Here is a 71629-nt window from a genome sequence, read left to right on the forward strand (position 1 = left end):
CTTCATGGAAAGTTGAAGGCTCTCCATCCTCTGTTAGAAGACAGTATGCAACGTTGATCTCTGTGACATACTCCGAGTGCCACGTTGGCGGTCGTCTCTCACGAGTTGACCGACGAACTTCTGGAGCCTCGGACTCAACTGGTTCTTGTTCCTCGTGCTCTGATGCTACTTCAGAAGAATCTGAATCTTCTGGATTATTTTCGACATATACCGGCACAGTCTCTGACTTTTCTTTTACAGTGCCATCATCTTCATCTTTTCTTTGCAGTTGATCTTCTACAAAAATAACATCTCTGCTGATGACGATCTTGTGGGTAGTGGGGTCCCACAGACGATACCCCTTTACTCCATCAGCATACCCCAAGAAGATACATCTTCTAGATTTTGCATCCAGCTTTGTTCTTTCTTGGGCATTGTACATCACGTACACAGGACATCCAAATGCATGTAGGTAGGAATAATCAGCTGGCTTTCCAGTCCACATCTCCATCGCTGTCTTCAACCCAATAGCTGTAGATGGCGACCGATTTACTATATAACAGGCAGTTTTGGCTGCTTCTGCCCAGAATGAATTGGGTAGACCAGCAGTCCTCAACATAGCTCTTATTCTTTCTGTAAGAGTTCTGTTCATCCGTTCTGCCACTCCATTTTGTTGAGGAGTGTATGCCACCGTGAACTGTCTCTGAATACCTTCTTGCTTACAGAAAGCAAGAAACTCGCCGTCTGTATATTCTCCACCATTATCTGTCCTCAAGCACTTGATCTTTTTACCAGATTCAAGTTCCACCCGCGCTTTGTATTCTTTAAACACTGGAAATACATCTGACTTTTTCTTAATTGGATACACCCAACATCTTCTGGAATAATCATCAATGAAAGTCACCATGTACTTTGCACTTCCCATGGATATATCCGGTGATTCCCAGACATCAGAATGAATCAAGTCTAGAATATATTTACTTCTAGCAATAGATCTACTGAATTTTAATCTATGCTGCTTACTTGTAACACAATGCTCGCAAAATGGTAAACTTACCGATTTGAGCCCCGGAAGTAATTTTCGCTCAGAGAGAATCTTCAAGCCTTGTTCTGACATGTGGCCGAGTTTGAGATGCCACATCATCGTTGATTCTTCTCCATTTGACGCGACACACGCATCAGCCTCCTGTAGTGTTTCTCCTTTAAGCATGAATAAATTAGCACCAATCTTTTCTGCCTTCATCAATACAAGCGCGCCTTTAACGATCTTCATAATTCCATTCTCCACATGAGTTTTGTACCCATGACTATCCATTTGTCCCAAAGACAATAGATTTTTCTTCAGGCCGTTGACATGTCGTACCTCTCCAATTGTGCGAATTATACCATCAAACATTTTTATTTTGATAGTACCAATACCAGCGATCTCCAAGGCATGATCGTTACCCATATATACAGATCCTCCTGAGATAGGTTCATATGTGTGGAACCATTCTCTCCTAGAGGTCATGTGCCAGGTAGCTCCTGAGTCTATAAGCCAGACATCAGAAAGTCGTTTTCTGCCTTCTGAAACAATTGTTGCCTCGCTGTAGAGTATTTCGCCATCATCCGAGGTACTTGCTACACACCCCTGAGCATTTGATGACTCAGGTTCTTTACCCTCTCTTCTCTTCTGATTACTCCAACACTCCTTCTTGACGTGCCCTTTCTTGCCACATTTGTAGCATTTAACATTCTTCTTACTTCTGGATTTTGATCTACCCTGATTTTGACTCCCACTGGGGCCACGTTCCGTTGATCTCCCTCTCGTCACTGATAGCGCCTCCGCTTGCTGCGAACTTGCTTGTCTGTTTTCCTTATTTTTCCGTCTGCTCTCCTCATTTAATACGGAGGCTGCAACATCGTCGAAAACTAGACTCTCCACTGGATTGTTGTTCGTCAGGTTGATGATGAGTTGATCATACGAATCTGGTAGACTTTGAAGTAGAAGCTCTGCACGTTCATTTTCCTCTATATTATGACCCAACGTTGTGAGTTGTGAAAATAGAGTCTTCAATGTGTTGATGTGGTCGGTCACCATTGTAGATTCCGCCATTCGAAGAGTATAGAGTTTCCTCTTCAAGAAGATTTTATTGTGTAGTGACTTGGCCTCGTACAATTTTGTGAGAGTATCCCATATTTCCTTCGCCGTATTTTTCTCTGCCACACTAGATAATACTCCATCCGCAAGTGCCAAGTGTAGATCAGAAATGGCATTGCCGTCTACCTCGTTCCACTTGTCATCAGTTATCTCCATGGGCCTTTCTTCAATTGCTGCCAAGCAATTATTTTTCCTCAATACAGCTTTCATCTTCATTTTCCACAACGAAAAATTATTTCCATTAAATTTCTCAATTTCATACTTTGCCGCCATTTTATTGATAAATACTGTACACAAGCTAGTGTACCACCTTGAATAGTTGTGAGTATGTGTGAGAATGCACACCAGGAAAGTTCCCAGGAAAGACTGGAGGGGTCACAATGGTCCCACTTAAAACCCAGACTCCTTAAGCTCTTATCGCCTTTGTGACAGAACTTTCCTAGACATGTACAGAATCACACAGTTGCTTTACTCACACCACTATTCCCTGCTTTGCACCGCAAAATTCTTGGATCGCTTCCACCGTTTCACGTGAATAGTACCGTATACATGAATAGTACCGTACACCGTATACGTGAATAGTGCCGTACTCCGTATACGTGAATAGTGCCGTACTCCGTATACGTGAATAGTATCGTATGCCGTATACGTGAATAGTGCCGTACACCGTATACGTGAATACGTGAACAATTCCTGACTCCAAAAATACAACCAATAGCTCTGATACCACTGTTAGGAAATTGGTGGGTGAAGCAGGACCGCAGCTAAAATGAAATTGGAAATAAAATAAAGAACAAGCACAAAAGAATGGACACCAGAAAATTACGTGGTTCGGCTTTTAGCCTACGTCCACGGGCGAAAACAGAAGGAAATATTTTACTAGTGAAATAAGGATTACAAGTATTGTAATATTTTGGCTCACAACCCAAAACCCCAATACACCCAATCTCTCACTCACTAGACTCTCTGCTCTGCAAGAATTATTTCTCACAACTTTCGACTCTCTCTAAATTACTCTCTGAATAATGGAATTGGATGCTCAATGAAATGGGAAGCTCTCCCTTTTATAGCCAAAAAATGGCTATTAAATTAATAATAATTTTTCCTTGTCAAAACCGTGTTCTTCATTTTCTTCTTTAAACTGCTTCTTTTTCCATTTCCTTTTCAAGCATTTCGGCCAGCCCATTTTTTCTTCTTCAAACCTTCTAGATGCTGCAGCTTCTTCAAACCTTCTAGATGCTGCAGCCAATAATTTTGACATGAACCACTGATTCATTAAGAGAGTCGATCGCATTTGTAACGGAAATGATGGTGATCCAAACGAAATCCTTTTCCGTCATTCTAATATTTCCTTGCATTCTTTAAAATATTTTTTGCCAATGTTGAAGAAGTATAATGCTTTACATCGTCCTTTTTTAAGATTCTTCAATTTTTCGGATGAAGAATAGTACTGAGGAAAGGGAGTGAGTGGACGAGCGCATTAATCTCTGTCTCGACTTCCTGAAGAGCATCGATGAGATATGGAGTGATACTATTGACAGCTGAATTGGTATCTTCATAGATGATGTTAACTTTTCTCCATTGCCAGCTGCCTATTATTGCTGCCACAGCTTTCATTTGAGCAAATTGGTTGCGAGCTGCATTAACCAGAAAAGGCCAATGCGGAAAGGCCCAGGATGGAACTTCATTTGCCAGAGAAAGAATCGGGACCTGAGATTTGTTTCCAAGGCTGGCTGCTGGTTCAGCTTCTTGCCATGTTCCCAAGCCCACAATCACGCTTGCAAGATGCTTCTTGACAAGAGTTTTAACTAGGGATGTCAAATACATCCGGATACGGATGTGGATCCGGATATGAAAATTTAGGATCCTGAATCAGGATCAGGACGGTTCTAGATCCGGATCCGGATAAATTTTATTTTATATTAAAAATTAAATTAAAAATATATATTAAAAATTACATGAAAAATTAAAAAAATAAATTTTATTTGTGGATTTATGATGTTGTTGTATATTATTCATGTTGACTTATTAGTTGTTGGATTATGATTGAATTTTATTTGATATTATTAGGTAAATTATTGAATTTTATTTTCAATTAAAATTTTAATTAAAAATATATATTAAAAATTAAAATTTATTTGTGGATTTATGATTTTGTTGTATCTTATTCATGTTGAATTATTAATTTTGGATTATGATTGAATTTTATTTGATATGATTAGGTAAATTATTGAATTTTATTTAAAATTAAAATTAAATTAAACATAAATATTAAAAATGAAATAAAAAAATAAATATTTTATTTTATTTGTAGATTTATGAGATTATTGTATGTTATTCATGTTGAATTATTAATTGTTGAATTATGATTAGATTTTATTTGATATTATTAGGTAAATTACTGAATTTTTAAATTATATTAAATTATTGAATTTTAATTTTTACGGATCCGGATTTAGAAACTTACATCCGGATCCAGGTTTTGTCAACCCTAGTTTTAACTGCATTTAAGGTTTGTTTACTTACTGAAGTTACATCCTCACACTTCAGTGTTTATATGCTTATTAAATATAATTAAATATAATATTTAATTATATTTATTTAAAAAAGTAATATTACATTTATTTAAAAATAATAATATCATATTTTCTTTAAATATAATTATTATTATAATTATTTAATTTTAATAGTATTATATTTATTAATATTAATAATTAATAACAAAAAATAATTTATTCTAAGAAAATATTAATTTTGTACTATATTATTGATAACAATGTTTAATTTGTGATGCTCTTATCAATAATTTTTAATTTACATAATTAAAATTAAAATTAATAAAAAATTTGTGATTTACATAATTAAGAATATTAATAATTATTGTTAATAATAAAATAAATAGTTTATTTATTTTTTATTCACTTTATAATTAAAAACTATAATTCTTTAATTAAGGGTAAAAACTATAATTTGAAACAATTCACTCCCAAAAAAATAAAAATTCATGCTGGATGGTTGATCTTCAAACTCAAATTCACTCCCAAAAAATATAATTTGCTTGGTTTTATAAGTGACTTGAAAAAAAAACGTCAATTGATTATCCCGTCTTTTGCAACTTCCTCTCTTTATGGAATTTTGGATGCCTCCCTCGTCTATTTAGGGCATCAAATTAATTAATACCAAAATCTGAGTTTGCTTTCAATTTAAATAACAAACCAGATTTGGTAGTCAACTAAACTATTTTTTCACTAGTCAACTAATAAAATCATTATCATATATTTAAAATTCGTCATCTTCCCATCTTCCTGCGCCGGCTGTTCATTTGTTATGTTTATAAGTAAAACATTATAAAAACACGGCTTATGATAAACCACTACGTGCACTTGGGATCAGAAAAGACTTAACGCAAGAGTGGTTCAAAGTCTACTATTTTGAGTAACTAAGTTGTTCTGTTTACCTACTGAGTTATTTGCCCTTTCATGCAGTACGATCCATTTTCCAAAATCTGTTTTATGGTCCAGATATAGAAAAGGGGGAGTTCTCTCATTCATTGACATCGAACTTAGGAAAGTTGCTAAATGGGATCTTCAAAGGAGCAAGAATATAATGCTCATTCGGAGCATTTCATAAACGAAATGCTAACTTGGGTGTAATAGTGTGTTTAGCAGATGCCGAACAATGCAAATTAGGATTCCTTATCATATCTGAATTCATTTCCTTATTGTCTACAAGTTGGGAATTTGTTTTCCTTTTTCTTTATGGTTTAGAATAATTGCTACTTGTATAAATAGCCATCTCCCATAGCCTTTGAAGGCAAATTTGAGTTCAATAATAATAGTATATTATTCAATTTTTAAAGCTCTGTGTGAATTTTTAAGTTTAGTTAATTCTTTTATTCTACAGAATCAATGAGTTTTAACCTCTATATTCACGGTATTCTATCAAATCAACGTAAATTTAGATCGTTCCTTTATTTTTATATTATCGAGAATCAACAAAACATTAGAAGTTTAGAACATTAAACTTTCACTACATTACAGATGCTTGGAACTTTGGGATCTTGAAGACGATGGAGGATTATTGGATCATTTCCAAAAGTTGAAGATCTCATCATCTTAATTAGGTTATAAAGGATTCAAGATGATAATTTTCCAATTTGACATAATTGGTTTTCTTTATTTACCTAGCAATATTTCTTGGATTTAAAAATTGAATCACTAGTTGTCATTTACAAGCAGATTGGTGGTTAATAGATTGGTAGTTAATCAACATTAGCTGTCAATTAAAATGTGTGAGTATTACCAAACATTTAGTTCATGTATTTCAAAGCTAAGTACAGAAGCATAACAGTTAGAAACTGTGAGGTTGATAAAACTGTGACGTATACATGAATCATCATTATGCTTCTAAAACATTTTTCATTCTACATTTTTAATTTTTATTATTCATAACCTTGTCACTACACTTAAGTTTCCATACACAAGCTAGCGCACTTTGGCGTACACAACTGTACTCACAATCAGGGCCATAGGCCACGATTTTCCATTTCCCAAGCAGATAGCCAATGTTCATGTGTACGGGACTGGCTAGGTGACGACTGTTCATCTGCATGGGCTTTGTGCAAGTTGATATCATCTACATGATTGTTGGGTGGTTTTGGTTGAACGACAGGTGGCCAACAACACCAAAGCTTCCGGTGAACGTTGCGGCAAATGAAGAAAAATAAAGCGATTGTTGATGTTGCCACGGTAATGAAAAAGAGACCCTGGAAGCTACGTAGTCCGAGACTGTCAAGGTCTTCATTATTTTCCTTAGCTGAGCAGTTGTAGGGGGAGAGCATAGATTCCTCCAATTCTCGCAATTTACCCTCTTCGGATAATTGAAGAATTGCTTGGGAGAAGTCAGGCAGATAGGGAGAATCTTTCGGAAAAGCCTGAAACATAAAACATATGACTATTTGAAGCAATCTGCAATCCTGATCTCCTCAACAAATAAAATAATAAAAACTTGATAAAAAAGGAGGATCTTTAGAGAGGTTACTTACAAATCCAAAGCCCCCAACAGAGTACGTTGGTCCTGTAGTGAAATTTTTACAATTTTTTGCTAAAAATAATTTAACATATGGAGCCTCAAGAAAAGCAGCAGCAATTTCTCCACTCGTAAGAGCTTGACGATAACGATTTTCTGAAAATATTGGCTCAATGTTTTTTGGGTCGAAATGTAAGACGGTGACCAGATACTGCAACACAAAGGAGTTTCCATCACACCCCACTTTCTCCCCATTCCGCTTTAATGTCTCAACATCAGGTATCGGAATAAGTCGTCGATGGGCAAGTAAAGATGTTAGACTAGCGGTATAACTGGAGGTTATAATTAATGCCACGAATAGCCACACTATCATTGTCATCCGCGACAAATTGCTATGCAATTTTGCTCCTACGTATAAATACAGAAAAGAAGAAAGTTATCTTCCGCAAACACATGCGCAAACTCATGGATTGATTAAATTGGAGTGAAATGGTCCATACAAATAGTACCATGTTGTGAGAACAAAGTTGTGAAGGATAATGAAATCACTGAGCCAACTTGGTTCAATTTAGTGCCACGGGTGAATTCAGGATGGTGTTTCCTTTCAATTAACCACACAACAAAGCCGTTATACAAAACAATGGCTCCTGTTGCGGCCCACATCCAAGTGCTGAATGGTTTCTTGAACAGCCAAGCTCCCTCTGCAATCCTAGGCTTGACATATACAACCATCTGGACACCTGGCTCCGCATAGGGTTGTGAAAATACAGCAAATTTGCTGCGATTAGCTATTATAGCTGTGTCTCCTACTACTGCGTTAAATTTCTACGAGAAGGCAGGTTACTAAGTCAACCATCATGCTAAAAAAAAAGAGAATCAAAGAGAAAGAATTATCTCATCTGGATACATATGTAGTCAAGAAATCAGTACCTTTTCAGCGAGTTGCTCGACCAGAGAATTATAGCTGCCTTCAAATAAATGAAAATCAAACCGCGGAAACGGGTCTGATAATTCCTGAACTGCAGCATTGAATACCTGAATGGAAAACCCAGTAACATTTATTAGCTTACCATCAGGACCAGATGTCACATTCACAAACTCCGGATGTGAATTCCCTCCAGGAACTGCTATTTTTAGACGTTTTTCTGCCGGAGTTTCAGCTTCTGCCAAGACTCTACGAGCAGCACTCCATCGTTCCCCTGGCCAATCTTCTTGTGTCAGTCATCACCATCTTGCATATATTTAATCATTTTAAGGTGTAGAAGTCAACATTTTATAAAGTGCGGAAATGCGGATTGACTTTTAAAGTGCTCTTAACATAAAGGGCCTCGTGAGTTGCAAACGTGTGAGTCCACAATTTATAAAATAAAATGTTTGTATCAGAGAAAAATTACATTTATTTGTAAAATTATGATATTGTAAATTAAAATTTTCACTTAAAATATTGCAAAAATCTTGATCATTAAAAATTCAATAGTAGACAAATAACTATCATTAAATACTAATTTAACTTTTAATATTTATCATTAAATGTTACATCATATGGTATAATAATTTTTTTGAATTTTTATAAAGTTATGAATCCTAGATCAATTAAGTATGTTTAGTAGTTTTCTGATCTGGAATCTTAAAGTGCGAAAAAAATCTAAGAAACCTTTAAAACTGTGAGGTTTAATACTTAAAATGCTTAAATTATTTTCCGTACTTTAAAATTTTAGATTGAAACATTATATATATATATATAATATATAAAGAGAGAGAGAGAGGAGTGTGATTAGGTGCTCGTGTGTGTGCAATTACACGTGTATCAAGCTCTCATTGGAACAGGCAGAGTTGTGCATCGCACAACACTCCAATGAAATTAAGCTTGGCGTGTGCTCATTCGCCCATAAAGATGAATATGTTTTTCGTCTCTGACGTTGTGAATTCCAAAATTTATTAAAATTTGAGACATGCTTTTAACATTGTAAACTTCATTTTCAATGTTTTACAACGTTATAAAACACGTCCTCAACTTTAATAAAATCCGGATTTCGGGATTGGAAAACTTTTTTGGTATATATGTTTGTTAGGGGACGTAAGCAAGTTGTGATGTGCGGATTTGCGCTATGTCCATAATTCGATGCCGTCTTAGAATTATGGTATTTATGTTACATAAACTAGCTCTCACCAGAAGAAGCCGCCTGAGTAGAATCTCCATGAGAGCTCTGGACAGGAAGAATTGGCCGGTGACCGATGTCGCGAGCAAAAAGATGTTCCTTGGCCATATTCATGGCAACTTTTTCTTCTTTGCCAACGCGAGAGTAGTCATCTACTGAGCCACCACCTAAACTGAACTCTTTACGTTGGTGCTCATCATAATCATCCGCATTCGAAAATATTCCGTTTGATGAAATTATGAGAAGGACGATCAAAAAGAGCGAGAGAAAATGGAAAGCAGAAAAATTTTTGTCCATCTTCTTAATTTGGAGCGGATTAATTGTCGTATTTAATTTTGAAAGGACTGTAGAAATATATATCAATTAGCTGAGCCTCCACCGTTTTTGGCGAGAAAAGGACTAGTCTATAATTATTTATACACTACATAAACGAAAAAGAAAGAATGACTTCAAATCCTCAACATGATTTTCATTTTCAGTTTTAATAAGACACCGGAAGGACGGTTGGTAATTTCGTATGAGTCAACTAAATTATTTCTTTATTGCACACTACATAGTAGCGTAACATACATACCTAATTGACTGTATATGATAACAGTACTCTACTTATACTTTTTTAGTCAAGCAAGGATATAATAGTGTTTGTATTTTTATCTTTTTATGCTTCTTAGAAATATATAATAATAATAATAATAATAATAATAATAATAATAATAATCATCATCATCATCATCATCATAATAATCATAATAATAGTTAGACTATTAGCACCCCTTCATTAATCTTATAAAACTCCTGATATATTACAATTACATTTAAGAACAAATATAGATAGATTTAAGCCATTTACATTTTCTTTCTCTCTTCAATTTTATTTTCCTTGCACAATATAATTTTTTATTGTCATTAAAATAATCTGAATTTAATAAGTAATCCTCTAAGCCAAAACAAAATTCTTGTAATAAATATAACAACTTAATTAAGATACAACACAGTGAAAAAAAATAAATTAAATAAAAATTTATTCCATTGCAAATAATTTTTTAAGGATTTTCAAACCAATTACTGAATCCAAAATTTATAGGTAGGATAGAATTGTATTAGACCCATAAAATATTTATTACTTTTTAGGTATAATGTTCTACTTACGTTTTCTTTTAGATTTTTTCTTTAGAAATTCAATAATAAAGAAAGTTTGAAGAGAGGAATACAAATATTAATGATAAAGAGTGAGAAAATTATTAGAAACTGAAAATTTGATAAATGAAAAGAGTGTTCATTTAGGAGAAAAAAAGGATACTTGTGGCATTGAATGGGATATAATTTCAAAAGAGATTTCAATAAGATCTTGTAGGAGTGCTGATAGTCCGACTCTAATAATAATAATTTATACTGCTTATTTGATTCATGAAAATAGATTTGGAGAAGGAAACTCTTTTTTCGATAAACTGGGGAGGAAAAAATATTCAAGAAAACTAGATTTGAGGAACAACACAAAAACTCTTCGTTTTCCAAGTAACAAAATGTTGTAACATACTGCCATTGCCTTTATTCTCATGAAATTTATTTTGGAAAATGCTATCAAACAAGTCTCAAATTAGGTCGCCACAAATAAAAAAGAAAAAAAGAAAAAAAAACAATTCTTTTGGTTTACTTTATGAGGCAAGGTTTGACTGTTTTTTAATAATAGTTAGCCTAATGATAACCCATATATAAATTCTTCCTCACTTATATGAATATTTTAAGTTTGTTTCATATATATATATATATATAAGTACTGGGTGTCATCATTTTCTTGTATTCTTGAATAAAATATCATTGTTTTTTAAAAATTTTAATACACTTAACCCTTGTTATTACTAGAATTCCAGAGTGTGTAGACGCAAAAAATACATTCACAACCAGTGGAGTTGCAACCAGCCGGGCTGTTGGTACTTCTATACGTTGAAATTATGGAAGTTAGGAAATTCATGTGTGGTGAAGATTGGAGATTAAGGGTGCTCTGCTCCTGGCTAAAATTAAATAAATAAATATTTAATAATTTCAATGCCAATGCCAATGCCAATGCCTTCCTTGCAGTCATAGCTGAACAAAATGGCCCACATACTTAAGGTCCTGATCGTTGGAATTGGAAAGACTGAACTAAAGACTAATTCAAAGTCTTGTACTTAGAGAACCAGTGTTTTTTATTAATTTTTATTTCATCCAAGTTCAGTAGTTAATTAAAAAAATAAATGCATAGATCACTCTACCAAGCAAATGAAGGTCTTTGTTGAAGAAGATTATTTATTATTTTGCTAATTACGTCAGCTTTGTTCGATCGCATCGATCTTCCACGCAGGTTTTGACCAAGTCAGACTGATCAACGTTGCTTACAGCATATATATAGCCGCTGGAGCAGCGCTGGTAATTGCTTCGCAATTTCTCACCAGCTGCGCTTGCGCATTCCACAGCGTATTTGTACAATACACCCTTCTCCGCGCTCAAAAGATGACTGGACAGCGAAAAGTTCAGCAGTCACTAAGCACAGCTCGGAGCTGCAGTGAATGCAGAAATGGTAATGTATGTCTTATGAGTATGTGAGTATCTAGTAGATGAAAGATTACGACTTCAAATCAATAAACAAATTATCAACAAATGACTAAAACGTTAACCTAACATGCATATTCTATCAAGGCACTGGTGCTCTGCTCTGAGTGTTGGGCTGAAAAGATGTTGAATTATTACTACAGAGGAAAACATAGTTTCCATCCACCACTATTCTCTCTTCATTTCATCACCTCAACTGCAATCTGCAGTAGCCTTCCACGCAAGCCCAGCTTTCCTGTTCATGTTCGGAGGAGACGACATTTTGAAAATAGCAGAGAGACAATCTTGTATTTTGTGAAACTGATGCAGTGGAACTCTCAGAACAGAGAACCGTGGATGAAACATATAATGCAAACATGCACTGAGGTAAATTAAATTAGAATCAATCATATCTGAACTATTTAACACAAGTTACCAGAAAAATTTTTACAATTGAAAATTGTTCACTAGCCAATACTGTTTCAGGCATTATCCGGGGAAGTGGCCCACATATATTTGTAATTGAAAAAAAAAACATTTATCAAAGAGATAACCATGTGTGAAACAACAATATCTCAGTCACCACCTAACAAACACACAGAACAAAAGGTTGCAGAAATTCGACAACACAAAAGTAAGAGTTTTCTCCGTCTATATTTTATCAACAACAGCAACTTACAGGGCAGCTATCAATCATTTTGAAGGACATTCTGACATTTCAAGCTTGCTAGCTATGCCATAGCTAACTTTCAAATCTTCAACTGGTTTTCTTCAAATCCAATTTATATGGTTCAATTTGTAACATTGAAACTATGTTACAGCCTCCTGCATGATGTACTATACTTCATATTGGATTAATGAATGCAGCAGGCCAGAAAAGCAGGGAGGAAACACAATATGGGTAACATTTTAATACAAGATAGAAGAAAACAGTTTTAGGTTCAATAATTTCATGTAGAGGATATACCCAAGTCAACTTGGTTAAGGTAAGATTTTGTCCAGCTAAATAATAAAAATTGGAAAACATTTGGAAATCAGTCATTATCCACACTACTAGTCCATTTTATTGTTTCAAGTTATGTGAATTTAGTTCAACTGACCAGTGTCAAAATTTTTTAGAAATATTATCGAATAAAACATACGAGCTAGGAGCAGGGCACGAGCAGGTAGCATATCTCATATATATCAGCACGTAACAAATTATCAGCAAAAGCCACAGATAAAATATCCACTTCGTTGCAACCACAATTAGACTACACACAATAACAACTTCAGTCTGCTAACACGGTCTTTGTCACTGCCTTAACATATCAACACTTACTACAGGTCTAGATACATAAATCTGTATCAAAATGCAGATAAAAAAGAACATTTTCCTGATTAACATAATAATAACAGAAGAGCATAAACTTACGGTACAGATAACTCATTTGGGGCACATTCCAAAGTTTCAGAGCCTTTTCGCTTTGCAAGCAACTCCTTAAGAGATTTCACTTCATTTTCAAGATCAAGCAAACGGTTACACATCTGCTGAACCCTATCTTTATGTGCTTCAAATTTAGCAATCCACCCGCCTTCAATGTCCTTAAGTTTGTTTTCAATCAGAAGACGGTTCATTCTCTCTTCTTCTTCTTGCTTCAACCGCTGCTTTTCCAGTTCCATAACACTCAAAACTAAACCTTCACCGCCAGGAACATCCTTGTAGAGTGGCTCATCAGGCAGCGGACAGCGTGCTCTATATTCATCAAATTCCTTGCGATTCTCCTTCAATGCCTTCCTGTATCCCTCAAGTATATTTCCCATCAAAAAGAGCTCACGCTCAAGCCTATAAACTTCCTCTTGTCTTTTCTGTTCCACCTCATACCTAGCCTTTTGCAACTGTTCAATAATGCCCTCCCGCTTCTGCAATTCATTAAGAAAAAACTGTTGATTCACATTTGATTCCTCACAAGCTTGTTCTTTTGCCTCATAAAGCATCCTAGTCTTTTCCATCAGATGTTGCATTTGCTCCATATACATATAAAACTCTGATGATGACTTATTATCCCATGAAATCCTCATCCGCTTATTACCGCCATTAATAGAGTGATGAGACAAGTCATTATCATGAAGAATCTCTCTCTTAATCCCATTAACAAAATGTGATGATGAACCACCTGGAATTGTATGAGTACCAACCCTAGACGAAAGAAAATCTGCTGGTAAATCATCATCACAAATGTGCACATCAGATCTATATGTTGGAGCTTGCACTGCTTCCATTCCTTGAATAAGATTAGCTGAGGTTACCATCTCTAAAGTCTCACCTCTCATAGGAGGACTAAATCCTCCTTCCTCTTGCTGCTCCTCCTCCTCCATCTCCTCTTCCTCGTCTTCTTGGTCTCCTCCCTCTTCCTCTCCTTCTCCAACCTCTTGTTTCTTTTCCACCTCATCACAGTCCATGCCCTTCTTTTCCTCCTCCTCTCGGTCCATTTCCTCAACTCCTTCAACCGTACACCTCCTCAAAAGAAGCTCATTTTCACCCACCTTTTTTTTATCATCAGAGAACCACTGGCCATTTTCTTCTTCTTCCTTTTTGTCCCCCTCAAATCCAATTTTTTTCTCATCAAATAATAAGAGCTGTTCATTTCTATTTCCTTCAACACCAACTACATCCCCCTCCCCAACAAACTCTTTTTCCTCTTTCCCAGCATTTTCATTCAAATTATTCTCAACACTTGCTTTCAGTTCAACAGCATTGTCCTGTCCAAGACTCAACTCAATCTTATGCTCCTCCAAGTCACTTCCTTTAATATCTTCAAGCCCATCACACATTTTCACATCTCCATCACCATCCTCTCCCACCTCCTCTTTTACCTCTTCGCTCAACAAAAGTTCCTTTTTTTGCGACTTTATCAGACACTGCATATGTGACGCATAATAACAATTCCTCAATTCTGGACCAGCCAACAATTCTTTCTCCATCATATTCCAAATCAAAGTAGGCCAATCAACTTTCTCAAAGCTCTTTTCTTTGATATATTTTAGCACTCTCATCACCTCATCAGGCAGAATCGACATGTCATCGTGCAAAAGCATCCAATTTGACACTATCTCATGTACAAAAGCCATCGACTCCTCCAAGTCCGTCGTCTCTGCTGACCCATCAGAAACATTCACATTGACATTACCCTTATCTTTTTTCGAAGTCGAATTTGAAGGCAAATTCAACGCACGAGCCAAATCCGCACGGTTCACACCAATTCTCACACCGTTAACATAGCTGCAACGCGAGTTTGAGTTGTACGTTGCGATCAGTTGGGCGATGAGATCCGTGCGTATGTTCGTATCAAACTCCAGATGCACGAAATCCCATAACCCTAGCCGTTTTAACAGTGATTCGTGGCGGGATAAATCAAGGGTATTTTTTAAGGATGAAAAAGGAACGGGCTTTAGGGTTTGTTTGAGTGCTTTGAGCTTTTTCGAAGACTTCTTCTCCACCAAAGCGCGCCTTTTCAGCTGCTTGCGGTTCGCGCCGCGGCGAGTGTAGGTGACACTGAAGGCACTGGGCACGTGGCGAGGGGGAGAAAACATCTCTGTATAGAAATCTTCTTCGACTTGCTCTTGCTGTTTCGGGTTTGAATTTTGGGAATTTGGGATTTCTAGGGTTAGGGTTTCGGGCGCTGTTGGGGTTTCTTGCACTTGTTGCTTCGACGGTGAAAATGAATTGCAGAAGGCACTGGGCACGTGGCGAGGGGGAGAAAACATCTCCGTATAGAAATCTTCTTTGACTTGTTCTTGCTGTTTCGGGTTTGAATCTTGGGAATCTGGGATTTCTAGGTTTAGGGTTTCGGGCGCTGTTGGGGTTTCTTGCACTTGTTGCTTCGGCGGTGATGGCGGCGGTTGGGGGAGATCTTGTGGCGGCTCTTCGTTCTGGTTCATGTTAGGGTTCAGTGAGGGAGTGTTTGGATTTTGATCTTCCGAGGATTCAGTAGCCATTGCTAGAGAGAAAGCGATGAAGTTGACGCAAAGCGTGGTCGTTTTGTCATAGGCTGGAAGCTGACTGAAACTGTGAAACAAGGTAAAAAGCAAAAGGTCTCGACTCTTGCTTTCGTTTCGTCTTCCTCTCAGACCAACCAGCCTCTCAACTGCTGCCACGTCAAAAAAGTTTGACTAGACTCGGATTTTCTTCACGCGTGCACGGCATGAGTGCAGTACGAGAAAAATTAATTAATTCCCCATATAAATAAATTCAAAATGAGTGACAAAAAATTTAAAAAAGAAAATGAATTGGCCTAGGAGGAATCTTCATTGTATATTATATAATTGCCAAGGAATTAGGGGAAATCGCATAATGTGAAAATTAATTTTGAAAAGTTAATTTGCCAAGGTTTTAAACTATAAGGTTATGTTTGGGAGGTAGGATTAAGTGTAAAATTGAACTAATTATTGGGACAAAATATTAATACTATGTTTAGCATGCTCACTTGGATTGGATTGGTGAACTAAATTAAAATTTTAATCCTAAATTTATGTGATTGCTAATCCTAATTTTTATGTGGGTTTACTTAGGACTAGATAATGTCAAAAAAATATTTTTCCATTTATAATATGTTCCATAATTTATTAAACCATTTTATTTATATCTTAAAAATTATTTATTTATTTATTGTTTTTAATTAAGTAATTTATTTTTTATTCATGATTTACTTAAAAGTTATTAATTTATTTATTATTTGAATAATTTTATTTAATGAAATGATATATCTCATTTGAAATAACCTATAACTTAAATAATTTATATTTCTTTATTATAATTATGACTACCCAATAACTAATTGAATATATATAAATATATATATCTCTTATTAGTTTTATTTTTAATTGATTATAATGTTTCTTGTTGAATATCTATAAATTGTTGATATTTAAATTCAAATATTAATGTAAATACTATTTAATTTCATGTAAATTGAATTTAACATAATCCAATCCGATAGGGTACCAAACATAAGTCAGCACTATATATAATTCAATCTAATCTAATCCAATTGTATCAGTATATATAACAATTTTTTTTTTCCCCTTACTGGATCAGCTTGCTTGTTGCACTTGTCTTATAGTCTTCTATACTCAATTAAATTGATGAGAATATTATGCTGACGATGCTTGCGTGAAACCAGATCTTTACTGTATAATTGTTGTTACTTGTTAAACACCTGCATGATAAAAAATAAATAAATAAATAAAAAGTAAAAGAAAAAGACTTGTTAACTTCATCCTCTGTTATTTTATTTCAAATTGGTTCTTCTTTCATTACTCTTTTTATAATTTTATCTAACTCCTCCTCTCTTTCACTATATATGCAAAACTTTCAGCCTCAAGTATGATAGATACGAACCATCGGTGTAAAGGCCATACAGCTATATATGTAAATCTAGGCTGCAAAACTTAATAAAAAAATTAAGCCAGCAATATAAACATGGGAAAGAAGCCTGCATTTCTTCTGTTGCCCTTCTTTTTTCTTGCGCTATCCGGCCCTGCACATACTCGAGCTCGACCTATCACCAACTTATCAACTGTAGTCATCTCTGATGGAACCCACGACGTTCGGGAACCGGCTTCAACCCAATTGAATAACAAGTATTTGATATCGCCATCTGATATGTGTGAGCAAACTTATGGGTTCTTGCCATGCACCACCAGTTTGCTTGGCAACGTTTTTCTTATTGCTGTGTACGGTTACTTGATGCTCTTGGCTGCTAAGTTGTTGTCGAATGGAAGTGAGATTTTGTTGCAAATTATTGGTCCTGGCATTATCGGTGGCTTATTCTTGCCCGTATTGAGCTCTGTTCCTGATGCAGCAATCATCCTCGGTGAGCTTCGTTAACCATTGTCTCTCCCTCTCCAATGCTCAATCCTGATTGCTTAATTAATATGTTTAGCCAATGAATTTTCTAACAGTTTTGGTTCGTTTCCAAAATCAATTAGACAATTGCTTACAGCACAAGTTTTCTTTCCGGTTCAGTAGCCTGCATCGTTTTTCTCTTGCTTCTACGTTTGGAACTTGTCTTTAAGTTGAAATAAATAGTACTAAAATATTCCAATACCCAAAAGAACTTTGTCAAAAATTTAATTATAAAAAAAAAGTCACATTTTATATTACAAATCAAGGTCGAATTGCTGCTTGTCGTGTGAGCAAGACCAAGAACTTTGTTCATTAGTTTGTAGATTATCCAATAATCAGGATTTCTTGGAGACTGAGTCGGTTTTTTTTTTTTTTTTTTTTATAATTTCCTCAACAAGTACAATCTTAAAGGTTTCAGACAACTACATTTCCATTTTCAAGTTGCTTTCATTGAGCGCAATTCATAAAAAAATCACCTTCTTTGAGTTTGTTGGACGATTGATAAGTGATTAGCTTCTAATATAAAATTATGATTGTAAAAATTGATTCTGAGGTACATATAGAAATAGGGTTCTTTGGGTAGAAAATGAAAATTCTGTCGGGCAGTAACAATATACATAGCACTACTCTGTCTTTTCATGTTGTAGTGAGTCCTCTGATTCCTTCAATTGCAAGTTATGTAGCCCTGTCATTAATTTTTTATTTTCTTATTTCTTCTTACTCTCTGATTATCCAATAGCATCCGGGCTATCTGGGAGTAAAGAAACAGCTCAAAATCAGGTATCCGTTGGAATGGGCTTGTTAGCTGGATCAACTGTCATGCTTCTTACAGTATTATGGGGTTCCTGTCTCTTAGTCGGCAAGTGTGACATCGAGGGTACCACTGCAGTAGATTTAAAAGATACAAAAAGATTCAGTTTCACTGGTAACTTAATTCCTATGACGGCATTTGTGTCATTAATGAGTTTCTGATGTAGTTACTTTCAGTTCAGTTAATGACATAATGCATGTTTTCTTATGCATGCAGGATCTGGGGTGAGCACTGATGTTTGGACCTGCTATGCTGCAAGGATAATGGTTTTATCTGTTGTTCCATTCATAATAGTCCAGCTACCACAAGTCCTCAACACAACTTCTATTAGTCGCGTAACAGTCCTCATTTCACTGATTGTCTCCATTTCACTAGTGATTGCTTACAGCATTTATCAGGTAGCTAAAGCTATAATTATGAATGGTCGTCAAAATCTTATTTACCAACAGCTGAACTATGTATTTTCTTCCACGACCAAGCTAGGCCTGCAGAACATTACCTTTGGATATTCCTGCAGGTATTCCAGCCGTGGATCCAAAAGAGAAGAATTGAATACGCAAAGCAGAAGCAGTTAATATCAGGAATATTGAAACTGGTCAAAATGCATGCATTGGGAAGACTCTTTACAGATGATGGGGAGCCTAATATAGATGTCATACAAAAGTTGGCCATGCTTAACTTCAACGAATTTATAACTGTGCATCATTTTACAAAATAATAGTCTTGCTGATTCTCACTGCACTTTTCCACCACTTTATTGACAGGTTATTTAACATTATTGATGAGAATGCCGATGGATGCCTGTCAGCGAAAGAGCTGAGAGCCCTGGTTATCGGAATCCAATTTGAAGATGTCGATACGAACATTGATGATGCTATTGAAAAAGTAATGGAAGACTTTGATACATCAAAAGATTCATGTATCGATGAGCATGAATTTGTCGTAGGAATCTCAAGATGGCTAAATAGGCTTAAGCACTCTGCCATACAAAGACAAGACGATGGCTCCTGGACACCAAGACTTATAAATGATTTTCAAGAGGTTTGTTGCTAACCTCCAGTCTGGGTTCTGAATTTTAACAACGAATGATCACATCTAATGAATTGTTGAAATGCAGCGAGCAAGGACAGAGTATGACCTACTGGGGGACAAGAACGATGAAGTTGCGGAGCTTATTGAAAATCCCAAATGGATGGCCTCCAAAGCAGTGTCGATTCTGCTTATGGGAACCATTGTCGCTGCTGTGTGCTCTGATCCTCTAGTGGATGCCGTCGACAACTTTTCAACTGCTTCGAACATTCCTTCTTTGTTTGTCGCCTTCATCATTCTGCCTTTTGCTACATCCAGTGAGGCAGTGTCAGCTCTAATATTTGCCAGCCGAAAGAGGTCAAGAACTTCATCGTTAACATACTCTGCGGTTTGTATCTTCTTCGCATGACTTGTCAATCTCAGATTGCTTACTGAATTACCATGATGGTATCGGTGCCTAATAACTTGTATGAGTTTGGTACGCAATTGCAGATATATGGATCGGTGACCATGAGTAACATTCTTTCACTGTCAGTCTTCCTGAGTCTTGTTTACTTTCGCCATTTGACATGGAACTTTTCAGCAGAAGTGTCGGTAATTCTACTGGTTTGCATTTTGATGGGGCTGATCGCAAGTTTCCGCACCACATTCCCACTTTGGATGTGTTTGGTGGCCTGCATGCTTTACCCATTTTCGCTGCTATTGCTGTATGTTCTTGACGATGTTCTCAATGGGTCCTATCCTAGGCCTAGACCCATTATGGTTTAAAAGAAATTATGGAACCTCACTTCATGCACATAATTCATGATGAAAAGCTCTACTCTTTATGAAAGGATGGTGAATTGAGGGGGAATATTCACACTGCTGATAGCGAATTCCGCATCATCCTTTGATACTATAGAATGTAAAACTGCTTCTTGCAGCTCAAATATCAATAATTAATCATCATTCACCTCACAATGGACATGTACCTCGTCAATAAACGATAATGTAACATCATTTAGCACATAATCTATTGTACCTATATTTAAATTTGAGTCGTAGAAAACAAATATTGTTGAGGAGGGGGCTGGTCACGCGTGTCTGTGCACGTGTCAAGCTTCCAACGAGGGTTGTCGCTTTCATGGCTCAATTCCTATTAAGTCTTGTTTGGAATTAAGGTGTTATAACTTTTAAACTACAGTTGCTGTGAAAAAAAAAACTGTAATTATCAAACAAAAATTAATGATATATAGTAAATATAATTTTTAAATAATAATTTTGATAAAATTATTAAAGATATAATAAAATTTTCATTATATAAATGAAAAATTATATCAACATAATTTAAAAATTATAGCAGTTAGTGTTTATCAAATACTTCTAAATACTTCTACCTGAATGTATATATTATATAGGCTCCGGCTACAGTGCAATGGTGGTACCGTGCCACCGTTGCATTCAGCCGTTGGATCTACTTGAATGGATAGATTCATTGGGATCCAACGACCACTACAAGAAATATTATCTTTTACCACCATTCAAAAATGTTGCAAAAACACAATTACAACATTTATAAAAATGTCCTAACGAAGGATGCAGTAAATAACATCAAACTTTTGTAGACTTTTTCAACTGCGGTAAGAAACGCAGCATAAAATAATAGTAACAACATTACTAAAATGTTGTTTTTTAGGCCATTTGCTATATGAGTAAGTTGCTGCAAAAATTAGTAAATAAATATGGAAATCTACTACCATTCAATTTGCAAAATTGATAACAGTTCAATCAACTGAAAATAATCTCCATAAAATCATTTGAAATTGGCATCCATACAACAAAAGTTTAGTTGAAGATTGTTAAATCTCTACACTAAATATAATACTCAAAGTGTAAACTGAAACTCTTGCCCAGGTTAATGTTTTTTTTTCCCCTGACTTGTAAGATTCAAGTATATGTATGAAGAAAATTAGAAACTATAAGCCTACTCCAACAAGATGTAGTTTTTTGGCCAAGCAATTGTGCTTCCAATTGCATCACTAAGAACATGAAACTCAGATGTAGCATGATATAAGGGAGTATCTTCAACCAGTGCAATTGTCACCCAAACTTTCCAACAATCTGGTCCAAGACATATATGATGTACTTTGGCTAGTGGATCTCTTGATGCAATTGTTCCTTCTCCTACAACTTTTTTTGTTCCCATCCAATCTAGCAATCTACAACGGGCATTTTCAATATTTGTGAAAAGTGCTTCCACATGTTTCAGCTTTCTCTAATAACAAATAAAAAATTTGATTAGAGACAAACAAATAATAAGAAGAAATTCAAACTGTTTTTCCCAAGCTCAAAATGCTAATCATTTTTTCCATAAAGAGAATGGTTCTTTATTAGAAACAACTCAAAAATCTATTCATTTTAGTTTTAAACAAAGTTTTGAGGATCGACAATAAATGATGGATAGCATTTATAAAACTCATAAAAATCACCACTTACTTTCGCATGTGAAGTGTCTACAGAACATTTCCTCTTGTGGCTTGTCTCATTGTGATCCTGAAAATATCATAAAGAAAGAACAATTCACGTAAGCAAAATACTTGGTTTAAATATTATATAATTCAAAGCTAATAGTAAAATATTAACTTACTAGTCGAATGTCTTGAGAAATTTTTATCAAGTTACTATGTCAATTTGATCCTAAAAATATATGAAAAAACTATTATTAATCTACTGTTGAGCTTTACATCCTAGATGAATTGTCAAGTGGATCATGGTGTCAAAAAAGGATCTTGTATCTATAATTGCAGTTGTTAAGATATTTTAATGGTTACTCTGTTAGGGGGGCAAACAACAAACCACCACAATAATAAAAGCGACTTGCCTTGATTGCACTAACCCTTTGCTTACAAATTGAACTAAGTGTCAAAGAATGTTATAATGACTCTTTAGAACCCACCCACAATTTTCTGGATCCTACGTGAAGGATATGATAGGCCGTAATTAGTCTCCCTTATTAGATTTGGAAATAGACTGTTGGAAATCGAAAACAAAATTATACAAATGAATAATGACAAAAGATGGAAGAACAGAGTTAGGCCTGTGAAGGTGCCTTACACCTTACTTTTTCCTAACACCTTAGAACGCTCTAGAGAAGGTGGGCTGACCAGAAAGGGAATTCCCAACAGTGTCTCAATCTATAGCTGAATATTAGCTTCCATGTATTCTCTTTTTGTATTGAAGGTGTAGTTTTGGTGCAGATTGTCAAACAGGTTACACAAGTAGCTATGTACTATAAATATAGTGGGATTGATATGCCTATTTTTTCAGAAGACATAGTATGGTATGGAGTTTCAATGTATACACATTTATTGATTCTACTTCTCTCTTCAATTTGATATGTAGCAATAACTACAAACTTCCTAGCTTGATGTACCGAAAGCCAAGACCAGCCAAGACCCCAACATAAACAATCAAATGATCCATTAGTTAGTCGTATTAAAAATAAATGGTGGGCATTAGATTAGTTACGACAACAACATTTATAGGCCTCATTAAAAGATATTTCAGTAATCATATTCATAATTCATTGTGCAAACTTCAGCAAACAAAAAGCTGAAGGTGAAAAAAGCAATAGAAGTGTAGATAAAGAGCTATATATGAAGAAGAACAGTAGAGTGGTTGCTGGTGAAACTATATATATATATATATATATATATATATATATATATATATATATATATATATATATATATATATATATATATATATATATATATATATATCAGANGAATTTGATTCAACAATATTCAATATTATAAGTTTTTTCTTAAGCTCAAATTCACCAAGTACACGGCACACTTTAAAAAGAACTAAGTATAAGAATTAATCAACAATAACAATTGAAGTGTCAGATCAAAAGTTTCAAATCTCAACATAGTCGATTTAATCAAAGATCTCCAAAAAAAAAACATAGTAATTTAACCAAATTACAACAATTAAACAACTAGAACAATCTCGTTGAAATCAAATAAATTGAAATATGAAGATAGAGATTAGGAAATTACCAGAATAGGAAGCTGAAGACAATTTTTGCTTTGGTAAAATCAAAACCCAAGCTGAAATAAATTGAAATCTTAAGAAATTGAGAAAAAATCTTAAAAGATTAAGAAATTAACATATGCAGCTAAGATAATGAGAGAAGATTTACAAGAAATTTCAAATAATAACGAAGTGAATCTTAGTACCATGTGTTTTCTCGAAATTGAGAAATGAATTAAACTGAATCGAAAATGAGACAAAGGATTGTGATGAGTGCTCGTTCTGGATTTCGGTGAGCTTTTGGTGTGGTGAGTTGGTTTTTTGTTTGAGTTAAAAAAATGATAATAATAAGCTTTTGGCGTGGGTTTTGTAATAAGCAAAATATATAAAATGGAGTAACGGAGGGTGTATGGAGTTTGGTGTGAGCCGGCTAGTAATAAATAACTTCTTTTGTCTCAGCTTTGTTTAATTTTTTAAATGTGTTTCTAACTTTAACGCTACAGTCAATCAAAACTTAAGATTTTTTCACAACTTTTTAAAAATAAAACATGTCTATATTACTTGTTACAACATTTCTTCAAAGAGTATTGTATATGTGATGTCGTAAATAATAAGAACTCTTATAGTGGACATGGTGACATGATAACACGGTACCACTGTTGCACTATAGTTTTCTCCGACTATACATAGTAATAAGATGAAGATGCTACAATTGGTCCCGGTCTAGATCAAATGATGCATTAAATGGAGGAATCAAGAGACATGCGTTGTTTTCATACCTGAAAATAATATAAAAACCGACAAGACGACCAATAATGAATCATATATATAAGTTGGAACCAGATAAGTAAGCGATACAAAACGACAAGAAGCAACTAGAACTAGTGGCCTTTCCTCTGCTACCCTTTCACAGTAACTAGTAGCAGCAACAACTCAAAAATCCAGATCTCTTGCTCTTCTCAAAAAACACAACGGTCACTTTTGCATCAATTAAACCAAAAACTCCATTAACTCCATTAAATCCAACGGTCACCATCCACTTCTCAGTTCTTTCTTTAAAATAACAACCTCGAACAGAATCACACTCACTGTCTCTTTCTTTCTCTCTTAAATTGAAAAAAAGGCAAAACGAAAAAACATGTCTTTGCCCAACTTCAGTTTGTTTCTATTTCTGTCGATCATTTTTCATGCGGTTTCGTTAGTTGTTGAGGCCCAGAACGGCAACGGCGGCCGCGGCGGGGGAGTGTCGGTGTCGACGCAGCTGTGGTGCGTGGCGAAGAACAACGCGGACGATGCGGCGCTGCAGGGGGCGCTGGACTGGGCATGTGGGCCCGGGGGAGCTGACTGCAGCCCGATCCAGCAAGGCGGGCCGTGTTATAACCCGAATGATGTTCAAACAATGGCTTCTTATGCTTTCAATGACTATTACTTGAAGAATGGCATGACTGACGACAGCTGCTCCTTTGGTAACAACGCTGCTGTCACTTCTTTAAACCCAAGTGAGTATTTTTTTCATTTATTTAATTGGATCTGAAAATCATATACCCTTTATCGAGTTATGTTTGATTCCTTTTATCAAAATCTATGATAACCTTTTTGCTGCATTACTTCTTCTCAGGTCGTGGCAGCTGCAAATTCCCCTCAAGGTAATGGCTTCGAAAGCACATAAAAGATTGTTTCTTTGCTGCTTTATTTGCTTAATTTGTAGCTATTATTATTTGAGCTCTGTGTGGGGTTGGAGAAACCTAGATCCTAGAAATGGTCTTGAAAAACTTGCATGAGCTTTGTGTCAATTGCAAATTTTTTTTTTTTTTTGAATGTTTTGAATTATTCGTGTCAAAATAGAACAAAAAAATGGCTTAACTTGCCATTGAACTGCCCTGGATTTTGCTTCTTATTGCTGAAGGAAGGAGCTTTGTTAATAGTTTTAGATTATTGTTCATTTTATCTTTCGTTTTATGACCATTTGAAAGCTTTGAAAAAATGCTTATCTGAAACACATTGCTTTACAAAATAGAAGTGTGTTGTTCATGCAATCCCTGCTCTCTAATCAGTCTTGGCTTTTGTAATGAATGGTTGCCCAGCTTGGTTTTAGCCTTGGGAGAGGTCTTATATTAGAAATTAGTGAAACTTGCATTCTGTTATTTGTATTAACAGAGTGTAAAATGGGTCTTTGTTTAGAAACATATGAAAAGTGTATTAACTAAATCTAACCTCGCATTCAATATAACTTAAAACTTCTGTGATTGATAATGACTCGCTGAGTTATGTGGACAATAGGAAATGAAAGAAAATGCACAGAATCTGCAGAATTAATAGTGTATTAAGGTTGCTATGTCATTAAAACCATTTTCTTGCAAATGACATATTTCCTGTGAGGGTTCAAAATTACACTGTGATAAATGTGAAATGAATGGTGCAGCTCATCAGGGAAGAATGGGAGTGGGAGCGATTCAAACTCATCGACAACAACAGTGGGAGTGGGGTCAGATAGTGCAGGTTTGAGTGGCTGCAGTCAAATTGTTCTCACATGGTTTTGGCCCTTGATTACCATTCATTTGTTCATGGTCATCACACATACATTTTGAGTGAATCAATGTTCGGAATCATTTTCCTATGCGTGATGATCATTTCAGTGAAACTGCTGAAGAAAAAAAGGCAAAGGCCTTATTTTTGAGATGTACATTTAGGCATTTAGGATCAGTCGTTATTATTTGATTGGGTTAGTCTAGTGAATGTTTTCTGATAGTGGTATAGTCAACTAGTTACGTTCAATTGTTAATGACAAAATCACAGTAGATTATAATTATTGTCTTTCCACTGAAAGTCGTCGTCAGTTTTGAACATTTTTTTTTTGGTTTGCTATATTTTAACTGTTTTTTTTTTTAATCACTTTGCAAGGGGTCTTAGTCAAATGAATTGTGAATGACCTGATTTGCAAATTTTGACAGTAGTTTTACGTTCAATTGTTAATGACAAAATCACAGTAGATTATAATTATTGTCTTTCCACTGAAAGTCGTCGTCAATTTTGAACAATTTTTTTTTGGTTTGCTGTATTTTAACCGTTTTTTTTAATCACTTTGTAAGGGGTCTTAGTCAAATGAATTGTGAATGACCTGATTGGCAAATTCTGACAGTAGTTTTACGATCTTGATGTTGAATTTTGTTGTATAATTTTAAGAGAAGATAAACGAGAGACTTGTGATTAAGTGATGCATGATGAACTCATTGTAAGGCGTGTTATGCACAGAAATGTTTTCCAAAGACAAATATGTCAACTACGTACAGAGAAATCTGCCGATGTGAGTGGTGCCAAAAGCTAGTTATCTGCTCGGTGCTGTTCAACTATTTGCCGTGCGCCACTTTCAGCAACAGCGCCTACACCTTTTCTTCATCGCTAGTTGTTAAGATTGGAAGATTCCCAGAAATTTCCAAACAAGAAAAGTAGTTCATTGAAAGTTATGAAACAAAGCCTAATTTACAAGCATATTTTTTTAACACAAAACGAAAATGATGTTGGAAAAGTATGAGCACATTGAAAATCTGGGCTGCTAACAACTCAATTGTGTGCATCCACATGAAAAACGAAACGAAATTAGAAAAAAAGAAAAAAGAAAAAAAAATCCATCGAGTCAAATGATTCCAAATGGTTGGCCGACATTGATGTAATTCAAAGTTGCAAAATTTCCAATTACGATGAAGTTTCTTGTTTTACCAAGTGGGTGCTCAAATTCAAATGAAAATCCATATTCAGATCTTTCAAGTCAAAACTTGACCTGATTCGTACTTGTTGCCAATTAGTTTAGCTGTTAAAAGTCGTTTGGGGGCTGGTGCAAGATATTTGAAATTACCCGTGGTTTGCAGACACTTTGTGAATTCACGTTCAAGGGTCAACTGATTAAAAGAAAAATATGGTTATGTTAATCGTGGATACTTTATTAGGTTTGAAAAATGAAATTGGGATCTATCTTTTGATTCATCTTACAGATTGCTGAAGTGAATACAACTCAAACCTACGCTTACGAATAAATGTAAACATTTTCAAGGTGAGTTTGATTCTTTCTCTCTCTGTATATATATTTTAATGGAGATCAGTATCAGTCTGAATCTACGAATGTAAAGGAGTTGAATTATGAGAGAATTAACAAATCGGCCAGGTCAATGGCTGATAAATATATGGCTTTAGGAACCTTAACGTCACATGCATTGCACCTAATACTCGTTATAATATCAGCATCGACCATCTACTTAGGTAACCAAACACCAAATTACGCCCTCTTTTGACAAGTGAACAAATTAAAATATAATTTTGTTCAATATAAAACCTTATTAAAATTTGGAAAAAAAAATATCATACAAAAATGTTTCTAATTAAGAGCCCCATTTTTCTTTTTCTTTTTCTTTTTTTCCCATATCGTTCAGTATCTACACTGCCACATAATGTTTAATGTACTAAAGTAAAAAAGTTTTAAAAAAAATTGTAGTAAATTTACCCCATAAATATAATCACTGTCTCTCTAAATCAGCAATCTCAAATTGAAGCCTCCTTGATGATCTGTCCCAGTCCCCATTAAGTATTCTTCTAAAAGAACTCAATCTTGAACTGGACCCTGCTGTAACTTTAGCCGAATTTGCTTCGACCCCATTATTATTTACACTATTTGAAGAAGTCCCTTCAGCAGAAACCAATAACGGGGGAGCCGTGGGTGCGACACTGACCGGACCCTCACGGGATTCCGGCTGCGGCCGTGGCTCAGCCCCGGTGCGGCAAATGGGACACGTGGAATGCGACCCCAACCACTTGTCAATGCACTCTGCATGGAACGTGTGGTTGCAATTTGGTAAGACTCTAGCCATCTCTTCATTTTCAAGATTGCTCAAACAAACCGCACACTCTATTGCAGCTGCCAAACCATCGTCCTGGCCGCCGTCCGTTTGCTTGTAAATGAATATAGGCAAGGCGGCGATGACAGTCGGATCGAGGCCGGTCTTGGGTGGTGGTGGTGTCTCCGTGGAGTGAGTCACACGGTTGTTGACTAGGTCAAGGCTGCGGATGACTGAACGGCGTCTGGCTTGACGACGAAGCACACACCTTGCGTATATGTGAAGTAATAGGACCACAACTATGACGATTGATAGTGAAAAAATGGCAGTTACCATGATCTTGCTGTTGAGAGAATAAGGGTTCTTGTGATCGTCGTCGCCATCACCGATGCTCATGGTGGATTCAGCGGCGGAGCTGTGACCGGTGGCTGAGATTTGGAGATATGGACACCGGACACAAGGGAGGAGTGTAAATGTTGATATATATGTGTGTGTGTATTTGTATATATAATGTGAGACTGTGAGTTGTTTCTTGTGTCTTTGAAATTAGAGGGAGGCCATATGTGTATTACCTATAAATATTGAAGATTTTGACTGTTGAATGTTGACTTCTAAGCCCCATTTTTCTTTAATTTTATTTTTTCCTTTTTCATAATGAATTTGGTTAAGCCACTAACTATTTTGTTTAAGGGTAATTTTTTAATTTCGTTTAAGAGAAAAATTATTATTTTAGGAGGATCATCATAAAGTTTATGATGAGTTATAAGTCACGTTGTATGTGACTAATTGTCTAAACTTATATATACACGTCTATTTCAATTTTTTTTTTTCAAGTACAGATTGTTTGAGCGAGTCTAAGAATTTTCAATTAATTTTTATTTTCAAAAGGGATTTTCAATCAATTTTTATATAGAAAAATAGAAAGAAAGCCTTAAATACATGATGCTTCAATCTTTTAACTCATTTATCTTTTTATCTTTTTTTTTTTAATTTTTTCCTTTAAGAAGTGTAAATGGACAACGTATGTAGTTAATAACTATAACCATGAATTCCAGTTAGGCTCGGTAAATAGAAAAATAAAAAGTTTAAATTAGTTCCTGTCGAACTAACATAGTTGATGATCCTGGTATTGTGATTGAAAGAATTGAAGCTATTTTTGTATTTCTTAGTCATAATAATATTATGCCAGTTAATTTGATAAATTTTATTTGGACATGATAAATTCTCATAAAAATTAAGTGGACTCAAACTCTTCACTTTAAGAAAAGGAGGTGACGACTAATTTAAAAAGATTTTAGCAAATAAATGTAGTTTTTAGATAATTAATTAATTAGTTGATTACTTTAACTAATTAAGAACAAAATAATCTTATTTCTTAAATTTTCTAAGCGGTCAGAAACTGTCAAAACAAAACAAAAATTGTATATTAAGAAAATTATCACCACGTCTATTTTCCATGAAAAGTTTAATTTTCTGAAATGTCATAACTCAAAAGTTCATTATTCAACTTCCACGTTTGTTTATTTGATTCTACACGAAACAAATTGGCGTATGGAATTTGAAGAATAATGAAAGCTTTAACAAGAATGTGCAATAAATATTGTATCATTTCAGTTAATATTTCACCAACCAAGATGGAGTCAAAGACAAAATTGCTGATTGAATTACTTGTATGCAACAACGTGTTTTTTTTTTTTACTTTTTTTAAACGAATTTTTTTTTTATGTGATTTTTATTTTTCACTTGATTGGCCTACAAATGGCGAAAAAGTACGGGAACTTCGAGTTTTTCTAAGGAGACTTATTTCACATTGACTTGGAAAAAAAGAAAAAAAATGTGTGAAGGCTCTGAGAGTCAAGGCTAGCTGGAGACTTTTTGCGGATGCGATTATGGGGTGTATATTATCGGTAATAATTCTTCGTCCCTGTTGAAGTAATAACACAGCTTAAAAGTCTAAGACTTTGATGAACTAACAATGATATCTTTTGAATTTTCCGTAGAAACCTTCTAAGAGTAATTAACATATCAGCATTTGATGTGTGACAAGTTTTGATTTAATTCATCACACACAAAATAATTGAGTCAATCGAATATTAAGACTAATTCTTCTCCTAGGCAACTTAAACGACTGCGTAAGGTTCTTCTACTAATGAAAGTCTCATGTCTACGATGAACTCATTTAAAAAGAAAAAGAAAATGAATCTCAAAATTATAACTAACTCAATTATTATTTTACATTTTTTTTACTTAACGTATTATTGCATTACAATTATCTTTCCCTAAATTAACTACCAAATTCTTATCATTAAAAACTTATATATTCCTTTTAAACCTGTGACTTATCAATTAATAGTTTTTTGCTCCAAAAACAATAACACTGTTCAAAGCTTTTTTGGTGCTAAAGAAAAAAAAATTAACATTAAGGTTTTCTCTACTTTCTGCATAAGAAAAAAAATAATTATTTTCTCTACCTTCCACGATCATTGGTCACCTCTACTCAAAGGCTCAAGTCATCAAATTTAATTTATGAATTCATATCAAATTAATTTTCAGGTTTTTACTTTTTTATTCTTATTTGTCCATTCTTTAATTTATTATTCTTATTTTTTAAAAAAAATAATTCTATTGATCATAAATTGTTATCTTTCAAAATTTAGCATAATTGTGTGCTTCTTTAGTCTATGTCAATTGAAAAATTAAATAGATTAACTACATTATCTATTGAGTAAGATATATTAACAAATTTAGAATATAAAAATTAGGAAAGTGCATCTTTAAGCACTTTCCGCCTCCATGCTTGTGACACTGCCAATATGAAATAATTTGAAGGTAGTATTAAAGATCAATTTGATTGTAGGCATTTTTTTTTTTTTTTTTGGGTTGGATCAAATCGAAATTAAACAATTATGAATACGAATTTAGAAGAATACAAAAAGGCGTTTTGTATGCTATGCAAGAATTGGAAGTTTCAGATCCGTATTGGCAAAAAAGGCCTGGCTTTTATTAATTTAAATTACAAAACAAAAAAAAAAAAGCAACCTCAAGGTACAAACATCAAACAAAGTCGATGCATGAAATGCAAAATAAATTTGGAACTCTTAATTGTGGTAGAAAATTTCCTGATAAGCAAATCTTATATGTTTTGAGTTTGACGGTGCAACGTGTATACTTAGCAATGGGTTTTATGAGCGTAAAATTTGGGCTTAAATGGAAGAATCCTACATTTTGTGATCAAGCCCATTGTGAGCCGCCCAATGGACACCATCAGCCAATTGGGTTCTGTTCATATTCAAGCCCATAAATTGCATGAATCAACGAGGCAATTCGAGTACTACAACATCGTCTGATTCTGGTGTGCATGTAATTAAAATGTCACGTCCAAGCTGACTGGTTTTGTTTGAAGGCGATTGCTTCTGAAATGGGCAACTTCATGTGAGACTCTGAGAAGTCTCACAGAGCACGGGAAAGTAGAAAACAAAAATGTACAGATTGTCTCTCGACAAGTTTTGTTAGCAGTTAGCCCTTTTGATCGACAATGGAAAAAAGGCGCTGCAACTGCGAGGTTGTACAATGAAACCTAACAGATCCATGAGCCATTATATCATACTCATAGTGTCTCGACATGTAACATGTTGTTAAGTTTTGGTCCTGTTGCTTCTCATTCATTAAAATTTCCAAAACTGCTTTTATATTCTATTGTGGCAATGTAGCTTGTTTTGCCATTGAGAGCAGGGCCGGAACTCCGTGGGTGTCCGTGGTGGCCCGGGCAACCCCTACAGTTTCAAAAAAATTATTTTTACATATTTCAAAATTTTAAAATTATAAATAATTAAAAAAAGAAAACACATGGGCCACCCATGTTTTTTTTTACTTTTATTTCTTCTTTATAATTTAAAGCAAATAAAGAATTTTTTTTTTTACTTTTAACAGCTACTCCCCTGACCTTATGCCTCTTGCTCCTGCCTTTACAAAGTCGCCCATCAACCTGCATCTATTCGTTGCTTTGGATCTTACTCTCTGCATCTGCTTGGAGCCGGTTGATCATTATATTTTCAGTTTATAGGTATGAAGCATCATGATACACAATCAGTTTAATTTAATTATTTGTGAAAATTTGTAAGAAGATTAGAGCTTTTGGGTTTTTTTTTTTTTTTTCTAGAAGATGAGCCTTAGTGTATATTTATTTGTGAGTAAGATATGTTCATTGTTAATTTTCATTGTTGGATTATAAAGATTGTTATTTTAATTCTTACCGATGAAAAAGCAAACGATTGATAAATTTTTCAAGAAAAAAAATTCAGAAAGTACTCAAGCAGATACACAATTACCATCAGTATCTAATCTTGAACCCCTAATTTCTGAAAATCAGCCAACAAAATCTTCAAGAGTTGAAATTAATGAAGTTTATGTTAATTCTTTAGAGCATGATCTAGGACTACGTCGTCAAATATGGAGCTATTATGTTAATTAACAGGATGAAATTCGACGAGCTTATATTCGAGCAAGTCTATACCAACCTGTACATTCAAAAAACCCGCACTCTAGAGATCATGGTTGCAGCTTTCAAAGTTCATGGTATTTTCTATTTCCCACTTGGTTGGACTATTCTATTGCAAATGATGTTGCTTTTTGTTTACCTTACTTTCTTTTTAATAAACCATCTAGGCATAAAGGAGCAAAAGCTTTCACGGTAGATGGTTTTGGAACTTGGGGGAAGTGAAAGGTAAAAATTGTGCTTTTCTAAACCATGTATGCATTAATCCTGACTCTGCTCATAAACGTGCTGAAAAATCATGTGAGGATTTGATGAATCATTCTCAACTTATTCAACATATTTTTCATAAGTATATTACTCAAGATGTTGCCGATAATCGACTACAGCTTAAGTTCTTAATTAGAGCATCTCAGTACCTTGCACTTTAAGGTTATGCTTTTAGAGACCATGATGAAAATGAGTCTTCAAATAATCGTGGGAATTTCTTGAACTATTGGAAGTGTTGGTTGAAGATAATGAAACATTTGCTGACCTTATATCAAGAGCTTCTAGAAATCCAATCATCATCAAAGATTCAAAAAGAAATTTTGCACATTTATTCAATGAAAGTCAGAAAGACAATTGGATAAGAAATTGGGGATGCAAAGCTTTGCATAATTGTTGATGAAGCTCGTGATGAGTCAAAGAAAGAACAAATGGCAATAGTTTTGAGATTTGTTGATAAGGATGGAATTGTTAGAGAACGGTTTTTTGGGCTAGTTCATGTCTCTGAGACTTCAGCACAAATCTTGAAAAAAAGAGATATATTTTGTATTGTCTAATCACACTTTAGACATTCAAAACATCCGAGGCCAAGGATACGATGGTGCAAATAATATGTGAGGTGAATGGAATGGTTTACAAGCGTTGATTTTAAAAGATTGTCCATATGCTTATTATATTCATTGTTTAGCACATCGGTTACAATTAACATTAGTTGCAGCATCTCGAGTGGTAATTCTTGTGCATCAATTTTTTACAAAATTAACTCATGTTATGAACATTGTTGGTGCATCTTGCAAGCTAATGATAAGTTTAAACGTGCTAAAGTTGATAAAATTGCACATATGCTTGCTCTTGATGAACTTAAGATTGGTAAAGGGTTTAATCAAATTGGGACCTTACAACGGACTAGTGAAACTCGATGGGGTTCTCATTTCAAATCAGTTTCTAGTTTGATAAATATGTTTAGTGCAACATGTGAGTTTTTAATTAATATTATGGAGGATGGAGTCACATATCCATCACGGGGAGATGCAGATGCAACTTATGAAGCGATAACTTCATTTGAATTTGTCTTTATTTTACATCTCATGAAAAATATCATGACGATCACTGATTTGCTTTCTCAAGCTTTACAATGTCAATCACAGGACATTTTTAATGTCATGCGCCTTGTTTCATCCACTAACGTACTTTTGCAGAAAATGAGAGATGATGACTAGCAAAATTTGCTAGAGAATGTGATTTCTTTTTGTAAAGCATGCAATATTGACATTTCAAATATGAATACTCGTTATATTGCAAGGCAATGTAGAGCTCGTTATCAAGAAAATAACTTTACTATGGAGCAGCATTATTGGGTAAATATTTTTTATGCAGCAATAGATTCTCAATTGCAAGAATTAAATATTCGATTTAATGATAGCTCAGTAGAGTTGCTTATGCTTAGCTCAGTAGAGTTGCTTATGCTTAGCTTAGTCTTGGATCCTCGAGAAGGATATAAATCTTTTAGAATTGATGATATTTGTCAATTGGTTGATAAGTTTTATCGAGATGACTTCACAGATAATGAAAAAATATATCTCAGAGTGCAACTTGATCATTATAATTATAATGTTGTTCAAGATCCAAAGTTTAAAAATTTATCATCTCTTTCTGATTTATGTCAATGGTTGATACGAACTAGAAGATCATCAATATATCCACTTTTCTACAAAATAATTGTATTGGTGCTTACTCTTCCAGTTTCTACAGCAACTATTGAACGATCTTTTTAAGCTATGCGTATTGTCAAGACTAGACTTCGCAACAAAATGGATGATGATTTCCTCACAGACACATTGATCACATACATTGAGAGAGATATTGCCAATAAGATTAGCATGGAATCAGTCATAAATGATTTTAGGGATATGAAAGAACGTAAAGTTCGCTTTTAATATATGTTAAATTATATAGTACAAGATACAATTATTTTATATTTTCATGTAATTTGAGACTTGAATGATACCTTATTATCATTTTTCTTTCACGGTCCTTTTGTGCATCTTCATTATTTTAAATTTAAACTTCAAATTTTGGATTACAAAATTTTGAACTTATGATATATTTCGACAATCCTTATACCAGGAGTCTGGTTCCGTCCCTGATTGAGAGTCAATCATTTTAGGCTTAACCTACTTCATTTAAAATAGCTCTTATGGAAGGAACTTTATTTCTCAAAATTTAGCAATTTTCATTGCTTGCAAGTGGTAACAACAAAATTAGATGTGTTGTTAGTGATCATTAAGTAGAAATATGGATTTTAAACACATGTTTTACTTAGTCCATTTAACATTTAACATTCAGGGTATGTTTCAACCTTATCTTGCTTTCAACTTATCTCTGAAATCAATATATATATAGTAATCATAATTTTTTTTTTGTGTTGCTAATATCTACATTTAATGACACAAGCTAAGAAAGAGCCACAAAAGGGCCACAAAATGGTCTATCTCAGTGGAATATATCAGAGCAATACTTGGTTTTAAATTGGGTTTCCTGAGTTGAGTTTCCTGAGTTGAGTTTCACTTGATTCCAACAGAGTCATACTTAATCTAAAATTAGTTATGAACTAAACATAAGAATTCACCTTGTAGGGCAAATAGAACTTAGATCGTTTATTGTTAGCGTAGCATAAGATATAAGATATTCAACAAGCAACAATTGATGATACATGAAGGATTTTACCCAGTGCTATAGTAGATGCTGTAGCAACGGTTCTGTAATTGAAAAATAGTTAATGTCATTAAGCGAGTTTATCCATTGGTTTAACCTTTGTGTTTGACGTGATACTTATCTTTACCGATTTTCAATTAATTATTTTATTTTAATTTAAAACAAAATTACACTGTTAAGATTACTGTAGCAAGTCTGATAACATCAATCCCTGTGGAGACGATCTTGAATATTCATCATTATATTAGTTATTATGTACACTTGCTCATTGACATCAATAACATAAGAAAAAATTTGCAACAACACCAGGCTTAAAGATGGTTTTTGGACCTTTTTCTTTTTCTTTTACCTTTATAGGTTTTCCAAATTGATTGTTACCATAATAATCTTCATTTTTGTTAGAGAAGCTACTTTCAAATTGCATTTTTTTTATTTCCCCAGTTGCTTGTCTTTCCTTTTCCTGATCTCATAGCCATGTCAGCTTCAATAGATTCATTATTTTTTTGTAGTTCCATTCTTTCATGGTTCAGAAGTATGGCATACACTTCTTCAACGGTTGCTGGTATTAGCCTCACTAAAATGCTCACAACAAATGAGAATACAAGTCACAAGATCTTCTTATAAAACTGGTTTCCCAACAGCTGCAAGTTTCATGCTTAGAGTTCTCATTTTTATGAAGAACTCAGTTATAGTGCTGGAGCCTTTTTGCGCTGTCTCGAGTTGCATCTTAAGCAAGGTTGTTCTTGCAACTGATTATGAAGTATAAAGTCATTCAAGTGATGTCCACATTTCATATGAACTGGTGCAGTGTGTCACAGCAATGAGGATGTTCTCAGACATTGTGGTCAATAGCCAACTCAAAAGCAATTAATATTGTCTCAACCAAAGCATATATCATTGGCTCTCGATAGCTATTGCATTTTGAAGCCCATCTATTTAAGACCTGAGAATTTGTAAGAGCTCTCTTTATTCCATTTATAAAGCCTTCAAGTCCATTGCCCCTTATTGCAAGTAAGATTTGTGCTTTCCAAATAATGTAGTTGGTGGTATCAAGTTTGATAGTGGTTGAAAATGAGAAGAAGCTTAGTGTCACAAGATGAGTGTTTTGTGCAGCAAACTCGTGCAGCACTTAGACAACTTTGCCGAATGTTGCTAAGTAAGCCTTGAGCTTCTCGAACTAGCTAAGCTTAAAGGTTTTCAAAGAAGTAGAAAGAAGAGAGCAATGGAGCCGAATAAAAGAAATTGTATTACTCACAAGAATGCTTACAAGAGAGCTTATAAGTGTTTGAGTTGCTTGTGCTAAGCTTGTTGTTCAAATGCCTAATGTCATGCCCTATTTATAGGGGAGGCTCGCCATGCTCTATAATTCTAGAGAATTCTACCATTTACATGTGCTGAAAATCTATGGAGAATTCTAGAGTATTTACAAGTTCAAATGTGCTAGAGTTGCCTAGAAATTTTCAGAATTGGGCCAAGCTAGCACTCTTGGCCTTGTCATGGGCTCTTGGTGGGCAAATTGGGCTAGCAACTTGGGCAGTCCGCAACATTAGGGTGTGATGACTCAAATGTGTGTTTGTTGTAGAGTGTATAACTCTTGTTGTTTGTGCTGCAGCATTTGCTGACTGAGTATTTTGTGCTGTGAGTGTTTCATTTACAACTGGTGTAATGGTTTTTGTTTCTTCTATTTGTCTCCTAGATCTCAGGTTCACCCTCAACAAATTCCATTTATTAGAACGCTAAGGGTTCCTCTGATACCAAGAAAGAAATAGGACAATAAGAGACGAAAGAATATTTTAAGAATGCACACCATTTCCATTTCTTTTAACTTGAATATATAATATCGTTTACATTACTTTACAGGCTTGCTATATTATTTTATTTGGCAATCACATGGTCATTGTCTGCACTACACTTTGCCTCCACTACACTTTATCTCCACTTGAGTGTTCTTGGGTGCTAACTAAGTCCCCAAGTCACCTTATCATGCCTGCTGAGCTTGCCTGTCATGCCTGATATGCTTTATTCTAAGAATGTTAAAGAAGTACGCACAATGGATACTCTACATTGTCTTTTTTTAAGATTCTTCAATTTTTCGGATAAAGAATAGTACCGAGGAAAGAGAGTGAGTGGACGAGCACATTAATCTCTGTCATCACTTCTTGAAGAGCATTGATGAGATATGAAGTGATACTATTGACAGCTGAATTGGAATCTTCATAGATGATGTTAACTTTTTCTCCATTGTCAGCTGCCTATTATTGCTGCCACAGTTTCAGTTCAGCAAATTGGTAGCAAGTTGCATTAACCAGAAAAGGCCAATGCAAACAAGCCCAGGATGGAACTTCATTTGCCAAAAAAAGAATCAGGACTTGAGATTTGTTTCCAAGGCTAGTTGCTAATTTAGCTTCTTGCCATGTTCTTAAGCCCAGAATCACTCTTGCATGATAGTTCTTGACAAGAGTCTTAATTGTATTTAGGGTGTTTATTTATTGAAGTGGAAGGGAGGATTGTGGCGTCCTCTCACTTTAATGTTTACACGTTTTTTTAATAGTAAGATTTGTAATGCACTCATTCCCCCTCCCACCCTCTTTCTTTTTTTATTCTTCCCTTTAAATATAACATAATTATATTTATTAAAATAAAATATTAAATATAATAATTATATTTATTAATACAAAGAATGGTACATTTTATTTAAAAATAATAATATAATATTTATTTAAATAATATTATTATATTCATTTAATTTTAATAGTATTGTATTTATTAATATTAATAATAAATAATTTATTCTAAGAAAATATTAATTTTGTACCATATTATTGATAACAATATTTCATTTGTGATACTCTAATCAATAATTTTTAATTTACATAATTAAAAATAAAATTAATAAAAAAATTTGTAATTTACATAATTGAGAATATTAATAATAATTATTAACTTATATGGTTAAAATTAATAATAAAATGAATAGTTTATTTATTTTTTATTAATTTTTTACTTAAAAGTTAAAATTCTTTAAATAAGGATAAAAACTGTAATTTGAAACAATTCATTTAAAAAAAAAAAATCATGCTGGATAGTTGATCCTAGGGATGGCAGAAATCTCCATGGGGACAAAGCCTCTCATGGATTTTCCCCCATTTGGGGAGGATATGAAAACGATCTTATACCCAATTTCTTATTCATGGAAAGAATAAGAATGAGCTTTTGTCCAATTTTTTTTTCAGGAAAGGGACTGGGATAAGCTTAAATCCCCATCCCCTCCCCAATTCCCCATTTTCCCAACTTGGTTGATCCATTGGAAAGAACTTCCATTGATGGTGATTTTCAAACTCAAACTCAAACTCAATTTGATTGAAGGCAAATTGAACAAATTCAATACAAGTAATATAACTTGAGTTTGGCCAATGTTAAGTGACAAAATTCACAAATTGTACGTGGTAACAGCCATTTTGAACTACCTGTAATTCTGCAACTGAAAAAAAAAAAAATTCCACGCCAACCCACTAGAAGATGTTGTACGGCTAGCCAACGCCTCCTCAACACTCAATTGCCATTTCTTCACAAAAACAACAACAAACCATTTTCTCAAATTCTTCAGAAACGACGTCATGGTTCTTGGTCTGACACTTGCATCTACGCTTCATCATCCGTCACTGCAAACCCCATTAGCAAATTATTCAATCACTCGCATTCTCAACCCCCAGCCAATCATTTCAGCATATTTCATTCCAGCCCAAACGATGCCAGATCGCATGGCACTATCCTCCTAGCAACATTATCAATGGGAAATGACGATGGTCTCAGCTATTTGTTGGCGAGCTCCTTCTAACCCTGACGGAGGTCTTGATCAACAAAGAAGGTACTGATGAACAACAAAAAATTTGCACTGTTGACTAAGGTTGGGATGTTGTCAGAGCACCCTCGGCGTGAGGCTGGGTGGCTAGATGTCAACATTGATGGCTCTGATAAGCTAGGGTTGTGTTCTTCAGTGAGTCGTTTATTATGAATTTGGTGGTGGCAGTGTTTAGACGGTGGTGGCTAGGGTTCACCAATTTTTTGGCATAAATGTAGCTGTGACTCACATGATGGGTATGATTAAAATGAAATGATCTTTTAAGAATACACTAACTAATTAAAATGAAGCAATAATCTCACATTTAGTTATTGAAATAGAAATTCATAATCGAGTGATTCCTAGATCAAATGACAGAATTTTATTAAAGAAGATAAACAAAGAAAACAAAAAGAAACCAACATAGATATGCACTGCCAGAGTTAAACGACCACATTTTCTTTGTTATGATAAAATGCTAATTTTACTCTTATGACGTTAGCTTAGTTTTAACAGCATGCAAACAGAAGTGGACAGATGAAAAAACATGTTATTTCATGTGGAATTGTGCCAAAAAAAAATATGTGTATTTTAAAAAAAATAAGTGGTCGGTAGATAATTTTCATGGTGAGAAATATTATCCACTTCTTTGGAGCAGGCTCTAAAAGTAATTTGCTTAGTTTTATAAGTGACTTGAACAAACGTTAGTTGATGATCCTGTCTTTTTGCTCGGAAACTTCCTCTCTTTATAAAATTTTGGATGCCTCACCTGTCTATTTAGGACATGAAGTTAATTAAAACAAAAAAATCTAACTTTGCTTTCAATTTAAATAACACACCAAACTTGGCGGTTTTTTAGCAGTCAACTAAACTATTTTTTCACTTGTCAACTAATGAAATTGTTATCATGTATACAAAATTTGTGGTCTTCTTATCTTCCTGCGCTGGCTGTTCATTTATTATGTTTATAAGGAAAACATTATAAAAACATGGCTTATGATAAACCACTACATGCACTCGGGATCAGAAAAGACTTAACGTAAGAGTGGTTTAAAGTCTACTATTTTAAGTAAATAAATTGCTCTGTTTTTACTTAACGCAACTAAACAAGTTGATAATCAACCACTTCTAAGTAAGGACTAGGGAGAATATACATGTGTGTGTGTGTGTGTGTGTGTGGATATATATAATTAAGGGTATCTTCCACCACAATCGAGCTTACCGTCTGACTTATTTGCCCTTTCATGCAGTACAATCTATTTTCCAAAGTCTATTTTATGATCCAGAAACAGAAAAGGGGGAATTCTTTCATTCATTGACATCGAACTTAGGAAAGTTGCTAAATAAGATCTTCAAAGGAGCAAGAATATAATGCTTATTCAAAGCATCTTATGAACCAATTGCTAACTTGAGTGTAAGAGTGGGTTTAGCAGGTGCCAAACAATGCAAACTAGGATTCTTTATCATATTTGAATTCGTTTCTTTATTGCCTACAAGTTTATTGTTATTTTCTTACTAGTTTAGGAATTTATTTTCCTTTTATTCTATGGTTTAGAATAATTGCTGTTTGTATAAATAGTCCTCTCTTATAGTCTCTGAAGGCAAATTTGAGTTCACTAATATTACTCAATTTTTAAAGTTCACTGTGATCTTTTGAGTTTAGTAAATTCTCACATTCTATGGAATCAATGAGTCTTCACCCCTAGATCCACGGTATCTTTTCGAATCAATGTGAATTTAGACCATTCTTTTATCTCTATATTCTCAAGAATCAATGGAATATTATAACATTAAACTTTTGTTGCATCACAGATGCCTGGAACTTTGGGATCTTGACGACGATGGAGGATCACTGGATCATTTCCAAAAATTGAAGATCTCATTAACTTAAATAGGTTGTAAATTATTTAGGATAATAATTTTCCAATTCGACATAATTGGTTTTATTTATCTTGTGATATTTCTTGGATTTACAAATTGAATCACTAGTTGTCATTTACAAGTAGATTGATGGTTAATAACTATACTTTGGCGTACACATATTTAGTTGACAGCTAATGTTTTATTATTCATAACCTTGTACTTTTTAAGTTTTCATACACAAGCTAGCGCACTTTGGCGTACACAACTATACTCACAATCAGGGCCATAGGCCCCGATTTTCCGTTTCCCAAGCAGATAGCCAATGTTCATGTGTACGGGACTGGCTAGGAGACGACTGTTCATCTGCAAGGGCTTTGTGCAATAGCAAGTTGATATCATCTACATGATTGTTGGGTGGTTTTGGTTGAACGATATGTGGCCAACAACACCAAAGCTTCCGGTGAACGTGGCGGCAAATGAAGAAAAATAAAGCGATTGTTGATGTTGCCACAGTAATGAAAAAGAGACCCTGGAAGCTACGTAGTCCGAGAGTGTCAAGGTCTTCATTATTTTCCTTAGCTGAGCAGTTGTAGGGGGAGAGCATAGATTCCTCCAATTCTCGCAATTTACCCTCTTCGGATAATTGAAGAATTGCTTGGGAAAAGTCAGGAAGATAGGAAGAATCTTTCGGAAAAGCCTGAAACATAAAACATATGACTATTTGAAGCAATCTGCAATCCTGATCTCCTCAACAAATAAAATAATAAAAACTTGATAAAAAAGGAGGATCTTTAGAGAGGTTACTTACAAATCCAAAGCCCCCAACAGAGTACGTTGGTCCTGTAGTGAAATTTTTACAATTTTTTGCTAAAAATAATTTAACATATGGAGCCTCAAGAAAAGCAGCAGCAATTTCTCCACTCGTAAGAGCTTGACGATAACGATTTTCTGAAAATATTCGCTCAATGTTTTTTGGGTCGAAATGTAAGACGGTGACCAGATACTGCAACACAAAGGAGTTTCCATCACACCCCACTTTCTCCCCATTCCGCTTTAATGTCTCAACATCAGGTATCGGAATAAGTCGTCGATGGGCAAGTAAAGATGTTAGACTAGCGGTATAACTGGAGGTTATAATTAATGCCACGAATAGCCACACTATCATTGTCATCCGCGACAAATTGCTATGCAATTTTGCTCCTACGTATAAATACAGAAAAGAAGAAAGTTATCTTCCGCAAACACATGCGCAAACTCATGGATTGATTAAATTGGAGTGAAATGGTCCATACAAATAGTACCATGTTGTGAGAACAAAGTTGTGAAGGATAATGAAATCACTGAGCCAACTTGGTTCAATTTAGTGCCACGGGTGAATTCAGGATGGTGTTTCCTTTCAATTAACCACACAACAAAGCCGTTATACAAAACAATGGCTCCTGTTGCGGCCCACATCCAAGTGCTGAATGGTTTCTTGAACAGCCAAGCTCCCTCTGCAATCCTAGGCTTGACATATACAACCATCTGGACACCTGGCTCCGCATAGGGTTGTGAAAATACAGCAAATTTGCTGCGATTAGCTATTATAGCTGTGTCTCCTACTACTGCGTTAAATTTCTACGAGAAGGCAGGTTACTAAGTCAACCATCATGCTAAAAAAAAAAAAAATCAAAGAGAAAGAATTATCTCATCTGGATACATATGTAGTCAAGAAATCAGTACCTTTTCAGCGAGTTGCTCGACCATAGAATTATAGCTGCCTTCAAATAAATGAAAATCAAACCGCGGAAAGGGATCTAATAATTTCTGAACTGTAGCATTGAATACCTGAATGGAAAACCCAGTAACATTTATTAGCTTACCATCAGGACCAGATGTCACATTCACAAACTCCGGATGTGAATTCCCTCCAGGAACTGCTATTTTTAGACGTTTTTCTGCCGGAGTTTCAGCTTCTGCCAAGACTCTACGAGCAGCACTCCATCGTTCCCCTGGCCAATCTTCTTGTGTCAGTCATCACCATCTTGCATATATTTAATGATTTTAAGGTGTAGAAGTCAACATTTTATAAAGTGCGGAAATGCGGATTGACTTTTAAAGTGCTCTTAACATAAAGGGCCTCGTGAGTTGCAAACGTGTGAGTCCACAATTTATAAAAAAAAATGTTTGTATTAGAGAAAAATTACATTTATTTATAAAATTATGATATCGTAAATTAAAATTTTCTCTTAAAATATTGCAAAAATCTTGATCAATAAAAATTCAATAGTAGACAAATAACTATCATTAAATGTTAATTTAACTTTTAATATTTATTATTAAATGTTATATCATGTGGTATAATAATTTTTTTAAATTTTTATAAAGTTATGAATCCTAGATCAATTAAGTGTGAGTAGTAGTTTTCTGATTCGGAATCTTAAAGTACGGGAAAAGTCGAAAAAACCTTAAAAACCGTGAGGTTTAAAGATTTAAAACTTAAACTGCACAATTTATACGTTTTTTCAAACTTTCTCACACTTTAAAATTTTAGATTGGAACATTTTTGGGGGCGGAGTGTGATCGGATGCTATTTGTGTTACATAAACTAGCTCTACCAGAAGAAGCCGCCCGAGTAGAATCTCCATGAGAGCTCTGGACAGGAAGAATTGGCCGGTGACCGATGTCGCGAGCAAAAAGATGTTCCTTGGCCATATTCGTGGCAACTTTTTCTTCTTTGCCAGCACGAGAGTAGTCATCTACTGAGCCACCTAAACTGAACTCTTTACGTTGGTGCTCATCATAATCATCCGCATTCGAAAATATTCCATTTGATGAAACTATGAGAAGGACGATCAAAAAGAGCGAGAGAAAACTGAAAGCGGACAACATTTTGTCCATCTTCTTAATTTGGAGCGGATTAATTGTCGTATATAATTTTGAAAGGACTTTAGAAATATATATCAATTAGCTGACCCTCCACGGTTTTTGGCTTCAAAAGCACTAGTCTATTAATTGTATATTAAGAAAATTATCACCACTTCTATTTCCATGAAAGTTCCGTTTTCTGAAATGTCATAACTCAAAAGTTTACCATTCAACTTCCGCGTTTGTTTATTTGATTCTACACGAAACAATTTGACGTATGGAATTTGAAGAATGTTCAATAAATTTTGGGTTGTATCATTTCAGTTATATTTCTCCAACCAAGATGGAGACAAATACAGAATTACTGATTGAATTACTTGTATGCAACCACGTGTTTTTTCTTTTTTTTAAACGATTTTTTTAATGTGATTTTATTTTTCATTTGATTGGCCTACAAATAACGAAAAAGTAAGGGAACGTCGAGTTTTTCTAAGAAGACTTATTTCACATTGACTAGGAAAAAAACAAAATAATGTGTGAAGGCTTTGAGAGTGAAGGCTAGCTGGAGACTTTTTGCGGATGCTAATTTGGGGTAGTGGCGAAGCTACCATTATTTTTTTGGGTGGGCTTAATTTTTTTTTAAAATAAAATTTACTTCTCAAAAAATTTATTTTATACAAATAAAATTAAGCACACTACATAAACAAAAATCTAACCATAAAATTATAAAAATATAATATAAATAAGAAAAATATTATCAAATATTAGATTTGTTTTTTTATATATATTAATAAAGTAAAATTATAATTATAATTAATTTTTTTTTTAGCCCGGGTTAGCTTACCTTTAACTTCGCCTCTAGGTATATATTATCGGTAATAATTCTTCGTCCTTGTTGAAGTAATAATACAGCTTAAAAGTCTAAGACTTTAATGAACTAAGAATGATATCATTTGAATTTTCCGTAGAAATCTTCTAATAGTAATTAAAGATAACAGTGATATGTGACAAGTTTTGATTTCATCACATACAACATAAATGAGTCAATTTAATAGTAAGACTGATTCTTCTCCTAGACAATTTAGGTAGCCGCTTAAAGTCCTACTAATGACAGCCCCATATCTTTGATAGACTCATTTAAAAAAAAAAATGAAAATGAATTCCTAAATTATAGCTAACTCAATTATTATTTTATATTTATTTACTTAACGTATTATTACATTACAATTATCTTTCCCTAAATTAACTACCAAAATCTTATCATTAAAACCTTATATATTCCTTTTATGCCTCTGTCTTATCAATTAATAGTTTTTCGCGCCAAAAACAATAACATTGTTCAAAGCTTTTTTGGTGCTAAAGAAAAAAAATTAACACTAGGGTTTCCTCTACTTTCTCCATAAGAAAAAAAAAAGAAATAATTATTTTCTCTACTTTCCACGATCATTGGTCACCTCTACTCAAAGACTCAAGTCATCAAATTTAATTTATGAATTCATGTCAAATTAGTTTTCAGGTTTTAACTTTTTTATTCTTATTTTTTGGTTGTTTAATTTATTATTCTTATTTTTTAAAAAATAAGAATATTGTTCATAAGTTGTCATCTTTCAATTTTTAGCATAATTGTGTGCTTGTTTATTCTATGTCAATTGAAAAATTAAATAGGTTAACTGCATTATCGATTGAGTAAGATATATTAACAAATTCATAAAAATTATGCATTCAAAAAGCTCAAAAAATTAAAAATAAAAAAAATTATCCTGGATAATATACATATATTTTTCATCAAATACTTAAGAAGGTTTAAATTTAAAATAACTCACCAAGACCCTAAATTTGTCTAATATGTAAGTTTAGTATTACTTATTGGTATTGATCTTATTATCTTATATAATCACAAACCCACATGCCAAATTATAGTAATAATTATATTTTTATTTAACTCTTTTTTTAATAATTATCTCTATTTGTTTTTTGGAGATTTTACATGATGACCCAATACTTTTTTTTTTCTTACTTTAGTAGCACAAAAAACAAAAGAAAAGGGGGAAAAAAGAACATTTTAGATAGTGATATTCTCAAGTAAAAGACATGTGAATCGAGCTTTTTTATCATGGTTAACAGTTTTGATGTATTGTGTGATGAATAGGCCAATTTTATGCGTCTCTCTATGGCACGAGACAATGTCTATCATGGTATACTATTACAGAAGATAATATCAATACTTAGGATATATATCATTGTCTAAAATTAGAATATATATTATTGTTCAAAATGTTTGGCTACTATACGAAAGTAGTAAATGAGTTATTTTCTAAATAGGTACTAATTTTGTGTTTTTTTTATGAGTATTTCGATCAGATTCCAATATTTATGAACTCTTGTGTAAAATAAACTGTCAGTGTTATATTATTGTCACATGTCTCGTATTTTTGTGGCCATAATGTGTGTATATATATACACAACATCTATTTATACAAATAGATATTTGAAATTTAAAGTTTGTATGTCTAGTATCATTTCTCTTTATTCATTTGTTTATTTGTTTTTTTTTGGGGGGGGGGGGGGGAATAAGTATTACTGGTATGTATTAATCTCTCAGTTATTAACATTGCAATTTTTTTCATTGTTATTTAATTTTATTGCACCTGAATTTTTTAGAAAAATAAACTTGGTGCATCTCTTTTAAGTTTCTTGAAATAAACACGTGCCTTGACTGTTTGGAGAACTACTCAAAAATGAAAAACAGAATAAAAATAAAATAAAATAAAATAAAATAACGGCACATCTACATCTAGTGATCGGATTTGGGTTGAACACGGCTGCATCTTTGAGCACTTTCCGCCTCCATGCTTCTCACACTGCCAATAGGAAATAATTTGAAGGTAGTATTAAAGATGAATTTGATTGTAGGAATCTTTTTTTTTTTTTTTGGATCAAATCGAAATTAAACAATTATGAATACGAATTTAGAAGAATACAAAAAAACGTTTTGTATGCTATGCAAGAATTGGAAGTTTCAGATCCGTATTGGCAAAAAAGGCCTGGCTTTTATTAATTTAAATTACAAAAAGAAAAAGAAAAGCAACCTCAAGGTACAACATCAAACAAAGTCGATGCATGAAATGTAAAATAAATTTGGAACTCTTAATTGTGGTTGAAAATTTCCTCATAAGCAAATCTTATATGTTTCGAGTTTGATGGTGTAACGTGTATACTTAGGAATGGGTTTGATGAGCGTAAAGTTTGGGCTTAAATGGAAGAATCCTACATTTTGTGATCAAGCCCATTGTGAGCCGCCCAATGGACACCATTAGCCAATTGGGTTCTGTTCATGTTCACGCCCAAAAACTGCATTAATTAACGGGGAAATTCAAGTACTACAACATCGTCTCTGATTCTGGTGTGCATGTAATTAACATGTCATGTCCAAGCTGGCTAGCTAGTGACTATTATATCTCTAATCTCTCCCCTTGTTTATAGGTGATTGCTTCTGAAATGGGCAACTTCATGTGGGACTCTGAGAAGTCTCACAGAGCACGAGAAAGTAGAAAACAACAGTGTACGGATTGTCTCTCGACAAGTTTTGTTAGCAGTTAGCCCTTCTGATCGACAATGGAAAAAGGCGCTGCGAGATTGTACAATGAAACCTAACAGATGCATGAGCCATTATATCATAGTGTCCCGACATGTAACATGTTGTTAAGTTTTGGTCCTGTTGCTTCTCATTCATTAAATTTCCATAACTGCTTTTATATTCTATTGTGGCAATGTAGCTTGTTTTGCCTTTGAGAGTTAATCATTTTAGGCTTAACCTACTTCATTTAAAATAGCTCCTATGGAAGGAACTTTATTTCTCAAAATTTAGCAATTTTCCATTGCTTGCAAGTTGTAACAACAAAAGTAGATGTGCTGTTAGTGATCATTCAGTAGAAATTTGGATTTTAAATACATGTGTTACTTGGTCAATTCAACATTTAACATTCAAGGTATTTTTCAACCTTATGTTGCTTTCAACTTATCTCTGAAATCAAATATGTATATCTAGTAATCATAATTCTTTATTTTTTTTTTGGGTTGCTAATATCTACAACCGATTTAGTTATTCATGTTATTTTCCATAGCAGTTAATGATTCTATTTCAAGATAATTGTGATAAAAACTCACACTATTTTAATGGGTTATTATCATTTTACTACTTCAAAAGTTGTCAAATATCAAATGACTACAACAAATATTGTCTCCTATCATTTTTCTACTATATCTTTATAAAAATATCATTTTACTACTTTTCCGTTATAACAAATATCATTTTACTACTTTTTCGTTACAACCGTTAGTTGACTCGTTAGTTGACCAATTAGTTGACTAACAAAATACTAATTTTATCCTTCATGATTAAAAAAATAAGCTTCATTAAAAAAAAATAATAAGACAAATTTATTTTGTAAATAAGCTTCATTTTCATAATTCCAGCAAAAAGAATTATGTTGGTATTTTATATCTATTTTAATAAATATATTACAAATTTATTTTGTAAATAAGTTTCAAGTAATTTTTTTTAATCATAAAAGGTGAAATTAGTATTTTGTTAGTCAACTAACTGGTCAACTAATGGTTATAACGGAAAAGTAGTAAAATGATAGTTTTATAAAGATATAGTAAGAAAATGATAGGAGACAATATTTGTTGTAGTTATTTGATATTTGACAATTTTTAAAGTAGTAAAATGATAATAACCCTATTTTAATTCTAAACGTACCCATGATATAGTGATTAAGTCTTTTAAATGTACAATGCACTTTCCTCTAAGGAACTTTAGCTAGTGTTTGTTTTTTTAATTAAAATTTTCATAATTAATGTTTAGTGAACACTTAACACATGGTGATTAAGTCTTCTATATGTACAGTGCACTTTCCTCCAAAGAACTTCACCTTGTTTTTTTTTTTTCCCCCTTTTCATAATTGATGTTTAGTGAACACTTACAACTTAGCTTTGGTAGCCCATAACTGATTATTTCTCACAATTATTTTTTTCAGAATTGAACTCTAAAAATATTAACAAATAACTTTACTTAACAAATAATAATGTTTATTTTTCCTTGACAATGAATTAGAGTTTTTGTTTCACAGTAACAACACAGTACCAAAGGGAGCATGAATCAACCATCAAAGGGGTTGTCTAAGCTTTTCTATACAGATCGAGTACACTAGCAATGTTGTGGATTCACTGCAAATATTGGTTAGATTCGAGGGGGTATGTACAACATATAACGAATTAGATGCAGAAATTTGATCATGTAGAACAGAAAGAATTTTCAAGCAATATGAAAAAGAATTTTCTTTTTTTTATTAAAAAAAAAGTACTATTATAAGCCGTGATTCCGTGAAACAAAACAGAAGCAAATGTGAATATGAATTCTCTTGTATTTTTCTCATTAACATCTTTCCCTGCATGAACTGTGAGAGTCTGAGAGATAACGTATTCAGAGGGTAAGCCTGTAAGCCCACACCACAAAGGAACAAAATTGAACTTGAGCACGAGACTTGAGGAATTCTTGCTACATTCGGATAAGTATGATTACTACTACAGGGCTTGAAACAGCTAGAAGAAGAACATAAAAACAAAAATTTTCTCCCAAAAAATAATAACTTTTATTTGAAATTTGGGTGACGTCCATGGATATATTACTTTCAAATCTCAACGCATACGCTTTGAAGAAAGAAATTAAACACCTGCAAAATACTAATGATTATACCTTGGTAAGTAAATTTTATCAGCGGTGAGAATTATTGGGAGAAGAAGAGGAGGGCCTGTTACTGTGCTGGTGATGATCTTGGCCATGAATTCGAGCTGGAATGTTAAACCCAGCCGGCATCCCAAAAACACTAGACTGTTGAATTTCATGTGTTTTCCCAACTGGAATATCATCCCAGGCTCTAACTGATTGCGTGAAACTGGACTGAAGGGGTCCCCTAAATGCCAATGCTGCTTGTTGTGACAACGATGATGAGTTGAATAAAAACCCACCAGTCCCTCTCGTTTCTGCGCTTGTTTCATTATTCCAGGCTAACATTCGCTGGAAACTGGAGTCAAAACCTACAGGAGCTGAGCCTGCGAAAGGGGTTTGATCTGCTGAAGTTGTGTGACTTGTGTCTCCCCTTGACTGGCCATGGATTAGGCCAGGGTCCTGGAAAGCTGTGTGAAGCGATAGCCCGAGATCTTCTGTTGGGTTTGCAGATCTTGTGAGTATACCAGCTGGATAGTTCTGAAAGTTGATTGCTGAAGCCGTCGTGCTTGTTGGGAAGAATGATTTTATGGTATCAGCTATAGCATCAGTGTCCAAAGGCGGCGGCGACATGAAAGTGGAATCATTATTTGCGTTATGATCACCCAATTGCCTATGGATCTGGAAGCTGTAACCAGATGACTCCGATTGCTCTTGTATCGCCATCTCACTTGAACCCATATTAGGCTCAGCTTCCGTGGCAGCATTGTTGTTACTAGTACTCGGTTGCCATGGGGGTAGCTCAGCGAGCTTGTCAATGGAAGATTTTGCCTTCTTGATAAGCCAATCTACAGCTTTGCTGGGTCTGTCATAGCCAAGCCGGTCTTGAACATCATAGAATTGAATAGCAGTGTGAGCTGACAAACGAACCCTTCGATCTCTCGGACCTTTTGATGTGTAAACCTTGCTATGGCGGTCTTTTCGCCCTGTCGATCGAACAATGTGACCTCCTTCGACTTGAACAATTTCTCCTTCAGTGCCCTTCATTCCCATTCTTCTTACTCTATTGTAATTTGGATAATCTTCCAGTGACTCTTTGTTGTTTGGTACTTGTGTTTGGTGTGATGAATTTATTATGGCTTGCCCAAATGGTTGTTGGCTCTGATAATATGTGGTGTTGGTGCTTGCAGTTTCAGGATTTTGTTGCAGTGTTGTTTCTTGTGGTATTAGGTTTGTGATTTGGTGGGTGGGCTTCTGAGGATGCTGAGGATTACTCTGGAAACCCAGATTCCTAGACCTTCAGGCTTCGCTCTTGCAATTTGCTTTCTTACAGTTTTCTTGTACTACTCAAAATCTTTGGCTGCTTGGCCTCTCACTCTAGCTGTTGTTGCTGTTGTTGTTGTTGTGTGCTTGCTGCTCTTCATGCTCCAACTGCCATCACCCTGAAAGCCGGTACTTCTGTTACTGCAAACAACAGCGGATCCTAACAAAAACTCTGACATTGCATTCTCCAGATTGCATGCCCCAACACCACCACCACCATCTCAAAATCTCACACTGAAAATACAAACAAAATTTAGAAAATCAAATCTACGACTCACAAAATTGAAGTTGTTAATTACTATAGCTCATCTACTTCTATCTCAGCAAAGTAAATGAACCATGGTGGTGGATTTCTTTATGCAGCCTGCAGAAACAAAACTAGCAAGTACAGCATCAACTTTCTAGCTGGTATCTACTCTTTGAGAGGGGAAAAAAAAAATACTGAAGTTAAAAACCTTTTTGGATTTGACAGTCTGGTGATTGATTATGTGATAAAATCATAAGTAGAAGAGGGGAATGGTTGAAAAGGATTGGTGTAATAGAGAAAAAATTAAAAAAAAAATCTTACCCTTGTGAGGGCGGTTGATGGTTCTACAAAGGGTGGCAGACTTTAGTCAGAGAAGGAATTAAAGATCTTTTGTCATCACCAGCCCCACGAGACACCAATTGTATAACACAAACCCCAAGCTCTTATCTCTTAAACTTAATGACTTTTATTTTTATTTTTTATTGTTATTATTTTTATGGTTTATTTATTTAAGGACTTAATTCTTAATGAGGATTATTGGTGATGAGTTATGATTAGAGCCATGACTGAAAAGGAAATGACCCAATTGGCCAACTGATCACCCACTTCCTTTGAAGGCCTTGATAATGATATCTAACAGCTTTTTTTTATCCTTTTTTTTTTAATTTCTGGTTTCTTTTCTGTCTTAATTACTTTTTTTGGTAGTTTCCACTATTCAATTAGATTTGTGTCATTGTGTGGTTACACAAAAAGGAAACGACGAGTCATCTCCTCTCCTTTCCCTCCAGCACATGCACATATATCCAGAATCTTTTTCAGCCACTTGCGTGCTCCTACCATCATACTTCCAAAAATTCGGATAAAAGAATTAGCTTAAAGGAAACAGTAATGAACTATTATATTCCATGGCTCCTCTTGGTTGACAATTGTGAACCAAGCTGTCAATAGCTTGCCTTGAAGATTGAAATAAATAAATAAAAAGTAAAGACATGGAATAAAAATGAAGCTGTCTAGTTAGCCAGTAACTTTAAAAATAATTGTTGTTAATTGTGTTGTTAAAATAATTAGTTGTAAAGAGAATCAGTTAAGTATTTAGTCAATTTTATTTTCAAAAATACTATGAGTTTTGAAAGCAGTTATGGACGTTTAGTAAATTTTACTGTTAAACTGCTGAGGAAAAATAAATGATTAAATGTATATAATGTAAGATAAAATTTACTTATATATATAAAAATATGTACATATAATATTTTTAATTGTGTATTATAATAATTTTTATTAAAAATAAAATTTATAATATATTGATTTTATTTTTTTTTATCTCAAAACAATTGATAATTAAATTTATAATATATTGAAACAAATTTAAGAATAATTTGACCAAAAAATTGATATTAATACATTTATATTGATGAATTATAATAAAATATTATTAAAATATTAATTTTGTTTCCAATTTGAATAAGGATAATTTTGGGTAGGTAATAATTTTAAGGATATTCATGTAATTGCATTAAAGGATAAAATTGATTCTCAAAATCAGAATCTAAAAGGTACTGCTTTCTTACTTTTCAAAATCAGCTGTAGAAAGGACTGATCTTGACAAAAGTGACTTTAATTTTTTTTTTTTTTATCAAACACTAAAATTAACTTTTAAATTTTTAAAATCACTTTCAAGCATCCAAAAATAATCTCAAACATGCCTTTATTTAGGCAGCAACTGCCTCTATTAAAAAAAATTAAAGAAATGGTCTATCTTGCTCTGATAAAGAAAGAAAATATCCAATCTAAAAGGATGGGTAGATTTTTTCGGACTTGAAAAAAATTCTTCCAAGGAATGAGTCAGTACGTAACATAAAATTTTTTAAAATGCATCACGAACTTATTTACAAATCTTATTAATTATTAGTTAATTTTAAGAAATAGATAGATAAATAAATAAATAACTCCTTTTATCACCTATTGTAAACCACACCGCATGAGTTTGTTATATCAATAGAAGTGTTAGCTTAGAATAAATTCAGCCTGTGGGCTCAGAATATCAATTGAATTTGCCTCCAAAGCAGTAGCAACAAGCGGCACTAACGATCCCACTTTGATCACTACAAGTTAGGAAAAGTGACGATATAAAATAATAATAATAATAATAAAAGTGTTTCCAGAGACCGTGAGATTTTAAAAATGGCCACAGTTCCTCGTTGCAGGGAGTGCTGTGCTCTCTCTCATTACATTAAAACGATAACAACAACAATAATAATAATAATAATAATAATGAACCAGTAAAATAAATAAATTAATAAAAAGAAGCTTTTGGCTTAGCAACCGTCGTTTTCTTTGGCTGCTTTTGCAAAAGCTTGTATGGTCATCAACCGCCCATGTCACTAGGTTCAGACACGTGGAAATGGTATTTTTAAGATTTTTTTTTTTGGCTTAATGTAGAAGAAAGAGTGAAGTAACGTTGAAGTTATTTCCATTTGTAGAAGATAAGTAAGAGTCAATTTTTAAGTCTCAATGATCTATCACATTTTGAAAATGCGAATCGAAAGTTTAGAAGGCCACGACAAATTGGTATATTTATAGACAAAAACAATTGATTATTTACAAAGTTTGGAATGGGTGAATTGTTGTGTGGTTCTTATAATTTGATTTAAGTGTTTATCTATTTTAATTTCTATATTTTAAAAAAATACTTTAAGACATTCTTGCAGTTAAATACGCTACACTCTTATCCTTACTTTTTTTTATTTTTTTTAAAAAAATAATATCCTTACAATAATATTCTTGTTTTAATAAAAAGGAAAAAATGTTAATAACATAAAAAATTTCACCAATTTTTATGTTATTATTTTACTTTAAGATTAAGTTGGTAAATTAAATTTTAATAAAATAACTATTAATAAAATTATTGTAAAGATATTAAACATTACTTTAAGTTGATTGATATTACTATAAAAACAAAGCAAAAATAACGATAAGACTGTAATATATTTAACTACAATGGTATTTTGATGTATTTTTTAAAAATATATAGACTAAACATGCACTTAACTCAAAGTATAAAGGCTAAATGAGTATTTATCCTTTTAAAATTTGACAATATTCTCTAATCCAAATCTATATTTTAAAACTTTTCGGTGATTTACATTTCCAAAATGTTTATATAGCAAAATACCGCATGTTGGAACAAAAATATATAACAATTTTTATTTCTTATTGCATTTGTTTCTTTACCGTGAAAAAGTATAGAAATTAAATGAATAAAGATCATGCATGATACTCACGGTTACCTAACTGAGAGTGATATGAAATGATACTTACTATCATAAAGCATATTTGTCACATCGCATGTCCCTTTTTATCATCTTACTGATTTCTTCTTTACTTCTTTTTTCGTTTTTTAAACTTTATTCTTCCAAAAATAACGAGACAACCTCCTTAATATTCTTATTATGAAGCTAAGATATGCTTTATTGAAAGAAAAATAATGTCATTTTCATCATATGGATTATTAACGCGGATTGATACACAATTATATGTTCTCTTAAACCGAAAAACAAAAAAAAAATGATAATATATATTATAATCATAACGTGGCACATTAGTGGGGAAAAAAAAAGAAGTGTTATTCTAATGAAGTCATAAACACTTTTTTTTTTTTGGGGTATGAAAATGCTATAGACACGTTAACGAAACACAACTCAAATTCAAAATCACATTTAATGATAGAATTTATCTACCTTATATGCATGTAAGATACATCTTTCTCACACAAACAGTATATATGGACCTCAAACATGTACCTTACACAACTCATTTTAGAAAAGGTTCAAAATTAAAGCATCGCGCTTGAGAAAATAAATGTCAGTCAGAATTCAAAACCCGCCTACCTAAGAGCTGGCCCTATTACATCATTGTAGTTTATACAGCTTTTTGGTAAATTCCATGCATAAATTAGAGCACGAGCTATAGGGTATATAGCATTATTCGAGAGAAATAAAATAATTTGTTGAATCATTGACCTTCAGAGAACCGATTTTCATTTTTATCTAACCATTCTCCATTAAATGTCCATTCAATTTCAAATATCTACCATTGTAGGATAGCGTGTACCACTCAAATTAGATTAGCATTTTAAGGCTAGGTTATTTATTATTCTCGGCTTCAATATTAATTAATTAAAGGAAGAAATTCAAACAGCAAAGATAAAATTTTAACATATCCTACTTTAATTTGTTTAAAATTAATTAGCCCCCTTCTTTCTGCTTCATGTTAATTTCCAATGGTCCCCAATAATGTAACTTCAAATTAAAACCTAGTAAATGGTCCTCAAAACTAGCATAGGCATGCCTAAAATTTATGGTGCATTTACTTTGGGAATATGAAAGTAAATTCATGTTTACATACCAAAATAAGAATATAATAGAATTTATTTTTATAGGCCCCACATCAAATTGGAAATCAAGAATGGAAAGTCTTATTCGCGGGGGCCTTGGGAGTTAGGCTTCTATTCCCAAAACTCCCCTAAAATACCACCACTTAAATTTTATTATATCCTCTTTTTAAATAATAAAAAATAAAAAATACAAAAAATAATAGAAATCACAACAACCAAAACCCAAATCTTATTGCACAGTCGAAATTGTGTCATCAGTCATCGCTTAGCATCGTCGGTGTCTTTCACTTGTTGATTTAAAGATGAAGAATAGACAAAGAAGAAGAAGAAGAAGAAGAAGAAGTAACAATAAAGAGGAAAAAAATAGAATCAAAACGAAAGGGAAAAAAAAGAAAGAAGTAACAAAGAATAAAAGAAAAAGAAAAAAAGAGAAGAAGAAGAGAAAAAGTACAAAAGAAAGAGAATATTAATAATAATTATTGTAACTACTATTATTATTAACTATAATTTTCTTAAATAATAATAATAATAATCGTAATTATTATAATACACAATAAAAATAATGGCACTAATAAATTAAAGATATTTTAGTAACTTAAACAATTCGTTTTGGTTTTAAAATAAAATAAATACATTAATGATAATACAATTTATTTTAATCTCGATTTCTATAGTTAAAATAAATAATTTATTCTAATTCATATTTTTCATTTTGATTCTAGTTTATTTAGATTACTATTAGTATACGCACTATTAAAATAAAAAAGAAAAAAAGAAAAATGGAACATAGTCAATGTATATCTTAATTTACCGAAAGTAAAAAAGAATGAAACACGTTGATTTCATCAGCCTGCTCAAATGGTGTGAAATTTTTAGTTGTCTTATGAGGACCACTTTATTGCTTCTGCCATAGCTTTGAATACGTGACAATTAATGACTGTAGTACGACCACAACAGTATCCCACTTCGCGGTTATTCCCTACGATTTTTTCATTCTTTATCTTAAACTTAAGATATAATATACTGGTTAAATACTTTTTTAATTTTTATACAGTTTTAGCCAATTATTCAGTTAGTTTCTTGTGGATTATATTATTCAGTTAGTTCTTGCAGTACTCGACTGATTTGTAGACTATATTATAAGTGAATGGATATAAAATTTCATTAGATTTTAGATGATAATATATTTGTAGAATTGTAAAAACTCAGAAAAACTACTTTCAAAAAGAAAATGAATGGGGTGATGAGATTTGGACAGGGATTCACCATTGATTTGATTTTTGTACTTTTTAAACTACCTTTTGGACTTTGATCCATTGAAATAGGTAAACCTTTTGAATTTTAACAGGCCATTAAAATATATTTAGAAAGAATTCAGATGAGCCTTGATGATGTATTGGAAAAGAAAATAAAACTTATTTCACTTGAAAATTTTATTTTTAAAGCATAAATTAATATATATATATATATATATAAATCTATTTATCTTAAACTGAGGCCTTAATTTTAGGTGAGATCCTACACAATTGCCTAACTTAGTTAATGTAAACTTAAGAATTAAGAGTTGAGCCACTACTAATGTAAACTCAAGAATCAATAGTTTTAAACAACGAGTGGGGGTTTCATTATAGACACTCTTACATCTCACATCACTGAAAGATGTGAGTAATGAGCATAAACTGGATGATCCACTTTGGACTGACAAGAGGTCTTGTGGGTCGGTTCGAACCCATACAAAAAAATAAAACTGTTAAGAGTACATAAATGACACATGAGATAATATTTTACTAATGGATGTCTCAGATGGTATCCTACTCTCAATCAGAAGTGTATGCCAAGCGAATAACATCTTGCTAACAGAGGGTCTCAGATAGTATCAGAGCCATTCCAAGTCCCAACCGAAATAGTACGAATCAACTCGAACAATATGTAACTAGTGGGCGGGTCATTTCGGACACGCTCCGAATATGCGACCACTCAATTCAAATTTCATAATTCATAGTTGTGGAAAAGAGAAGAGACTGATGAATCTAGCTCGGCATTACATAAAAATATTAGTTTCGTTGCAGTCGTAGGAAAAGGACAATGGCAGCGGGACCCTGAGCATGCATTATGAGAATTTTAAGTAATTAAAGTAGCTGGTGGTTTCATCTCTCATGAATGGTAAAAACGTGAAAGGCACCAATCGAGCTCGTGATCCAAGACGACGGTGATGATGATGAATCATAATATTAATGTCCCACTATATACTGAAAATTCTGTGCTGTGTTACAAGGAGAGAGAGAGTTCTGAAGCAATTCATGGTTCCCAGTAGTAACGTAACTGCTAAGTTGTTATTGTTGTCGCTGTCTATTACTATCGTCTTGTCAATTGTGTATGGCATGTGCATGCCTGGCCCTTGCTCTCACATTTCACAACCTCAGTCTCGAGGCTTTTAGATTTTAGCCTTGCAAGCTGTTTACTTAACTTTAGGGAAACTATAAGCTGGCTACCATATGCAATCTGAAGAATGAGATTCACGCACCAAACTCATGCTTTCTTTCTCTCTGTAACTCTCTCTATTGTTAGCAAAAATTTCAACATGGAAAATGCTACTTTTGACAAAAATATTGGTTTGGACAAGACTAGACGTGAATTGTTCATAATTATCTTGATATTTTAATTTTTTTATACCTTTTGTTAAAATTTTGTAACCCATTTTTTGTCAAAGTAGCATTATTGATTTCAACAATGTCATAGAGAACGTTTTACATAGAGATATCTTCACCCGTCATTTATGAGTCGGTTCAATAGAATTGAGTCACGTATATATTTACATAAAGTCGATCCATCACAACACTAATTATCGAGATTTAAATGTGGGAGAAAAAATTTATAATATGTGGCATGATTTGACTCTGATTTCCTAATGATATTAATTTATTTTGAGGAAAATTCACACGATTTAATAAATATAAATTAAAATAGTTAAATTCATACCATATACTATCACTAAAATAGAGAAAAGACAAGTGACACATGATTTTTATATGCTCAAAAAAGCTCGGATTAGGAGAGTATCATAATTTGACATAATTACATAATTCTTTTAAAAAAGAGTAGGACAATTAAAATTATTATGAGCTCTCTGAAATTTTAAAAATTATAAATTTATCATTAATAATAGTTTATGGGTACTGTGTAATTTCATTATTAAGATTTTATTACTTTTTTTAATTCAGTAACCACTCATGAAAATTCTAAAGTTTGTATTTTGTTCAAGAGAAACTGAATAATATACAATGCATAAGCTTTATTCAAAACTATATAACTCACAAGCATAATTTTTTTTTTCTTTTTGGGGGATAAACTGACATAAATAAGTTAATCTCGTAAAATAAAAGGATCAAAATAGTAATAATATTCGAATTTTATGGATTTGGTGCCATGATTTATTTCTAATGCCAGATTCAATCTCAATGAAATCAGAACAACTCAAGTTATTGTGAGGGAAAAATATCATCTCCTGATCTGATCTCTTCTAAGATTTTTAAAAATTTTTGTCATGTGTTTTTTAGTTTAGTAGTAGTGTATGGGTAAGATTCAACTTTTTTATTATTTTTTATTTATTTATTAACTATCAATCAGTAATTGAGTTATTTGCTCAGGACATGATCATATCATGAGAGAATCTTGATCCTATTGTGAGACCTAAACAAACAAAACAATATATGGCGCATATCAACTCAACAAGAAGGAACAATCAAATAATTTAACAGCTATTTTTCAGAAGATCAAATCAAAACTTGATGAAAATAAAGTTCAAAAAATTTCATGTCACTTCCTACACTAACAGATGATTCTTTAATTTGTCCCACTATGGAAGATAGAAACATTTTACTTCTTCTGCTTTACAAGGTTGGTGAGAGCCAACTAGCCAGAGCACGCAAAAAGAAGGATTCTGTGACACGCCGGCTAACAATATTCAACGCGTACATACATACATATACATGCTGTCACAATCAAACATCAAACGTTGTGTTGTATGCATCAAACGATAATATTAATTGACTAATTTGCATGCGCATGGAATTAGCTTCAGAACCATTAGTATAATCAAAATGGGGGTCCAACACTCCAACTTGTGCAAAGATTGACAGCGCATTTTTATATGCACACTCGCCTTCACTTTACGCAACGCAACCTTCTTCGAGGACACACAAGTCGAAACCAAACAAAACAAATCGTCGAGCCATAAGTTGTTGTTGTTACTCTCAGTCTCAATTAGAACACGCATGCATATGGGAATCAGGCTCTAGGGATTCAAAGATAAGAACAAGACATTCTTGTGCTTGTTCCTATCATTCATTGAATTTTGAGTGTGAAAGGAAAGGGTGCAAGAGCACAAAGCTAATTAATCATTAATTTGCACTTCTCTCTACAGTTTCATGTTAGACAATGCTGTTTCCTTTCATGTAAGCGTGTATAGGAAACTTTTCCAATATAAGATTTTTAAATATGAAAAAAGTTTAGAAAAACTTTAAAATCATGCGGTTTTAAAACTTAATTTCGTAATATTATTAAACTACACGATTTTAAATTTTTTTTTGAATTTTTCCGCACTTAAAATTTCGGACCAAAAAACTATATACACAAACGTCAAGGAGTTTAACCAAATTAATATCAGCAGTGTCAAACAGATGATGCAACATTGTTTCAATATTAACATAAAGGGATTTTTTGTGGGGGGGTTGTATACTTGTGATTATCATATTTCTGATGGGTCCAGATTATCTTTATTGACCGATTTTGACATATGGGCAAGTGGGGAATAGATGTATCAGTGTCTAAGGCTCTCAGCCATGCAAATAGTTGAATACTTTTATCCGTTTATTTTGCTTTCACAATTGCTTTACAACATTCTCTTTTGCTTCTTCTTCCAATCAAAGTGCTTTGAGAATAGAACCTCCAGCAATTTTGTTTCACATATTTCTCCCTAACAAGCAATTGAGAGGAAGACTCATGCTTCAATAATTAACAACTTGTGGGCTAATGTCAATTAATTAGTTAAAGCATAGTCACAAATTAAAAAAAAAAGCTAAAGCCATACAAGCAGGATATATATAGTAAGCAGAGTTAATGTCTGCATCGATCGAGTGAGGTCATTGCTTAGCCGATCATATTCAACTGTTTTGATTTTGCCAACCATTTATTATTATTATTATTTATTTTTATTTTGATTATGGTAATGAAAGTTATGTGATCCAAAAAACAAGAAGAGAATCCGCAGGGTGTGGTTCATTTCTTTAGTAATATATCATTCTCGTCTTGTTCTCGCTGTCGCTTGTCGATTACTCTGAGCTGTATTTGTCACCGTATGTCAAATAATGGCTGCATGAGACAACTCTGTTTTTTCCATTCGTCGAAATTTTGAAAATTCGTGCACACTGGGCCGAAAGCGGACGGACACTTCTGTTTTCATTTATCACACGTAATTAATTACAAGCTGCTGCTCGCTGCTGCGCTATCGTGAAACTTTTTTTTTTTTTCAAAAATTAATATAGATTCGTTTTTTTTTTCCTATTTCGGATTTTACTGGGCTCGGTTGATATTTTTTTGCATCATGGTCCATTTGATGATTTTTGTTTTTCTCTCTTGAAACAAGTCCATTTAAATAAATTAAACGAGGGTTGGATTTGGGAGTGTTCTCTTTTGAGAAGGTCTTTTGACAATTGACACCCCTCAAAACTCCTTATAAAACCTCTTTTTTTTTTTTATAATATTTTAAACTGAAAATACGTAAATAACCAAATACAATTTTTTCTCCAAAAAAAAATCAAATACAATTCAATTCATTTCTTATTTTTAAAATAAAAATTTAATTAAATATTTAAATAGATTAATTTTAATAAACATCTTACACCAACCCCATTCTATAATTTATATTTATATTTTAATTTAATTAAAAATAAAGTTTGAGAAAGTTATAAGAGTTTAAAGTTATGAAAATAAAAACTATATAAGGAGAAAGAACATACTTTAAGATTTTAGGATTTATATGTAATTTATAAATAATTACTTTAGAAATATAAAATTTTTTTAGGGAAAAAAATTTTACGATGGTTAATTTATTATATTTGTTTGTATTTTTGTGAATTAAACTAGGAATATGTTAAGAAATAATATTTTTTAAAAAGGTGTTATAAAAATTTTGGAGGGGTGTTGAAAGCTCCACCCTTTTATTTTAAGTCATTGGAGGCCCATTAGGCCTATATAGGCTAACAAAATTTAAGCTTGCCCATTTGTTTTTGGTTCACTTGTCTTTTTTTTTTTAATATTTAGCCCCCTTTATTTATATCATTAGCCCCACATTTTAATTAATCTCTTCATTTTCAGAATCACTCTTATTAATTTTTTTTTTTTCATTTTTTATGGTTTGCATACACAAGCTCTCTCTCGAAAAATATAAAGAAAACAAAAGTGGGGGTTCAAGAGATAAAAGTAAAGGCATCAAATATCGTTACTTATATCTTTTAAATATGTTTAGGTTTAGTTTGAAATTGTCAAACGAAATAATTTTAATTCTCACTTTCTTCAGTTCAAATTTAAAAAAAAATGAACTAAATCAATGAAAAATATAAAGAAAACAAAAATCTTGCTTGAAGCGAAGCTAACCAAAATTAAGGTTTAATTAGTTCAGTACTTCAGGTTCCTTTAAAATGTACATGAAGTAACTCCTCCTCCTAATTGGACTAAAAACAATTGAAATTGTTGAACCACATCGCACATATTAAATAGATTTCCAATTAATTTTCACGCAGAGAAATGTATTATTTCCATACATAAAATCAATAAATTAATTTTTAACAATGTTAAAAAAATAAAAATAAAAAGTCCGTGGGTATTGCCATTTATTTAAAGAGAAAAATAAAGAATAACTCAAATTATTTGGAATATTTCCAATAGATTATTATGATATTAACATAAAATTTAAATTAAAAAAAGAAAGAAAGAAAGAAAGTTTTATCATGAAAAATGATTCTGAAATCTGAACTGCCAACTCACGCTCTACATATGTATTAAATTTTTTATCTTCGCAAATTCAGTCATCTCTGATCTGTCAATGGCTCAATGCTATTGCCAACTTGGCCATGCCGCAATGGCATTAAGATTCAAGAGTGAGTGATTACTCTCCAAAATAATAATAATAATAATAATAATAATAATAATAATAATAATAATAATAATAATAATAATAAAAACAAGAAAAACGCTTTGTAAAATAATGGAGCCAAAACCCAAAACCAAAAGCATATTTCCATTTGCGGTTCACTCAATTTGGGGGGGGCTCCTTCCAATCCGCACCTAAAATTTCTGACATTTTGTCTCCTTCGCCAAAACCCAAAATCCCTCCTTTGACAATTTGATTTACCAACAAAATTTGAAGTTTTGAACCCAAACCAAAAATATATATAAATTTCAATTCCCTCCTCTTCATTAATCCAAAATTTTTGTATCATCCCTCCAAATCCAAAATGAACCCATTACTCAACATTACAAATAGAAACCACTCGTTCATGATCAATTCACCAAAATGGAGCACAACAAAGAAAATGTCCCTCCACCGCTAATCAGCCCAGTTGCAGTATCAGCCCCAGCCCCGGCCCCGTCATTCAAGAAAAGCTTTAAGAGAAGATTAAGAGCGCCGCTCGCCGATATTTCGAATCTCTTCAACAGCTCAGTCTCAGTTCAAACAAATTCTAATCAAGCAAGTGATCGCAATGTTTGCTTCTTGTTACCTCCGTCTTTTTCTCGCAAGAGAAAGGCTGCTGATCAGGAAATTGGTTCAACTGAAGGGACTTGTGCCAAGTCTTTGAGGATGGGATTTAGATAAATTTATACACATTCACTGTTTGTTGATTCTTATATTACAATATATATACTTGTTATATTTTGTTCATTCGATAACTAATACTGGTAATATAAATTTCATCTAAAAATTAGTTATTATTGTTGTGTTTTGGTCTCTTTCTTATTCATACTCAATCAATGTGTCTTCTAAGCTTCCATATACATCCCAATCTCCGAGTGCCTATATATTGAGATTTGTGATTAAGTTGATTATTTCATTGTTTTTCGTCTACATTGATCTGGGCAAAATTGAAGAATCAGATAGGGTGACCCCAAAAGATTAAAAAAAAAAAAAACGCTTTTAGATTGTATTACCGATATATTATTAAGATTTTTTTTTTCATATTTAATTATTCCAATAAATCATAAATTTATATGTTATACGTACCGAGGTAAAAATTAGTGAAAAATGGAGTTTGTATCATCGATAGTAATTTGACCAGTGACTGAAACACAGAACCAGGACTTTGGTGTATAAGCGTAAGACTACAAAGAAGTGTTAGAATGAAGAAACTACATACCTATATATTCCAGAATAAAAATTTCTAAAATTAAGAGCGCTAAAATGTAAAATTTCAAAAGAAGTGGGCTAAATTTCAATAGAGCCCTTATCTTCTATAGATATTTTCATTTTTTTTTAACCTGATGGACCAAACATGGGTTTGCCGCCCAATGGATTTCACTCTGGTTAGAAGGAACATTGCCGTACATGACGTTATGTGACAATTTAAACTCACCATGAGTGTTTCTTTGTTGGACATAAATTTGGATTTAGTATTGATTTGAGTATTGCGGTAAATCTGATGTGCACTGGATTTAATTTCTTTTGGGGAGTTATTTTTCTTCAGGCCTTCATTTCGTCAAAGGATATTTTCATTTTTGGGGAATTGTTGTCAAAGTCTCTTTGTAATGATAGTTTCGTAATCCCAATAATCTGTTGTTTTTGGGTTGGCTAGCACCTTCTTCCTAGAGTTCTAGTCTCCCAATAACTGTGGGATCTTATTATGATGTTAGGATTCAATTGTAATGGACTTCAATTTGCTGGGTTTAATAACACGTTTGGTGAACCTCAATTGTATTTTGATTGAATTGTTTATAATATTAAAAAAAAACTTTTAATAATACAAGTGTAGCATTCTAGTAATGGTGCGTTTATCAACTAGTAATTGGCTTGAGCTGAAATCAAAATGGAATAAAATTAATGTTGTGTTTACTTACTAGATTTAGGAATTGAAATTATTGACAATGTTTAGTTGTTTACTTCGCAAAATGGAGTTGGGAATCGAAATTAGAATCGTGGGCCACTACAATTTGGGAATGAGAAATGTGACTATGTGAGACTCATTTCTAACTTGGTTGGGAATGAGCCTCCCATTCTCAAGATTGATCATTTTGTCCTCTCCTAAAATTAAAAATGTCCACTTTGTCCTCATTTATAAATAATTAATATATTATTATAATTAATTAATTAATATACTATTTACTAATTACTAATAATAATATTATTAATTCATATATTATTATTAACTAATTAATATAATTATTACTATTAATTAATGTTATATTAACAATAATATATTATTAATTATAGTTCTTAAATATAAATTGAACAAAAAACTACAAGTTTATTATTATTATGGAATTCAGTTATTGTTGTTGTTATTATTATTATTATTAATTATTATTATTTTAATTATTATTTATATTATTATAAAATTTATTATTATTTTTGTTGTTGTTATTGTTATTAATTATTAATTATCACTATTTATTTATTTATTATTTATCATCATCATCATCATCATCATCAAATGACAATAATTAACAAGGGATATTTTAATAAATTATTAATGCTACTATTTTTAATAATATTATTATTAATTATTTTTATAATAATAGAAATCACAATAATAATAATAATAATAATAATAATAATAGTTATTATTATAATTAACTAAGGGCATTTTAGTAACTTGAAACAATTCATCTTATTCTAATTCCGATTCCAAGAAAAAAATAAACACATTAATGGGATTTCAACCCATTCCAATTCCGATTCTTATAGGTCAAGTAAACAACTTATTCTGATTCTCATTCTTCATTCCCATTCTAGCTCCTTATCATTCTAGCTCATTCTGATTTCAACCCATTTCGATTACTGACAAGTAAACGCAATATAAAATAAACAGAAATTGGAATGAGAAATAGGAATTAGAATAATGATACATTTACTAATTGGTAATTGGAATAAGTTAGAATCAAAATGGACTAGAATCATAAGCAGAATTGACATGAGGAATGAGAATAAGAATAATATGTTTACTTGAATTATAGGAATTGGATTGGAAATAAGCTCTATTCCCATTCATATGCGTATTTGATCTTGTACTCTAAATGAATTGTTATAAGTTACTATTAGGAATGGCAAAATCTGGATTCAGATTCAGATTAATATTCTTTTATCCGGATCTGCAAAAAAATATGCGGATTTAGATGCGGGTAATATCCGTACGGATTTCATATGCGTATTTGATCTTGTACTCTAAATGAATTGTTATAAGTTACTATTAGGAATGACAAAATCTGGATCCAGATTCAGATTGATATTCTTTTATCTGGATCTGTAAAAAAATATGCGGATTTGGATGTGGGTAATATCCGCACGGATTGCAAGCAAATATCCCATATATTCAGATCTAGAAAAATTAAAATTCAATAATTTAGAATATAATTTAAAATTCAACAATTTACCTAATAATATCAAATAAAATCCAATCATAATTAAACAATCAACAATTTAATACCTAAAATAAGATACAACACCATAAAGCCACAAATAAAAATATCACAACATAAATCAAACATCAAGAATAACATAAATCCAAGTCTAGCATCACTACAAATCCATAAATAAAATTATAAAAACACCACAAATCCACATAAAATAATGCGGATCCCAATATATTTCTGAATTTAATTTAACTTCTATATGTTTTAATTAATCCTATTATTTTTTTATTTAACATATATATTTTTTTCATTTAATTTTAATTTAATTAAAAAAATAATGTGGATATGAATATTCAGTTTTACGAATGCAATCCAGATTCGGATCCGCATTTTTTAATGTGCAGATCCAGATTTTTCTGAATCTTTATGGATCCGGCCCAGATCCGGATATTTTTGCCATCCCTATTTACTATAATGCCCTTACTTAATTATCGTCTTTATAATAATAATAATAATTATTAAAAAACTTATTGTTAATAATAATAATAATAAAATAATAACAATGACTATCTTCAATAACAACAATAATAATCATCATCGTCATCATCATCAACAATGCATCATCATTGCCGATCAGTAGCAGTAGGTAGTAGCAATGACTCACAGTAGTAGTAACGATCAACAGCGAGATCGATGGTAGGTGTTGTTTCAGTGCAAGATGGACGGCTAGCGACCGCACTGCTGGCTCGATTCTTGGGTGCTATTGCCGATTGTTTCGATTGGGGATTTAATATTTTTCTTTTACTTTTCCTTATTTTTGTGATTTAATTAGAAGAAATTAGGAATTTAAACATTTAGGGAGATAATTTCGCTAATCCTGGGAATGGGGTTTCAACCTAGTGGAAATCAGACTCTCATTCCTAATTTTCAAATTAGTGTGGGATCAACTAATTATAATTCCCATTCGCCCTTCAATTTTATAAATAAACACATCAATCAATCATTTCCATATTCTTTAGCAGTAAACACATCGTGAGTAAAAAGCTAATAGCAACAGAATTCTTTGCATCGACTTTAAAATTTTAACCAGTACAACCGAAGAAAAATGATTCTGGAATTTGCCCATGAATCACTTCGAAAAAGTTTTAGTCATCTATCCTATCAATATAGGAAGCATGCATATTGAACGTAAAGCGTCATCTTTCCATTAATATTTTAAAATTTAATCAGCGCAAGCAAATCCTTGATTTTACCATCCAGGTGGCTAGCTTTAAAATCGATTATATTTCATAGTATAGTGCTTGGTGATATCATCCCAAAAACTTAATTAAACAATAACCGTTACAAATCATGCGGAAGAAAACGTATATAATAATATATTTTTAATTAATTCATTAACATCTCCAAAAGGCTTTGACTTCTTGATCCGCTTTTGATTTAGTGTAAGTGCGGCGAAAATATAACAACATCGAATACGAAGACGTGGCCACCATTTGCCAATTAATTAAAAAGTTTCTAATCAGACAAACGCCGGTAGTATAAATGCTGCTACTTTTCAATTAAAGCTATTTTCTTTTTTCTGAGTTTAGATTCAGCATTGATATATAATATGTCAATTGTGTATTTATAATAATGTACTAATATCGATATATAGCTTTGAAGCCTTGTGTTGATACTCTTTCTTCTCCTAATAAATATTCCGATTCTAACATATATGAAAAAAAAAATTAATAATAATAATATATTGTTGTTTATTTATTTAACAGGAAAAAAAAAACTCTGAAACGACTTGATGATCACGTCAAATGAGTTTCTTGATGATAGAAGATTAATAATTCAGTGATGGTGCACTTTTTATTTTTATTTTTAATGTTGGTCCTTCAAATTAAAATAGAACAATGTTGTCTCTTTTTTTTTCATTTTATATTCTTTCTAGCTGGTTATTTCTTAATTAATCCATGTCGAATGAAGGTCGGTATTGGATAACGATGACAACGATGATCATTATAAGATATTGTACGGACGTCGTTGCATGCATACCTCATCATCACTTCAGAGACTATTCCTTTATCAACGCTAGACTTTATTGTTAAATCATCTTCATGATTTTCCACTATTATAATATAATTCACACATCACTCTCGTAGACTCGTCTCCAATAATTGTGCACACATATCCACTAAATTCAATGTAACGTACTCATATATATATATACCATCTTCTCCAAAATTACAATAATTAATTCAATTATGATTGTCAGGAATTCAAAGATCGCTCAATATTAATTAAGTGACATCGATCAATTAACTAGCTTGGCCTTAATTTGTTCAACTGATGAGTTTTGCGGTGTATGCGAAGCCGAGTTACATTTCTGGTCATTGATTTGATCATCTCAGTCATCTAGATGATGATATTAAACTTAAGGGCCAGCACGCAGTATTTGTTTTGGAGCGGTGAGAAAGCTAATACAAACAAAAGCAGACTCCCGAAAGTATTTGACACCATTCAAGTGGAGGCGATGTGTGTGCGCGCCCGCATTATATGTATAAAAGAAGTCCAAAGCATCAGAATGCACATTGTCCCTTTAAGTTCGCAGGAGAGAAACTTTCAACATCAAAAAGGGCTACATTTGGAGAGAGAGTAACCTTTCCAACTTCAGAAGTGGCAACCACTAATTAGACTCATAACTTAGGTCCTATTTGTCAACGATATTCAGGTGGTATAACTTTTTGGCAACTACTACCGTGGAAAAAAATTATAATTAAGAAATAAAAATTGATGAAATGTAATATATGTAGCTTTTAAATAATGACTTTGACAATAATAATAAAGACATCGTACGTCTTTCATTATATTATCTTATCTTAGCTTCCAAATCATAGAAACAAATGTTTATCAAGTACTTTAGTGCTACATAATTCAAAAGATACAACTGTCTAATTTCAATACCAAACTAGGCCATAATATGCATATTTGAGAATTGATTCAATCCTCTAATATTTGAAAAGTCATATGTGTGTTTCTCTATATATATGAGTCATTATATAATAAGATATCTCTTATTTTATTAAGATAAGGGATAGACTAGAAGACACTGAACTTTCACATTTTATACATTATCATGCAATACATTTTGTTTTGTAATATATTAAAATATATGTTTTATTATCTAAGAAATCCCTTATTTTAATAAAGTATATGATTTCTCCTTGAAAAATTACTCTCTCTCTCTATCTCTCTCTCTCTCTCTCTCTCTATATATATATATATATATATATATATATATATATAACACGACAGCAACACTGGTGTTTTGGTAAAATGGTGATAGGGACTATATTGTTTTGCAGAAATGATAACCACAAATTAATACGAGTCTCTGTGTTCAGGAATATAGTGAATTGGAATACAACTCATATCTCATTAGACATGGCAGCCGCATATTCAAAATTATGTTGCATGCAGTGCTTAAACTGAACCGGATATTGGCATTGACTCATCAACACGAAACAAGACAAATTAATAAACATACTCATTGTCATCCACTTTGTCTGAATTTAACTCAAAAGGAAAGGGGCATTGAAGTCCTACTACTATATAAGGAGAGTTCAGGATCATAGCGAGAATATTCGAAAGCTTCGAAAGCAATTTTCACATAAAATACGCATATGGCTAGCTTGAAATTCTGGGCATGTCTTGCTTTGCTTTTGATGACAATCTCGAGGTTCGAAAGTAGACCTCTTGAGAATAATTATCCTGAGAGGAAGAACAATGTTGTAAGGAAAATTTGGCAAGAATTTTTGCTTGAGAAAACGAGAGAAGAACTTGAAGTGAAGCTGGGAAATAATGAAGGAACCAGTCGCATCTATTATGACTCAGAGAGAGTCAGTCCTGGAGGACCCGACCCCAAACATCATTAAGATGAATTACAGAGCCGGTGCCAGTGGATCGATTCACAAGCAACATTGGAGTTTTGATTTTAGGGTTAGCTTGTGACTTTGACTTGTAATCCAAGTTATAATAATACGTGAATTTGTAAGATGGTTTTCACTGATCTTTAACCGGCCACCTGAATTCGAATGCTCATAAAAATATGGGATTAAGAAATTACTTTACTATTTACCCACATTCTAACTTTTTAGTATTTATACGTAATATTTTGATAATTACTTTCTTGATAAATTATAAAAATGTGGTAATATATACATGTCTCCTAATTAATTATGCATTCAAGGTCAAAAAAGGTACTCTAAATCAAGGGGATTTCAACAATAAACGGAAGGTCAGCATGCATACTATAGGTACTCTATATACTTACTTAGCCAGCTAGCTATATATATGTGGACCTTCATGAAAAACAAATAAAGATTTTACGAAGGAAGACGCAAGAGTAGTCTCTTTCAGTTGTTACAATTGGTGTGTAATCATCCCCACCGTATTAATTAGGTCATCAAATACCATGAGCCAACCACATTTTCCTTTTAACACTTGCTAGATCAAATTGGCAATTGGACATATCAAAACTGTGATCAAAGTTATAGTTTTGCATTAATACAACAGATGATAAAGATAAAGATCGATTCGATTACCACCACCAACAGTCAAAATATAAGCATGTGATTGATGAATATTACATAATAAAATTTTAAAAATAATTAAATATTAAATTATATACTTTCACAAATGCATACATGATACAAAAATTTTAAAATCTCATTACACAGCTTAGATGTTAAGACTGAATTGTGAATTTGTAACTCAATAAATATGCATCCAAACAGAATCAAGTAATACTTGCTAATCTAAGATATAATTTACCTATGTATATCTCTCCCTTTGATTTGATTAG

General features: G+C 32.9%; 7 protein-coding genes and 1 long non-coding RNA gene across 11 annotated transcripts; 2 read left to right on the forward strand and 6 right to left on the reverse strand.

The window, feature by feature from the left end:
• Positions 1–6566: 6566 nt before the first annotated feature.
• On the reverse strand, positions 6567–9603 carry LOC102618096 (glutamate receptor 3.3-like). The gene is made up of 6 exons (XM_052434868.1): positions 9318–9603; positions 8218–8346; positions 8078–8115; positions 7657–7972; positions 7164–7555; positions 6567–7052 (listed from the first exon to the last, which is right to left on the reverse strand). The coding sequence occupies exons 1-6, from the start codon at positions 9601–9603 to the stop codon at positions 6639–6641; spliced, it is 1575 nt and encodes a 524-aa protein (XP_052290828.1). The 3' UTR covers positions 6567–6638.
• Positions 9604–13074: 3471 nt separating this feature from the next.
• LOC102616640 (uncharacterized) lies at positions 13075–15946 on the reverse strand. The gene has a single exon (XM_015527298.3). The coding sequence runs from the start codon at positions 15850–15852 to the stop codon at positions 13285–13287; it is 2568 nt and encodes an 855-aa protein (XP_015382784.2). The 5' UTR covers positions 15853–15946; the 3' UTR covers positions 13075–13284.
• Positions 15947–17178: 1232 nt separating this feature from the next.
• Positions 17179–20663, forward strand: LOC102616350 (sodium/calcium exchanger NCL1-like). Its single transcript, XM_006468987.4, has 7 exons — positions 17179–17729; positions 18501–18686; positions 18789–18970; positions 19090–19235; positions 19337–19613; positions 19690–19989; positions 20094–20663. The coding sequence occupies exons 1-7, from the start codon at positions 17336–17338 to the stop codon at positions 20367–20369; spliced, it is 1761 nt and encodes a 586-aa protein (XP_006469050.2). The 5' UTR covers positions 17179–17335; the 3' UTR covers positions 20370–20663.
• Positions 20664–21363: 700 nt separating this feature from the next.
• On the reverse strand, positions 21364–24029 carry LOC102620184 (uncharacterized). Its single transcript, XR_008052428.1, has 4 exons — positions 23825–24029; positions 23645–23695; positions 22077–22133; positions 21364–21855 (listed from the first exon to the last, which is right to left on the reverse strand). It is a non-coding gene; the product is annotated as an uncharacterized LOC102620184 (long non-coding RNA).
• Positions 24030–24473: 444 nt separating this feature from the next.
• LOC102616067 (PLASMODESMATA CALLOSE-BINDING PROTEIN 5) lies at positions 24474–26444 on the forward strand. Its single transcript, XM_006468986.4, has 3 exons — positions 24474–25117; positions 25237–25264; positions 26041–26444. The coding sequence occupies exons 1-3, from the start codon at positions 24757–24759 to the stop codon at positions 26204–26206; spliced, it is 555 nt and encodes a 184-aa protein (XP_006469049.2). The 5' UTR covers positions 24474–24756; the 3' UTR covers positions 26207–26444.
• Positions 26445–27560: 1116 nt separating this feature from the next.
• On the reverse strand, positions 27561–29076 carry LOC102615766 (E3 ubiquitin-protein ligase ATL41-like). The gene has a single exon (XM_006468985.4). It carries the CDS (start codon positions 28838–28840, stop codon positions 28127–28129), a length of 714 nt encoding a protein of 237 aa, XP_006469048.2. The 5' UTR covers positions 28841–29076; the 3' UTR covers positions 27561–28126.
• A 12652-nt stretch (positions 29077–41728) lies between these two features.
• Positions 41729–44537, reverse strand: LOC102617816 (glutamate receptor 3.3-like). 2 transcript variants are annotated; one of them, XM_052435213.1, is made up of 6 exons: positions 44220–44537; positions 43485–43613; positions 43345–43382; positions 42924–43239; positions 42431–42822; positions 41729–42319 (listed from the first exon to the last, which is right to left on the reverse strand). In XM_052435213.1, the coding sequence occupies exons 1-6, from the start codon at positions 44500–44502 to the stop codon at positions 41900–41902; spliced, it is 1578 nt and encodes a 525-aa protein (XP_052291173.1). In that variant the 5' UTR covers positions 44503–44537; the 3' UTR covers positions 41729–41899. The 2 variants fall into 2 exon arrangements, with proteins under 2 accessions (XP_052291173.1, XP_052291172.1); XM_052435212.1 differs by having other exon boundaries at positions 43345–43613.
• A 5340-nt stretch (positions 44538–49877) lies between these two features.
• Positions 49878–52255, reverse strand: LOC102615089 (transcription factor TCP4). 3 transcript variants are annotated; one of them, XM_006468983.4, is made up of 2 exons: positions 52089–52255; positions 49878–51754 (listed from the first exon to the last, which is right to left on the reverse strand). In XM_006468983.4, exon 2 carries the CDS (start codon positions 51248–51250, stop codon positions 50246–50248), a length of 1005 nt encoding a protein of 334 aa, XP_006469046.2. In that variant the 5' UTR covers positions 51251–51754; positions 52089–52255; the 3' UTR covers positions 49878–50245. The 3 variants fall into 3 exon arrangements, with proteins under 3 accessions (XP_006469046.2, XP_006469047.2, XP_015382794.2); XM_006468984.4 differs by lacking the exon at positions 52089–52255 and adding an exon at positions 51859–52007; XM_015527308.3 differs by lacking the exon at positions 52089–52255 and adding an exon at positions 51976–51994.
• Positions 52256–71629: the final 19374 nt, after the last annotated feature.

Source organism: Citrus sinensis, chromosome 2 (assembly GCF_022201045.2).
Source record: "Citrus sinensis cultivar Valencia sweet orange chromosome 2, DVS_A1.0, whole genome shotgun sequence".
Lineage (NCBI taxonomy): Eukaryota > Viridiplantae > Streptophyta > Magnoliopsida > Sapindales > Rutaceae > Citrus > Citrus sinensis.

What these genes read in the sequence shown, in the direction of transcription:
- LOC102616640 (XM_015527298.3), bottom strand. Translation starts at nt 15,852, where the DNA reads ATGGCTACTGAATCCTCGGAAGATCAAAATCCAAACACTCCCTCACTG.
- LOC102615089 (XM_006468983.4), bottom strand. Translation starts at nt 51,250, where the DNA reads ATGGGAATGAAGGGCACTGAAGGAGAAATTGTTCAAGTCGAAGGAGGT.
- LOC102616350 (XM_006468987.4), top strand. Translation starts at nt 17,336, where the DNA reads ATGGGAAAGAAGCCTGCATTTCTTCTGTTGCCCTTCTTTTTTCTTGCG. An exon ending in TGATGCAGCAATCATCCTCG is followed by an intron (nt 17,730 to 18,500) that starts GTGAGCTTCGTT and finishes ATTATCCAATAG; the next exon opens with CATCCGGGCTATCTGGGAGT. An exon ending in TTATAAATGATTTTCAAGAG is followed by an intron (nt 19,614 to 19,689) that starts GTTTGTTGCTAA and finishes GTTGAAATGCAG; the next exon opens with CGAGCAAGGACAGAGTATGA.
- LOC102615766 (XM_006468985.4), bottom strand. Translation starts at nt 28,840, where the DNA reads ATGAGCATCGGTGATGGCGACGACGATCACAAGAACCCTTATTCTCTC.
- LOC102617816 (XM_052435212.1), bottom strand. Translation starts at nt 44,502, where the DNA reads ATGGACAAAATGTTGTCCGCTTTCAGTTTTCTCTCGCTCTTTTTGATC. An exon ending in TCGAGCAACTCGCTGAAAAG is followed by an intron (nt 43,240 to 43,344) that starts GTACTGATTTCT and finishes GCCTTCTCGTAG; the next exon opens with AAATTTAACGCAGTAGTAGG. An exon ending in AACTTTGTTCTCACAACATG is followed by an intron (nt 42,823 to 42,923) that starts GTACTATTTGTA and finishes ATTTATACGTAG; the next exon opens with GAGCAAAATTGCATAGCAAT.
- LOC102618096 (XM_052434868.1), bottom strand. Translation starts at nt 9,603, where the DNA reads ATGGACAAAAATTTTTCTGCTTTCCATTTTCTCTCGCTCTTTTTGATC. An exon ending in TGTGACATCTGGTCCTGATG is followed by an intron (nt 8,116 to 8,217) that starts GTAAGCTAATAA and finishes ATTTATTTGAAG; the next exon opens with GCAGCTATAATTCTCTGGTC. An exon ending in CTGTTGGGGGCTTTGGATTT is followed by an intron (nt 7,053 to 7,163) that starts GTAAGTAACCTC and finishes TTTATGTTTCAG; the next exon opens with GCTTTTCCGAAAGATTCTCC.
- LOC102616067 (XM_006468986.4), top strand. Translation starts at nt 24,757, where the DNA reads ATGTCTTTGCCCAACTTCAGTTTGTTTCTATTTCTGTCGATCATTTTT. An exon ending in TGTCACTTCTTTAAACCCAA is followed by an intron (nt 25,118 to 25,236) that starts GTGAGTATTTTT and finishes ACTTCTTCTCAG; the next exon opens with GTCGTGGCAGCTGCAAATTC. An exon ending in AGCTGCAAATTCCCCTCAAG is followed by an intron (nt 25,265 to 26,040) that starts GTAATGGCTTCG and finishes TGAATGGTGCAG; the next exon opens with CTCATCAGGGAAGAATGGGA.